The sequence below is a fragment of the Lissotriton helveticus genome, chromosome 11, assembly GCF_964261635.1.
Source record: "Lissotriton helveticus chromosome 11, aLisHel1.1, whole genome shotgun sequence".
Classification (NCBI taxonomy): domain Eukaryota; kingdom Metazoa; phylum Chordata; class Amphibia; order Caudata; family Salamandridae; genus Lissotriton; species Lissotriton helveticus.
Window position 1 is genome coordinate 682,848,025 of NC_136072.1, and position 72,089 is coordinate 682,920,113.

The window sequence follows — 72,089 nt, forward strand, 5'->3', positions numbered from 1 at the left end:
GGCCGTGAAAGGGACTCCCGGCGCCACCCATATTAGTGCACCTCTGGCAAACCCGGAGTAAGATGTGGCAAAAAACTGCCCCCGCCATCTACGCTGGACATACTTGAGACAGTCTCCCCAAAGGTGCGTCTCCTGCAACAACGCAATGCTTACCCCATAGCGCCGGAGGTAGGTTGCCACCCTAATTCACTTAATCATGTTATTGAGCCCCCGGACATTCCATGTTATCAATTTATACCTTTGTGTAGCACCTGTCATGAGTTAGCAGACTTTGAATTTTGTAGTTGTATAGATTTTATAGAGGGCATATAACCATGAGGCATCAAAGCGCTAAGGTCAGACACATCAGCACCTATGGAAAAGCCAGCTGGCCACTCACCCAGAAGAAAAAGTTCCTGCCCAGCTAAGAGAACATAAAGAGCCAAGTTTTAACCTTCCTACAAAACAGAAGATATGAATCAACCCTCCTAACCGGCTCAGGAAGGCTGTTCCACAGCCTTGCTGCCGCCACGAGAAGGCGCGTTCCCCCATCTAGTTTTTCCAAATTTGTGCATAACAACTTTTCTTTGGCCCATAGATCTTAATAGCCTGCTAGGGATATACCAGCTAAAAGCAGGCCTAGAACCAACCTAGTGGCGGCGTTTTGAATCATCTGCAATTGTTCAAAGAATATTGATTTGCATTCAAAGAAAGGGCATTGCAGTGGAACAGACGAGATATGATAAACTCTATGACCACTGTAGCCCTCTGCTCTTGGTGTGAGAAAAGAAGACTTTTCTTTAGGGTCTTGATAATCCAGAAGCATGTGCTTACCATTTTATTTACCTGAGTGTTAAAGGTCAATGCATTATCAAAGACCACCCTTAGATGTGTTGCTGTATTAACTGGCTCTGGGAGCATCCCACAGTTTTAAGGTCACCAAGAGTTTGGCCAGATGGAATTCTCTGCTCCCCCAAAAATTATTTCCATATTTTCTCCATTAAATTTCCAGACAGTTTGCCTTCATCCAACTGCTGACTGAGGTCATACACAAGCAACATTTCTTGGCCACATCATCAGGGATGGAAACAATGATTTGGGTGTTGCCTGCTGAAATGGGCGAGCCTTAAAATCACCACAGCTAACTGTAAGAGGTCTATCAGTCATGAAGGACTCTAAAAGTGTTAATGCAACCGTGCACACTCTTTTGCTTTTAATGAGGGGGTTCAAGCATCCGATTCCAGTTAATTAAGAAATGTGCTCTAGGACCTTTTTGGGGGGGGGGGTGGTGGTGGTGGTGGTGGTGGTGGTGGTGATGCACTAGTAGCCCTGCCAATGACTGCAAGATTGTATCCTAAAGTGCCCTACTTCACATCCTTTAGTAGGCAGAGATGATGACGGTACAAGGGAACACGCCAACCAGTCCCTATAAATAATCGCCAGACTCCATTTCCTCACACTAATAGCTTTTCCCGGTTTCTTTTGACTACATCTACATGTGTGAGTTTAGTCTTCACTTTTGGGTAATTTTATTACTTTTGGCTATTCACCAGTTTTGAGTGTAAAGTTACTCAAAAGTGTAGAGTTATTTGTCCCTACTCACTTAAATAGGAGTAATGACGAGTATGTGAAATACACGCAGTGATTTTACAATTGTATTAGACATTCCACACATTTGGTGAAGACCTCCGCTATCAGGGAGAAGGTCTCCATATGGTAAGGTATGGGGAAATGTTTAAAAGTGTACTCAAACTAAATAAAAAAATGGATACAATATTTGTAAGTTAAATATCAATGTTAATTAATGTTATATATTTATTTTAAATGTAGCATAACAAAATGACATTTTACAGAATTAATAACTTATTTTAAATTACAAATATTAATATGAATATACTACATCAAAAAAAGTTACTTTTCCAAATGTTATAAAACAAACACAGAAACTAAGAAGTCATTTTTTAGTATGCATTTACAATTATTAAAAGTTCAGTTATTGAATGAGTTACCAGCAATGCAATTATTTTTAATAAATATTAATGTTTCATATTTTTCTACAGGTTAATACAATATTTAAAAATAAATAAATAGCTGTTTTATTTTCAGACTTTTTTAAACAGCATGTAAATGTATTTATATTTTCGATAGTTGTATGCCCCTAACTCTATTGTTTGCTATGGAAGGATGTTGCAGTGCGTTGACCCTGTTTTGTGCTGGACTTGCTCCAGCTCTGAGATGGGCTATATTTATAGTTCTGCTTCCTTTTAAACTGTAGTCACTATAGATGTCCAGTTTGTGAATAACAATGAGCTTGCTCTTTTGTGGCAGGGTGCATGTCCCTCCCTAAACCACCCTCTCACCCTCATTAAACCTCTCCTTACTGCTCCTTTAACCTCTCCGAAATATTCCCCATTTTCCAGCCACTCCCCTCGGTCCCTCCACATTTAGAACTAAAACGTATACTTCTATGCGCAGGGATCTTTGCTGTCAAGACACCAGATACCCACACAGAGCAGAAATTACCAAGTTGATTGCCATATCATCATAAATTGATACTGGGTTCAATATTTAATGATCATTACTGTAATTGCACAATAATGATAGCAATATGCGTATGGATCTGTCCCATAGGACCCAATAGTATAGTTGATATGTGGCATTAAAAGCAGTCTTGCTTTCCCCCACCCGAGACACCTTAGAAAGCCAAGTCTCTAACCCATGACAAGGTCCAGTAATGGCGCTGTATTTTATACGTCACAAAAGTCTATATAGATAAGAAGCGCAGTGATGCATCATCCATAAAAAATATGAAAACAAAAGATTTTAAAATGAAACACATATACATTTTTGTACAAAATGTTAAAAAAAGACCTTGAATTGCAATTGAAATAAATAACAGGTTAAAATAGAAAGAGGCTTTAGAAAACAAGAACATCCTGAAATCGAGATTTCTTTCGGTTGCACCTGATCAGTGCGAAGCTGCTTAACATCCTTCGAAACTGATGATGAATGCAGTCTTTCCTATAGCAGGTAAAATGACAGGATAATAATTTTCCCTAAATTTATCTAATTTACACCAGCATGCGGTCGACTGGAAAAGGAACATTCACCAAGACAAGACAAGTGGCCAACAGGAAGAGTGGGATGGGAGCTGTCTTGTGAGATCAATATTTCTTTACGCCTCAGTGAAGCATGTAAATGGTCTACTTAAAAAATAAACACACCAGACGTAATGAGTGGATGACTAAAGCTGTTTTAAGCTGCACATGAAGTGACTAAGGAAAGATAATCGATTTCACAGACCGCCGGACAGGAATGCTTATTTTAAGAGGGCCTGGTCATTAATCTCTGTCTATAGTAGTGTTAAAAACCTTTGCATAAGTTGTGCTTTCAGCAAACATCTACATTCTAGATCGTTATATAACGACGATTTTGTAGTGGTGATCCTGGTCCAGACCTACTATACCTGTAAAATTCAAGTTAGCCTATTAGCAACCTGAACTTTGTAGTATGTTCAGTACTTCTCACAAACTAAAAAATGCTATCCACAAACCAATGTGCAGAGACCTCTGCCTCTCCTATTACTTCTATGTGGCGATCAACACACACTTAGTATACGATTGAGTAGTAAATGTGGGAGGAACTGGGGAGTAGCTGGAAAGTGGGGAATACGTACTACTAAATGGGAGAGGATAAGGGTGAGTCTTCACCAAAGGTAACTTATTGCTGATACTCTGGCTGGAGCCTCCTGGCTGGAGCCTCCTTTAACCCCTTGCACGCTGATGACGGAACCGCTCCGTCATCAGCTGCGGGTGCGCTGTGCTGATGACGGAGCAGTTCCGTCATGGCCCGCCCCGCTCGATAGAACGCTCATGTGTGGCGCGAATTCCGCGCCTGAGCTGAGGGTTCTATTGAGCGGGGCGGGCCATGACGGAACCGCTCCGTCACCAGCATAGCTCAACCGACGCTGGTGACGGAGCGGTTCCGTCATCAGCATGCAGCCGCCGCGCGGCCGCCCCGCCCCCTTAGCACTGCGGCGGAATAGCCGCCGCAGTGAAGGGGTTAAAGTACTGGACTACAGACTGAATCACGAGTAGTTTGTTATTGGTGCACTATTTATGGTGCCCAATAAATGGCGATACCATGGGAATTACTAGTTATCGGATGCAATAAATAACACCGATTATGAGTTTCCAAGTGACAATGGAGTATATGTCCTGATCTTGATTTGGCCTTTTTCATCCAGTAAGTTTTAGCAGGTTTGACCTGCTTACATTTATTTGGGGTAATATCTAACTTTTGTAATTGATCAACTTATATTTCTATCGACAATGCAAACCAGAGTTTGCACTTGTGTTGAAATTTAACGAGGCACTTGCAATCAAGAACAATTAATCTTGTCTGTGCATATTTTTTTATTTTGGTTAGTGTTTATGATCTATGATGTATTTATTCTGCATCCCAACCAAGAACGATTGACAGAAATAAAAATATTAGGCCTCATTACGATGGCGGGTATTGCAGAGGGAGTGGGACCGTTCAGCAAGTATTCGGTCAGAAATAACCCTTTTTTTTATTGCAGCTTGTGATGCAGCACAGAAAAGGGCTGCAGCACAAGCTGAAATAGAAAAAAATCATGTTTTTTAACATCCATGCACAGGGTGCCAGGCACCATATGGTGCCTGGCACACGGTTCGTTGATGTTTGGGGGAGCACCGCATGTGCCCCCAGGGCACATAGCGGTCACCGACGGGGGACCAGGCCTGCTAGGGGCCCACAAAGTTCCTTTCCGGCTGCCCGTTCATGGTGGTGGGACCGCTATGAACAGGCAGTCAGAAAGGGATATCCTAATCCCTACAGTGGTGACTGTGTAGTCACCACCTCATTGTAGGGATTAGGAATCCGACCGCCGTTCCAACAGGATCTTTGATCCTGTCTGTTAGAAACGGGGTAGCGTGGTGTGGAGCGGGTAGGCTAAACTCAGAGGCATTGTGTAAAGCATCTGCGCAGCACACTCACAGGCGACACACCAGGCGTACTACAAAAGAGGCTCCACACCAGGTTGCATGAAAACAGCATATGCATTATGCAGAACACTTTATAAGGCAATCACAGTTGTAAAAGCACTATGCCAACTGGCATCAGGAAGTCATTTACAGGGGGACTATTTACAGGGTGGGGCCAATCGGGCCGCTGCCAGAACCATCACAAGCACAATTAGGATAACGGTACGAGCATCAGTAAATGTGTAACAGCCAGTACTGACTGGTAGACCATGCACATAGTAACATTGCAATACGCATTAGGCGTGAACATAAAACATCATCATTAGCATAGGTCCTGGAAACCTAGTCAGGCAGGAACATAAAGCATTATAACTCTAGACTCAGGCATAAATCACCTTTGCAGTACGCCTGGAATGAAAACATCAGGTTAGGCATAGAAATGAAAAATGCATAATCATATAGCATGGGCATAGACTGCAACATTAGGCATACCATCACACTATGCATAAAAATAGGCCTAGGTCACATTGGGCATAATCACTAAATCAGCAGGGCAAAACTGGTGATGCCTAGAACCTCATAGCCTGACGTGAGGCATTCTCATGAGCGTAAATGCATTAGGCGTAATCATAGGGCATCCTCCTCCACATAAAAGCATGAGCATCTCCGTAGGCCTAACATTAGCATAAACAACACATTATGAATTCCCAGGAGGCCTAAAACACACTAGAATGTGGCACCTTGTCAGCATGAAACCATTAGACATCAATATATGTTATCCCACAATCCTGGAGCACAACTGACGTTTGGCAAGCACCAGCATGAATACCCTGGGCACACTGCTATTAGAATGGGGCATACATCACATTTACATCAGGCATATCCCTCATTATCAATGGGCATATAATGAAAACATCATGGCATACACATACGAGCATGAAGTGTAAGACCTACTGTGCATAACATCAGCCCTGATTGGCATCTACAACATTTGCCGGGCACCCCCTAGAACAAGGTCCTCATCACAGGACAGAGGCACAACCTGGCATTCAAAATACACAGGCCCACTGCTACAGGTTATTCCTTTGCGCCACGGCACCTGGGATGTCCCTACTCTGGGACTCTAACCACGGGATTGGTCTACGTTGCAACTGCACACCATCTAGGGGGGCAGTTGTGAAGAATAAAGTCAGCACTGGTCCCAGTAATGAGTCCAGGTGAGCCCCCCCTCCGGGGTTCTGAAGGGAAACTGCACATGTTGCAGCTGGCCGCGACTGCGGTACAGCTGTGAATGACCCCCAAGACGTGGCACGTGGGAGTCCCTCTTCTGGGACTCTGAAAGTGCAGGAATGCCCCCAAAGACGTGGCCGCTGGTCACTCTTGTGCAGCACAGCTGGGCAGAATAAACTAGTACCGGGCCCCACTCACCTGGATCCCGGTGGAGCTGCTCCGGTCTCTGCTCCGCTCCCCTTGCTGGTGGGAGGCGGGCTGCCGGAATGGATGTGTGTCGCTCTGGCTCCTCCGTGGCTGCGGACTCAGCGGCGTCTCCGGGGAGCAGCGCAGGGCTTCCGCTCTTTTCTGCGGCCACAGGAGCCCACAAGGCTCCTCTCCTGGCTTCACCCGGGCCCCCTCCTGGGACCCGGGACTTGAATGGGACGTTTACGAGGCTCTGAGCGATTCCCCAAGGCCCCGTCCACAACCTCCAGGCAAGGCTTCCGGGTCGCCGCGGGCAGCCAGGCGGCCCTCAGTGCTCTCCGGCGCCGGCCTCACGCTGGGGGGCACAAACCGTCGTGGTGGGCTCCCGCTCCGGTTTCTTCCGAAGTACACTTGCACGGGGTGGGCACCCGCTTTCTGTAAAATAAGCAGCTCTCTCTGGCCGCACAAGGGGTGGGCTCCCGCTTTAGTTTTTAAAGCAGAACCGCCTCCACATGAGGGGGGCACCCGCTTTAGTTTTTAAAGCAGAACCGCCTCCACACGTGGGGTGGGGACCCGCTTTAATTTTTAAAACAGAACCGCCTCCACATGCGGGGTGGGCACCCGCTTTAGTTTTTAAAGCAGAACTGCCTCCACACACAGGGTGGGCACCCGCTTTCACTGGCAGTATGTGGGATGAGCACGCACGAGGGCGGCAAAATGCCGAGTAGGCTCCCGCTATTTCAGAGGCAACGGGGGACTTGAAATACAGCGTTCCCCCTTTCTGGCACATTAAACGCAGTACTCATCAAGCACTAAAAAGCACAGCATTGCAGGCGTCAACCCCTCTTCTCTAGCGAGTTGAATATAGCGCTCACAAGGCGCTAGATAGCTGCCACAGATTTAGGGTTGCACACAAGGGATTGCGCCCACGCTCCTCACCTCCTTTTGGGCAGTATGGCAAACAGATAATAGCGCTCACGAGGCGCAAGGGCAGGAGAGCAGGCAGGCATTGCTGGGCAAGATCAGCAGTTAGGGGGCACTCATCAGTACAGGACAGCAGTTCCTAGAAATGGTCAACGCCCATAAAGTGGCTCTCCTCCTGACATAGCAGTCTTTACTCTAGGAAAGGGCTCTCACTGGCCTGGTGGACAGCAGAGGGGTACAGATTGGGTCAGGGGCCAGCACACAGGCCATTGCGGCTGTACCTCGTAGCAGAGCTCCCCTCTCAATCAAGTCAATGCCCAGTCTGAGCACATGGAGGCACAGCCCCCCTATATATACCCCCCTCAGAAAGGGCTAGAACCTTCTAGAAGGCTCCTTGCAGTTCCAGGCTCAACGGTCACTGTGGGGGAGGTGTAGGGCACCCTGTCATTTCGAACACTAGACCGCCAACCCACCGCAGGCAGGCGGCACAAAGCACACAGCAATGGCGTCCATTTTAAAAGTGACATTTCTTACAATGGTGAAAATGAACTCACACACACCATTGCACAGCTTTTATTATTTTTATTACACACCACACATGGCCTCTAAATTTTCTACTATGGGGAGTTTCCTAGTGTAAGCCTATGAAAGGCAGAAAGCACACACACTTTGCACTGCTAACCAGCGCCAACGTGTCCAACATCCTGTACCCACCAATTCCACCACAGCGAAAGGGCTAGGGGGAAGGCAAAAAGTTTCAGGATGACCCTGCAAGCAGGGCCAAGTCCAACACTGTCAGAGGTAGCCATCCTCCACCCCACCTCTGCGGTCCGATGGTCTGCATTGTAATGCAGTGGTCAGACTGATGCCCTAGATGGCGGGCGGACCACCACCAAATGCCTGTCAGTGGCAATCTGCCCGCCATTGTGCTGAGGGCATAGTGTCTATGGAAAAACTCACAGCATACAGCTATACTGACAGTGTGCAGCACAGAACTTCAATAATTAACACACCATTTTATTTATACATGGCACAGCTAACCAAAAGAAAAATCAATAGTTCCTCTATAAAGAGTGTAATGCATGTATATTGTCATAGTTAAATCTTTAGTTCGACAAGTTTCAACCTTAGGAAGAGGCTGACCAGCTTCTAAGACATGCAATGAATGAATGACAGAAATGAAATTAGGTTGACATACATGCTCCCACGGCATTTAATGTACATTTTGCTGTACCTTGTTAAATGCAGAGGATCCCGAATGGAGCACCAATAGCTCATATCAGAATATTAAACAATTTGCACATTAAAATATACTTATTTTGTACCGATTCTGACATCTGAGCCAACCACTGATCACAGCTGATGCCCACTGTTCTTATCACCATTCCTCCAAAGTAGGAGGCACTAAAACAACTCCATCCCTTCAGAGTCTTTTACCAAACTGCCTCGCCAGACTTCATTGCTACGACTCTCTTGTTCATGTGAAGGAGAGAGAGGAAATTCATTCTGAGGGGCACACTATTCAGTAACACAGATGGGGAGGTACTGTGGAGGTATCACTTCCTACCACAAGTGATCATTGACATTGTTAGGGGTTGAGAGTATGGGTTCACATCACTAAGTACTTGCTTACATGTCATCCCTACCCATATCAAAGTAATTACTGCACTAAACATTCTGGCAATGATTTCCTTACATAGGACCAGTGGCATCAGAGAAGGTGTCTCGCACACAATGCTGCATAAGGGATGGGTGTTCTCCACTTTATTTTTCTGGACAGTCAAATAAGTGAATGAAGCATAAAACCAAAGAAATAAGGGCCGATTCACAGAACTAATCTGAGGCAAAATCCTAAACGAACTACTTTTGGTATTCACAGAATGCACTTCCAACTCCTAATTTTTTGTCTGTACTCGGACCGGAATTTCCGCACTCTGCCCGGAATTTCCGTACAGAGAGCGGAAATCCCGCACGTGTGCCGGAATTTCCACTCCTGGGCTGGAATCTCCGCTTCCGGGCTGGAATACCCGCATTTGGGCCTGATGAATATTTCAAGTGCCTACCATCCCCCACCATGCTCCAGCTGAAGTCAATTGACACTAACTGCAAGACCAGCAGCACAAATCATATAAAATCAGCACACATTCAAGGACCAGGTTTGCCCACACAGTTCCTGTTTTTCATTTGCTGTTTATCGCTAGTGGAAAATGTACCAAATGAGGAGGAAGAAGAACTACTGAGGAGACCACCATGATTGTGGAGTTTCTTCTGAGGCACCACAAACACCTATATGGTCTCCCACCTGCCTGCATCAGTGGCACACAGAAGGCAGCTCTGTGGCAGCATTTAGCCACTGCTGTCACAGAATTGTGGGAGGATGTGCGCACGATCCGTGACATCAAGAGAAAAAGTGGCAGGACGAAAAGTCGAGGGTGAAGGAGAAGTACTCCGGAATCGAGTTGAACAAGATTCTCCCTACCCCACAATATGGAACAAACCTCTGTCTCACCCCACTTGAGGAGGATGTCCTCACTACAATCCAATGCCACATGCTCCATCGGCTGACTTTAAATGATGTCCACAACGTGGTACCAGGTAAATGGGATGACAAGAATAAGTATATAAAAAGATTGTCTGTGTTGCACTGCCATTGTGAGTAAGGAAGTCATCCAAAGTTTATATAAAAAATATAGTCAGTCAGAGGCTCATGTATTTCCCTCTGTATATTGCACCACAAGCCCCAGAATCCTTTGTATTAGAAATGGCATGTCCCTTTCCCACTATTCAAAACATGGGCTCAGTACTGCCGCATATATACCTAATACTGTTAAGTAGCAATTGACAAAGTGCCAGACGCGGCTGGCTCAGTCAAGAACGTAATGGGGTGGGGGTTGCATGCAGAGGAAAATCTACTGACAACGGAATAGAGAAAATAAATATAAATAAGGCAAAGAGTAACTCACCTTGTGCCTCCCAAAATCACAAAGCAGAAGTTGAGAGAATACTTATTTTAACCACCTCCGTGCTCCCGTCGGCTGTTGGCCGTCGAGAGCACTACCTGGCTGGTGCTGCGAATGTTCAATGGCCGACGCGGCCCGCCCACTCCTTAGAACGCCTGCACTGCGCCGAAATAACGGCTGCGGTAAACGGGTTAAAACATTTTATTCCCATATTCCTTTGTCTATTTACCACCGTGCCATCCCCAACATGCCACTTGTTCTACCTGCACCGGCCGTGGCAGTACTTCACAGTACTGTTAGCATGCAGAAGATATTAGGAAATGTCTGACAAGTTCCACATGTTCATTTTCCAGTTGTTTACTTTTCTCTCTTCTCACCTATTGACCTATTAACACATTCAGCCAGAGTACAGACAACCACAACAGCAGAGGTCCCTGCATCTTCTGGAAGGAAACAACATGATCCAGAGCAAGGCATACCACCCTCACTAACTGGTAAGTCAAACTGGTCAGGAGATGGTCAATATGCATACATTGTTAGCAGACAACAGAGGGACATGTAGGGCCCAAATCTCCAAAGTAACCGGAGAGGAAAAATTAGCTTTACAACTATTGGAATTCTGAAAGGGCATTTACCTTTAGCAAATTATATTTGTGAGTAGCGATAGACAAAATACAATATATCTAGGCTTATCACACCTTTGTGATTTGTGAACATTTCATGATTCTACCAACAGTTCCAGAACTGTGAAATCAATCCTGGAATTGAGTGCCACAACAAGTCAAAAACGAGTCCCCACTATATAATTGTTTTTGTAGTCTAAATCAAGAAATCCAATGTTAACAAATATGACAATGAAGAACAAGAAGTGAGATACAATTGTCAGGAGAAGTGTGAATGCACCCATTGTCCCACATAGAATGTTTTTTCTATACATGAAATTGTCCAGTCCACCCAGCTGGTTATATATGTTATCATCGGATGGCATGTTTTTTGGCCATTAACAAAACACAATAGTGGACCTTACTTCCGGATTTGTTGTTGTGTCAATTTGATAGACATTGCTTCTAGGCAATAGGGCCCATTATAAGTTGAATGTGGGATCACTCATGATATTTAGTGTTATACACTTCAGCAATGGTAGTGCCTGCAACTGCTTATGCTTATCCTTTGTGCCTGAAATTGAGTGCATCACATGTGGCAGCAGAAATGTAAAGTTGCAAACACACTTATTATTCTAGGTGCAATTATGTCGTCCCTGATTCCAAGACCCACATTGACTTCAGCTACAAGGTTGGCTGTGACATCTGGTCAGGGACCACACACTGGGCAGGTGCGGGGCCAATGGTAAGTACACCCAAGAATAATGTACCTGAATGCTCATGAAATGTGCCTTTAGTCTCCACTGTATATGATATGTGTTTTACATCACTGTTGTTCTGCATCACAACATGCCTACACATGGCATTTAACCACATACCAGATCACACCATGGTGTCCACTGAAAGGATGACACAAAATGCATGCCAAATGAGTGCAGAATGGACATAAAATAGTACATAGTGTCATACGAAGTGTCCTAGACACAACTGGATTGTTATTCAATTATATGAAAACTCTCTTGCAAAACATTATTGGTAAAATCATATTGAAATTGGTGTGGAAAAGGCTCGCACTGATGCCAGTTGGGTTGTTTTGAGATGGGTGTGTGGGCTGCTAAGGTGAATCTTCTGGAAGTGACATTTTCAAATCACTTGGCTGAAAAGCACAACGCAAATCCACTGTAGGTGGCAACCATCAAAGCTTCTCAACTTACCCTCAATGTGGGATCCTAGTCAAATGTTGCATTCTGCTTGCCTCCTCTTCTACTGTATTCACCTATATAAGTGAGTAATTGACATATGAAGTTAGGATGGCTGCTGTACAAGACATCATCTGTTGTCAGCTAAGTACTACTGTGATGTTGGAAATGGAGTATGGTAACAGAGGACACTCAAAGGATGTACATATTAAATGTCTGAGCTCTCATTCCAAAAAGAGCTTTGTGATTTCAAGGGTAGGGAAGCACAAATGACCCACAAAATGTACCTGACTATTGCACATCTCACACATGAACGCTGCAATGCAATGTTTGAACTGATGTGCAAATGTGAAATTGGTCAGCCTGGTAATGTACACTCCTTTCGACTCGTCAAACAGACATTATACTCATGAAACATGTTAGTCTTAATGGTGAAGAAGAGCCAGACCTCTGACCTCCTGGTGAGGGACCTACTCTCACCCCGCAGCTCTGCTGTTAAGTGCCACCGCTCCGGGCACTGTGAGCTGCTTGCTCAGGTAGGTGTTTGAGGCCCTCCTCCACCCGAAGACTCCTGCCTGTGCCTCATACCTGGGGGTCCAGTGGGAGAGCATTTCTCTTCTGCTGGCCGCTGTTGTCTGTGTCTGTCTTTGTGCCATTTTTCTCTTTTTCTGTCTCTGTGCCCGTGTCTGTCTTTGTGCCATTTTCTGTTTTTCTGTCTCTGTGCCCGTGTCTGTCTTTGTGCCATTTTCTCTTTTTCTGTCTCTGTGCCCACGGCTGTCTTTGTGCCATTTTCTGTCTTTCTATCTCTGTGCCTGTGTCTGTCTTTGTGCCATTTTTCTGTCTTTCTGTGCCCGTTTTCTGTCTTCTTTCTGCCATTTATTGTGCCAGTAATTGTACCTATGTCCTCTCTGTTACTTAGCCATTTTCTTTCTCTGCCCTCTTCTCGCCGCTGCTGCCCCCGTGGATCCACCCCACCGCCAACTGGGCTTCTCTCCCCCTCCTCTACTTAATGGCAGCTGCTGCGCTTGCTGAAGGTGCACCAAAGGCAAGCCCGTCTGCGCCCTTCCGCAACCTGACAGCAGCCAGTGCCAGGAACCCTGGATCTATAAAATCCCACCGCTACAGCTCCGCTGATCTCCTCACACTCAACCCAGGATGGAACAACAGCTGCCAGCAAGCAACGCCAAACACCACCCACAGCCAATTAACCTGCCGACACTGCCAACAATCCTTCACCATCGACAGCCCCCCACCGCCGCCGCACAAACACCGGATGCCCTTACCTCCTTAACCCTGAGGTGCATCCTCCTCAATGTGTGCTCCTGGCACAGCCACGCCATAGAGATCTGGGACATGCTCGACACCCTCTCACCAGATGTCGCCTTCTTCACGGAAATATGGACCAACGCCACCTCCGCCCCAACATTGCCACCTCCATCCCAGACGAATACAAGATTCAGAAAAAGGACGGACCAGGAGGAAGTCTCAACATCGCACACAAGAGCTCTCTCCGACTCTCTACCTCAAGCACGAGTGACCCCCTCTCCAAAACAGAGTACCTCCACTTCCAGATCCAGACCAGCCCCAGAACCATGCTGTGTGGGACCCTCACCTACAGACCCACTGGGCCTCATGCCTCTTCCGCCTCCACCATTGCTGACCTCATTGCTCCCATGCCTTCACCTCCATGAACTACATTCTCATCGGAGACCTGAACTTCCACCTCAACAACTGCAGCGACCCGACTCCACCATTCTGCACAACCTCGCCAACCTCAGGCTAAAGCAGATCGTCACCACCCCACCCACAGAGCCGGACACATCCTCGACCCCATCTTCGCAGGAGTGACAAACATCCATTTCAGCCACACCACGCAGACCCCCTGGACAGATCACCACTGTGTACACTTCACCTTCAACACGACCACCGCACCCAAGCCTGCCCCGTGCATGCCTTGAAGGAACTGGAGCAAGGTCACAGAGAAACACCTCAACACCACCCTCTTCCACGACCTCCCTCCGCCACGACCGACGCCAATTCTTCAGCCAAAGAACTCCACTGCTTGATCACCACCTAGGCAGAAAAGCTCGGGCAGACAAGCTCGCAGCCCTCCACCACCCAGTCAGACAATGCCCCCTGAAGGCCGCCTGGTTCACCACCGACCTCCAAGAAGCCAGGCACTCCTGCAGATGTTTCGAGAAACTCTGGAAGGACAGAAACACCACCGAATACCAGAACACCTACATGAACTCCTTGACTGAATTCCACCAGTGCATAAGAGATGCCAAAAGGACCTTTATCAAGAACAACATCCACACCAACGCCAGTAACGCAAAAGAACTCTTTAATGTCATACAGCTGTTCACCAAACCACCCAGCGAAGCCACGGACGTCACACCATCCCAGGACCTCTGCAACAAGCTTAGCGCCTGCTTCCTCCTGAAAATCAAGGCCCTCTATGACAACTTTAGCGAAAAGACTCCGTACACCACCCTCCTCTCCACCACCGACAACCAGCCCACCATCACCACCTGGAAACTGGCTACCACCAAAGACACCACCATGACTATGATGAACACGCACTCATGAGCCCCCACGGACCCCTGCCCACCGCCCATCTACCACAGAGCTACCGCCATAGCACCCAAACTATGACGGACCATTAACACCTCCTTTGAATATTACTGGAAGCGGGCAGAGGTCAAGACCCTGCTCAAAAAACCATCGGCTGACCAGACAAACCTGAAAACTACCGGCCCATCTCTCTCCTTCTTATCGCAGCCAAAGACACCAAGAGATTCGTCAACACCCAGCTGACCACCTTTATCGAAGATAACGCCATCCTCGACTCCTCCCAGTCCAGATTGTGCAGCACCCACAGTACCGAGACAGCCCTCCTTGCCACCACCGATGACATCCGCATGCTACTCGACCAGGTCCACACTGCAGCCCTCATCCAACTAGACCTCTCTGTAGCCTTCAACACCGTCTCCCACAGCACTCTCACTGCCAGACTCCATGACGCCGGCATACAGGGAACCGACCTTGACTGGATCCGCTCCTTCGTCATTGGCAGAACCCAAAGGATCAGACTTCCACCATTCCTTTCCGATCCTGCAGAGATCGACTGCAGGGAACACCAAGGATCCTCGCACAGCACTACACTCTTCAACATTTACATGGCCCCCCTTGCCACCATCCTTAAACAGCATGGGCTCAGCATAGTATCCTACACTGACGACACCCAATTCATCCTCTTCCTCATGAAGAACCCCGAAGACACCAGACTCAGCTTCCAGGAAAGAATGAAAGATGTTGTAGCCTGGATGAACAACAGCTGCCTTAAATTCAACTCAGAGAAAGCAGAGGTCATCATCCTTGGACTCCCCCTCCCCCGCCTGGGACAACACCTGGTGGCATGCCGCCCTCCGAAACCGACCAAGTCCCTCAGACCACGTCCGAAATCTCGGCATCATTCTAGACTCCTCTGTAATGAATTCCAAGCAGGTTCCGCAGGAGCGTCAGGAATCCGAAGAATATTCCACAGCCTTCCCCTACGGCCTTCCGACTCTATCAAACACTAGAGTATCGAAAGGCTCGCCAGGGGAAAACAGGGAGACAAAACAAGGAAAGGTTGGGGGAGAAATAAAGAGCTTGAAGGTGATCTTCGGAGTGGATGCGTTGCAACTCAGAATGGACTCTTGGCAACAGGTGGCCTGTAAAGAAATATACGATCTATCTAGGTTAAATACAATACACATATAAACCCTGCCTATATTATGTATATGACCACTACATACCACATTTGTTTTGTCTATGTCGCAGAACTGATATGTGGGATAATTGTAGGAGTTCGTCTTGAGCTGTTACAAAGATGACAGAAAAATAATAGTAAAGACTTTCTTCTGACCCTGTACACATAAGTGTCAAGAATCTAACGTATAAAACTCTCACTCTGTATAATGTAGGAGACTTCTGGAAAACATCCACTATTCTGATGGATATGACAATGAACTGATGCCAACACCACTGAACTTTGCATGGAAATCTATGAAACAAGACATACATTCAGGTTTCTATTAGAGTCATAACATTAGCCAACATATGTATGCAGCGCATAGCGCTGTTACCGTGATTCTAAGTCGTGAAGGTTGAATTCTGCACCCCACTCAGGTCCACGCAAGAATCCCAGAACACATGTGAGGCTGGCCAAGGAATGGGTAGAAACGATGATGTGGCCAATAGGGATACAGCATAGAGTGAAGAAAAAATTATGAAGGGAAATAAGTGCCCAGCCGGATGGCGGAGAACAAGCCCGGCCGCCGGGCGGAGCACCAGAGTGTAAGAAAATAAACGGAGCAGGAAAGGAACCTAACTAGCTAAGGGGCCAAAGTGCTGCCCAGCCGGACGGCGGAGAACAAGCCCGGCCGCCGGGCGAAGCGACTCAGGTAAGGGGGGAGGACTGAAGAGGCGCCCAGCCGCCGGGCGGAGCAACAAGGGTGACCAAGGACTGAGGCTGAGCCCAGCCAGATGGCGGGGAAGAACCCGGCCGCCGGGCGGGAGTCCAGGAAAAGGGTAGCGTCCACGTTACAGAGCAAACTGTAACGAAACGAAAGCGGACATCAGGAATAGAGACGCCCGCTAAACTCAAGAACACTGTGGGGAGAAGGAAAGCCGGGGCCCGCACACGAGCGCGAGGGCCGGAAACACTCCCACAACGTGATCGGAGCCGGAATCACAAAACAGGAAGTCAGGCAAACAGGGACAGGACGGAACACCAAAACAACGGAGCTAGACGCAAGAACGTAAAGCGTCGCTCCGAGAGTCTTGGTGACTTAAATAGCGGTAAATTTAAAGGTGCAGTGTTGTAGGGAATTCGGAGCATGACAGCACACTCCCCCCACAACGTCCCCCTCCAGGTTTGGGTTTGTCAGGATATTTCTGATGATAGACACGTCACAGTCGAGGTGCATGAATGTTTGAAGCAGGCTCCCATGTACGCTCTTCTACTCCATATCCCTTCCAATGGATCAAGTACTGAAGGTTCTTCCCCACTCTACGGGAATCTAGTATGGCCTCAACCTCATACTCTTCCGAATCTTGGAGAGTTAAAGGAGCAGGTTTCTTAGGCAATCTAGTTCCCGGTTCAACCGGTTTTAACAGCGAAACATGGAACACCGGGTGAATCTTAAATGAAGGGGGAAGTTCCAGTTTCATGGCCACAGGATTGATCATTTTTACCACCTTATAGGGGCTAATGTATTTGGGGTTGAACTTGCGTGGACACCCCAGAGCTATATATTTCGTGGAGAGCCAAACCTCATCTCCTGGTGTGTAAATAGGTTCTAACCTCCTGTGTAAATTCGCCCCTTCTGTGTATCTCACTTTTGCCATCTCGAGACTGTCTAATGCATTCTTATGTACTTGTTGTAGTCTCTCTACTCTGTCAGTAGCGGCAGGAGTTGGACAATCAGTAGAGTTTCCTGAAGGCAACAACTTAGGGTGATAACCATGAGAACAGAAAAATTGGGTAGTATTGATAGATGAGTGTGGACTGTTATTGTATGAGATCTCAGCTAACCATACAAGCTCATCCCAGTCCATTAGGGATTGCAAAACTTGATTTCTTATGTATTGTTCAAAACACTAGTTAACCCTCTACGTCTGTCCATCTGTCTGCGGGTGGTGGCTAGAGGACAATCGGACCTCTATCTGGAGCAAAGAACATAAACACTTCCAGAATCGTGACACAAATTGGGCACCTCTATCAGAAACCAGGACGGAAGGTGTGAGAAGTTGGCCTGATGTGCAGTGCTCACTATTCTAGTGATCACTATATATCAGTCCAAACAACCCTTATTGATGATTGGTTGTAAGTCAACCTTATAGACCAGCTATCCTAGTAGCATGGATACGAGCAGTCTAAGGCTAAGACTCTAGAGGGCGTGTTAAGCCAGCTGTTTTACCATCACATTACCCCTTGAACACCCAGTGAAAGGACACCACACAAGTTGTTATGAAAATAAACAGTGTATTTATTTATAACAAGACTACCCTGGCTCTTTATGAGACAGGGAGCTAAGCACACAACAAAACTCTTACGAAAATACTTAAGTTAGCACGTTATACACAAATGCCCGAGGGGCACGAAAAACCATGTACTTAAAAAGTGGAATGCGAATTACTAGCAGGTAAGTAACAGTTCTAATAGGCTTTGGAATCGCTAGGACTGGACTAGGGAATCGTTAGATTACTACTAGGAGGCCCAGGGGACTCAGGTGCAGAGTGTGCACTCTCACGCGGGATGCGGGACAAAGTCTATGGAAGCTAGTAAAGGAAAAGTTAGTGTTCACGGGCGAACCCGACCTGGTAGGGAGAAAACGACAGTGGATCCTGACCCTTGGATAGTGAGGCTATGCTGGGACACCGGAGTGCCGAAGTTACCTAGCCCAGGGGCTGCAGCTGCATAGGTCTGAAAAGACGTCGGGGATCTCGTTGCCGGACCAGGAGCCTGGAAGGAAGAAGTTGCTGGCAGGCGACCAGTGAAGAAAAGTTCGATGGATCCAAGCCTGGATCAAGGAAGAAGGAAACCTGAAAGCAGAGGGGACCAAGTTCTTGAATCACTAGCCAGTGATTAAGTGGGCACCAGGATGGCACCGGGTGAAGTCACCGCAGTCAGGTGAGTGGGCACTGCTGGGCTCTGCAGTCTCTCGGACCAGGAGGCGTTGTCGGCGACCAGGATGGAGGTGCGAGCTGTCCCACGAAGGATGAAGTCGTTGGCGTCGAAGTTACCCAGGATTGGGCAACAAGCCTTGGCTAATTCAAGCCCACGCGGTGGACTCAAAATGGCGTCTTGAGTGGACCAGGAGGGTCCAAGGTGCTCCTCTTCTGGAAGGGAGCAAGGGCCAGTCTGGAGCAACCAGACCAGCAGCAGAAATGTCGTCGGGCGTCGTCAGGAAGGCCACAAGCCAACGGGCTAGTAGCCAAACAACGCGGTGAGCAGCGGAAAGCAGAAGGGCCCCACGCAGATCGTGGAGATGCTGGGGGGCTGCACTTCGGAGCTGGAGCTGCTCAGAGTCGGGGCTTCTCGGACCCCAAAGCACTCACCAGTAGATTACTCGGCGGGCTTGCTGGAAAGAAGTCGTGCAGTCTTGCAGATGGCCGGTCCCTTGAGGTCTCGTCGCACCCACGGTTCTCAGCTGGGCTGTAGAGGTGGGTAGAGGTCAGAGGTGCCAGGGAAGCCGGTTCTCGTCGAGCTGGGCAGTCGGATTCCGGAGGAAGGACTTACAGCAGACCGCAGTGTTCTTGGATGGTGCCTGCGGATGCAGGGTGACTACTCCTTAGTCACAAGGGAGAAATCTTAGGAAGAAGTCTTGAGTTCCTTTCGCAGAAAGTAGTTTCAGGATTCAAAGATGATCTGATTTGGAAGGGGGCCAGTCTCTACCTTTATCCTGTAAAAAGGGGCTGGCACGCGACTAAGTCCTGCCCTATGGGTGGGACCAGGAGGGGGGTGGTTACACCCACTTCCTTGGCGGGCTTTTCCCCAGCACAGGGTCTGGAGTGACCCTGGAACTGGTTCCAGCCAGCCTATGCACAGTGAGCACCGGGGTGCCACGTGCAGTCACCTTCCTCTAAAGCCCTGCCTACCTACAATACACAAAACCCTGTCTGGGACGGTGCTGGCACCGCCCCTGGCAGGAAACCCTTTGTCCTTATCTCCTGCTCTGGGAGGACTCCCAGCAGCAGGAGGGCAGACTTGTGTCTCGGTGGCAGCATCCATTTTGTGGATGCTAAGGCTCTGTCTGACTTTTACCGGGGTTAGGGGTTACATACATGTCGTGTCCCTCTAGAAGGGTGGAATGCTAACCCCGTCGCCAGAATTGGCGAGGGGTTAGTATTCCAATTCGTATGACACCTTACTCGACATGTTTTGATAAAGCGATACCAGAGTTGGCATATAACCGCGAGGATTATAATGCACTTAAGAGTATATGGTATGCGATATCATGGAAACGGCTAAGGGATGGATCCCGAAAGCCGCAGACAGGCTCAGCTCATGCCAGAGCACCATCTCACACGATTCCAAGCACTCTGCCTTCAGGATTGTTAAGGCCTGCCATAGGAGTGACTGATAGGAGATCTGTGTGTCCATTTTAGGGTTAGATATAGGTATACTATATCTAAAGCAAAGGGTGATTACACCACCTTGCCCCAGCTGTCAAGCAGCCAGTTGTGTCAGATTTGGATGGCCAGCCAGGGGTGGCATAATACATGCTGCAGCCCCTGGTAGGCCCTGGGTACACCTATGCCCTGGGTACCTAAGGTACACTGTACAGGGACTGATAAGGTGACTCAGTATCCAATTTAGATATGTACCTAAGGTACATGGAATCCATTTTACAGAGAGAGCAGTAGGCCTGGGGTCCTGAATAGCAGGGCCCCAGGTCAACTAAGTCAGAAAACCAGCAAAACACCAGGCAAAAAGTTGGGGGCAACCATAGTCAGGGATTTACCTTCCTACATAACCCCCCCCCAAACGAAAGGAGATAAGGCTATCCTTGCCAGGTAAGCCTATATTGCCTGAGTGGCCATATAAGGAAGTACCAGCACTGGCATGGTTACCCCCTATCTCATGGTCCACTAAGCAATCCCTCACCCTAAGGGTGTCTGAGGGTCTCCACCATAGGGAATCTCTACCTGTGGTGTGTTTTGGCAAAGTAAAAGGCTGGTGCTGAAATGGAGTACTGAAGTGAGGCTCCACTAATTTCGGGCTCAGCTTCCTCCAATCATTTTCCACCATATAGGCCTTTCTTTCCAAGACTGAGTTGTTTTGGGCTCTCAGGGTCAACCTCTGGCTACCTACAGCTGGAGGTTGGGTCCCTCTGTTTGGCTTACTGGAGGGACAGGTCAGGTCTGGGGCCCTCAGGTCCCAAGTTTGGCTGTGCCCAACAGTGTCCATCTGTGGGAGGTCCCTAACTAAATTTAAGGGGGATCCCTCAGGAGTCTGTTTTATTTTCACTTGGCTAGGATTACTAGCTTCAGTGCCCTTAATCTGTGAATTGGGAAGTTCTTTTGGACAGGGGGCCCTTTGGGGTCCAACACTGGCCTCCCTGACCTCTACAGCCCTGGGCTGACTGAGGCAGGGTAGAGAGGGGCAGGTTACCTGCTCCAGACTGGGTCCCACCTTGGAAGGGTCCACTGACATCAGGGGTTCTGCCAGGCTAGGCCTGACTACCTCTGTGGCAGTTTCTTCACAAGGGGTCAGATCAGTTCCCTGAGGAGGCTGATCCTTGCCTAAAGTCTGGTGGGAGGGAGATTTCTCTTCCTCCTCAATACTCTCTGTCTGAGTGGAGTGATCCATAGTTTCAGGCTTCACAACACTATCATCTGTCTGAGTTTGAGCTGTGGCCATCACAACTCTCCCAACCTTTTCAGGAGGGGGCTCAGTTTGGGTGTGGGCTGTTACCATGACAGCCTTGACAACCTGTTCTGGGAAGGAAGTTGTCTGAGATTGGGTTGTGACTGACACAACCCTCCTGACCTGTTCAGGGGGGATATCTTGGACTGGGGCTGTGGCTACCACTGCCCTACTAACCTTACCATGGATGTTTACCATTCTAGAATGGGTTTCTTGCTCTACTTCAGCCCAGGCTGAGAGCTCTAAATCATTCCCCAGTAGGCAATCTACAGGCAAGTTTGGTGACACTGCCACTCTCTTGTGGCCAGTGACACCTCCCCAGCTGAGATTGACCACTGCCATGGGATGATCTCTCTGTACTCCATCAATATTGGTCACCTGGTATGTGGCACCAGGTAAAAGTTGCCTTGAGGGGACTAGACTCTCAGTCACCATAGTGATGCTAGCCCCTGTGTCTCTATAGGCCTCAACTTTTATACCATTGATGAGGGGCTCCTGTCTGTACTTGCCCAAAGTGTTGGGACAAGTTGTGAAGTTGGCAAACCCCATGCCAGTCTCACAGACAAGAGTATCTAAGTTTGGGGACCTGGTTAGGCCAGAGTCCCCAGGAACTCCCAACGTAAATGCACCCAAATTCTTGGGGGCACTCCCACCACCTGGGGGATTACTGCTAGTAGTAACAGGAGGTTTGGGAATGTTACTTGGGGGTATGTTTTCCTTATTATTATTCTTTGGGCAACTGCTGTCAGTTTTTAAATGACCCACCTGTTTACAGGGATAACAATAAGGTTTCTTCTGGTTGTTGGAAGGATTCTGGGACCCACCCCCCTCAGAGGATTTTTGGGGCCCTGATGTGGTTTGATCTGTAGATTTATTCCCACCCTTCTCTTGAGGCTTGGCTGATTCCTTTTTCTGGTCACCACCTTGGTTCTTGGGCCTAATCCTGGTTCTGACCCACTTGTCTGCCCTCTTACCCAATTCTTGTGGAGAGGTCAGATCAGAGTCTACCAGGTGCTGGTGTAATAACTGGTTCTGACAATTATTTAAGACTTGCTCTCTCATAATAAGATTATACAATCCTGTGAAGTCAGTAACCTTGCTACCCAGTAGCCAGCCTTCCAAAGCCTTAGTGGCACAATCAACAAAGTCTGACCAGTCCTGAGACTGAGTTTTCTGGGTGTCTCTGAACAGCAACCTGTACTGCTCAGTGGTTAAACCAAACCCATCAACCAGTGCATTTTTCAGGACCTGGTAATTGTTAGCATCCTCAACTCTAGTAGTGAGGAGCTTATCTCTACCTTTACCATCAAAGGAGAGCCACAGTATAGCTGCCCACTGACTCTGGGGAATGCCCTGCACAGTGCAGGCCCTCTCCAGAGCAGCCATCCATTTCTGGATGTCATCCCCTTGCTTAAAGGGGGGCACTATTTTAGTCAGGTGTTTAGTATCTAAACCCTTCTCTCTATCTCTTGGGAGATTGCTGCCACCAGTGGGAGCTAACCCACACATCTGCTGCTCTCTAGCAAAGGCAAGCTTCTCTTTGGCCAGGGCAAGTTCTTCCCTTTCAATCCTCAGTTTAGCTTGTCTCATCCTTGCTTCATGCTCTCTTCTCTGAGGGGAAGTCAATCTCCTCTGGGGAGAGTTCCTTCTCCCCTGAGAAGAGGCATTAGAGTGCAGAGATCTAATGGAGTCCCTAGAAGGAGATCTATCTCTCCTAACTCCAAGGTTAGGCCTCATTAGGGTCAGTACTGGGGGTCCCCCAGATCCTTCCCCAAGTAGGTCTAAGTTGGCCCTAGTTAGCCTTCTGACTACCTCAAGACCTTTGTCTACCTCATCCCCAGAGAGTACCTCTTGATCCTCCTCCTCAACTGCTGAATCAGTGTTGGGGAGGTCTGGATCCCCAGAGGTTCCCTCTAAGGCTGGCATGTTCTCATGTAACTGAGAAAGCTTTCTGGCATCATATGTCTCTAAGAGGCCTATCAGAAAGGGAATGGTGGGGTTAGACCCCTGCTTCAGTTTTCTGGAGACACAGATCTGTCTCATCTCCTGGAAACTGAGAGCTGCATATCTTGAAGTGACCTGTGGAGGGTCAACACTGACCAGGGGAGTCTCAGTAGAATCTCCCTGGGTAGACATGCTTTTCTAGTGAGGTGTAAGTGGTGCACTTACCTACACTATATGTTTGCCTACTGATCCCTTGCTAGAGTTGTAGTTTAGGGTGTGCTAGGCCCTAGGAGCTACAACAGCTGGTTCAGTAGAACTCAGAGTATTCTAAGCTAAGTTATATGTACCTTTAGTACTTATGTGATCTTTCACAAGATATTCTTAGGATATGTGTGGTAAAACAACAGCAAGCTCAAATCCCAACCGCTGCTCACCAATGTGAGAAGTTGGCCTGATGTGCAGTGCTCACTATTCTAGTGATCACTATATATCAGTCCAAACAACCCTTATTGATGATTGGTTGTAAGTCAACCTTATAGACCAGCTATCCTAGTAGCATGGATACGAGCAGTCTAAGGCTAAGACTCTAGAGGGCGTGTTAAGCCAGCTGTTTTACCATCACATTACCCCTTGAACACCCAGTGAAAGGACACCACACAAGTTGTTATGAAAATAAACAGTGTATTTATTTATAACAAGACTACCCTGGCTCTTTATGAGACAGGGAGCTAAGCACACAACAAAACTCTTACGAAAATACTTAAGTTAGCACGTTATACACAAATGCCCGAGGGGCACGAAAAACCATGTACTTAAAAAGTGGAATGCGAATTACTAGCAGGTAAGTAACAGTTCTAATAGGCTTTGGAATCGCTAGGACTGGACTAGGGAATCGTTAGATTACTACTAGGAGGCCCAGGGGACTCGGGTGCAGAGTGTGCACTCTCACGCGGGATGCGGGACAAAGTCTATGGAAGCTAGTAAAGGAAAAGTTAGTGTTCACGGGCGAACCCGACCTGGTAGGGAGAAAACGACAGTGGATCCTGACCCTTGGATAGTGAGGCTATGCTGGGACACCGGAGTGCCGAAGTTACCTAGCCCAGGGGCTGCAGCTGCATAGGTCTGAAAAGACGTCGGGGATCTCGTTGCCGGACCAGGAGCCTGGAAGGAAGAAGTTGCTGGCAGGCGACCAGTGAAGAAAAGTTCGATGGATCCAAGCCTGGATCAAGGAAGAAGGAAACCTGAAAGCAGAGGGGACCAAGTTCTTGAATCACTAGCCAGTGATTAAGTGGGCACCAGGATGGCACCGGGTGAAGTCACCGCAGTCAGGTGAGTGGGCACTGCTGGGCTCTGCAGTCTCTCGGACCAGGAGGCGTTGTCGGCGACCAGGATGGAGGTGCGAGCTGTCCCACGAAGGATGAAGTCGTTGGCGTCGAAGTTACCCAGGATTGGGCAACAAGCCTTGGCTAATTCAAGCCCACGCGGTGGACTCAAAATGGCGTCTTGAGTGGACCAGGAGGGTCCAAGGTGCTCCTCTTCTGGAAGGGAGCAAGGGCCAGTCTGGAGCAACCAGACCAGCAGCAGAAATGTCGTCGGGCGTCGTCAGGAAGGCCACAAGCCAACGGGCTAGTAGCCAAACAACGCGGTGAGCAGCGGAAAGCAGAAGGGCCCCACGCAGATCGTGGAGATGCTGGGGGGCTGCACTTCGGAGCTGGAGCTGCTCAGAGTCGGGGCTTCTCGGACCCCAAAGCACTCACCAGTAGATTACTCGGCGGGCTTGCTGGAAAGAAGTCGTGCAGTCTTGCAGATGGCCGGTCCCTTGAGGTCTCGTCGCACCCACGGTTCTCAGCTGGGCTGTAGAGGTGGGTAGAGGTCAGAGGTGCCAGGGAAGCCGGTTCTCGTCGAGCTGGGCAGTCGGATTCCGGAGGAAGGACTTACAGCAGACCGCAGTGTTCTTGGATGGTGCCTGCGGATGCAGGGTGACTACTCCTTAGTCACAAGGGAGAAATCTTAGGAAGAAGTCTTGAGTTCCTTTCGCAGAAAGTAGTTTCAGGATTCAAAGATGATCTGATTTGGAAGGGGGCCAGTCTCTACCTTTATCCTGTAAAAAGGGGCTGGCACGCGACTAAGTCCTGCCCTATGGGTGGGACCAGGAGGGGGGTGGTTACACCCACTTCCTTGGCGGGCTTTTCCCCAGCACAGGGTCTGGAGTGACCCTGGAACTGGTTCCAGCCAGCCTATGCACAGTGAGCACCGGGGTGCCACGTGCAGTCACCTTCCTCTAAAGCCCTGCCTACCTACAATACACAAAACCCTGTCTGGGACGGTGCTGGCACCGCCCCTGGCAGGAAACCCTTTGTCCTTATCTCCTGCTCTGGGAGGACTCCCAGCAGCAGGAGGGCAGACTTGTGTCTCGGTGGCAGCATCCATTTTGTGGATGCTAAGGCTCTGTCTGACTTTTACCGGGGTTAGGGGTTACATACATGTCGTGTCCCTCTAGAAGGGTGGAATGCTAACCCCGTCGCCAGAATTGGCGAGGGGTTAGTATTCCAATTCGTATGACACCTTACTCGACATGTTTTGATAAAGCGATACCAGAGTTGGCATATAACCGCGAGGATTATAATGCACTTAAGAGTATATGGTATGCGATATCATGGAAACGGCTAAGGGATGGATCCCGAAAGCCGCAGACAGGCTCAGCTCATGCCAGAGCACCATCTCACACGATTCCAAGCACTCTGCCTTCAGGATTGTTAAGGCCTGCCATAGGAGTGACTGATAGGAGATCTGTGTGTCCATTTTAGGGTTAGATATAGGTATACTATATCTAAAGCAAAGGGTGATTACACCACCTTGCCCCAGCTGTCAAGCAGCCAGTTGTGTCAGATTTGGATGGCCAGCCAGGGGTGGCATAATACATGCTGCAGCCCCTGGTAGGCCCTGGGTACACCTATGCCCTGGGTACCTAAGGTACACTGTACAGGGACTGATAAGGTGACTCAGTATCCAATTTAGATATGTACCTAAGGTACATGGAATCCATTTTACAGAGAGAGCAGTAGGCCTGGGGTCCTGAATAGCAGGGCCCCAGGTCAACTAAGTCAGAAAACCAGCAAAACACCAGGCAAAAAGTTGGGGGCAACCATAGTCAGGGATTTACCTTCCTACAGAAGGGAAACCATGGAGTCGGACTATCTGTTGCATGAATACAGAAGCCAATTCAACTGCTGTGGGCAACCCTCTCAAAGGCACGAAATGGGCCATCTTCGTGAATAAATCTACCACCACTAACAAAGTATTGTTCTTCATCTTAGTGAGTGGTAACTACACTATAAAATCAAGAGATACAGTATGCCAAGGGCCAGGAGGGGAAGCCAACGGCATGAGTAAGCCCACTGGATTGAGGTGTGATACCTTGGTTTGAGCACATACATTACATGTCTTAACAAAGGATTCTATGTCTTTAAGCATATTAGGCCACCAAAAACGGTCTCTCACTGCTTTAGTAGTTTTCTTGATACCTGGATGGCCTGCTACAGGATGAGAATGGTACCATCTCATAACCTGTTCCTGTAACTCTCTAGAGGGTAACACCACTCCCCCCTGCACACAAACCAATCCTTCCCTTGTGGAGATCTCATGTGAACCCACTAGAGTCGTCATGTCCACCGAGGCCTGACTACTCTTAACCTGTGCCAGGAAATCTTCCTCAGTCAGTATACCTCCTATGATATTTGCTCTGGGAATGATAAAGGTCTGTTCTACTACATCTGTAGGGGATTCAAACCCCAATCGTGATAGGGCATCTGCCTTGCCATTTCTTCTCCCTGGTCTATATTGGACGGTAAAGTCGTACTCACTAAAGAATTGGGACCAACGCAATTGCCCCATGGAAAGCGCCTTGGCTGACTTGATATATTGCAGGTTACGGTGATCTGTATACACTACCGCAGGATATCTGGCACCCAGTAGGTACTGCCTCCACTCTTCAAACGCCTTTTTAATGGCTAGAAGTTCCTTATCTTCCACTGCGTAGTTATATTCAGCAGGGGTGAACTTATGTGAGTAATAGGCTACTGGATGACACTCGCCTGACACCGAATCCGCTTGAGACAGAACCCCTCCCACTGCCACTTGGGAAGCGTCTACCTCCACCACAAAGGGCAGGGCTGGATCCGGATGACGCAAGACAGGTGTGCTTGTAAAGGCCTCCTTAAGTAGCCGAAAAGAACTAATAGGCCTCAGGAGACCATAAAAAACGGACTCCTTTCTTCAACAAAGCCGTGATGGGCGACACAAGGGCTGAAAAGTTCAGAATGAACCGCCTGTAGAAATTAGCCAGACCCAGAAAACTTTGAATTTCTTTTACAGTACGAGGAGCCGGCCATGCCAGAACAGCTTCCACCTTGGTGGAATCCATGCGGAGGCCCCAAGGAGACACAACGTACCCCAAAAAGGGGACTTCCTGTGTGTGGAAGGTGCACTTTTCTAACTTGCAATACAAGCTATTCTCCAGTAAACATTCTAACACGTTGCTACATGCTGTACATGTTCCATCATAGAAGGGGAAAATATCAGAAGGTCATCTATATATGCAATTACATGTATGTCCAGCATGTCTTTTAACACTTCATTTATGAAAAATTGAAATGCCGAAGGGGCATTACAGAGCCCAAAGGGCATCACAAGGTACTCAAAAAGACCAAATTTGGTGCAGAAGGCGGTCTTCCATTCGTCCCCCTCCTTGACCCTCACAAGATGATATGCACCACGCAAGTCCAACTTGGTAAAGAAAGGAGAGAGGCGATCAGAGGCAGAGGATAACGGTTCTTTATTGTAACATCATTTAGCTTCCTGTAGTCGATACAACACCGAAGACCCCCTTCCCTCTTCGGAATAAAAAAAAGAGATGATGAAGCAGGGGAACGGGAAGGTCTGATGAAGCCCTTCTCAAGCATGGTGTCTAAATATTCTCGTAAATACACATTCTCTTTTTCTGTGAGTGCATATACTCTGCTGCATGGAATCCTTGCCCCTATCTCGAGATCAATACGACAGTCATAGACCCTATGTGGAGGGAGGATCTCGGCTTCCTTCGCATTAAAGACTGACTGAAGATCACGATAACAAGATGGCAATTCAGAGTTGATCTCACTGCTTGTAATACTAATGGGTACCTCGTCAGTAGCTGCCCCTACTACTTGCGAACATGTAACAGAGGGAAAAGTTACCTTAGAGGTTTCCCAGTTTATATCAGGGTTTTGAGATCTCAACCAAGGAATACCCAGGAGCACTGGGAATTGTGGAGAACAAATTAGATCAAACATTATGTCTTCGTGATGATCGGGTTCTATTGTCATGTATAATGATGTAGTACGATGTGTTACAGGACCAGAGATAAGGGAGCTGCCATCTATAGTGGTGACATTACTGGCTATCTCTTTTTTAGTGCAGGGTATCATATTTTCCTTTGCCCACTCCACATCCATATAGTTCCCTGATGCCCCGGAATCTATCATTACTAACACATGTAATCCATTAACTCCCTGAGTCAGATATGCCGACACATAAAGATGATTTGTGGGGGTGGTGGTATAATCAGAGGAAGAGACTGTAAGGCCAGACCTACCTGGGATCCTTGTCTCACAGGATCCCAGGCTTCCTAGTTTCCCGAATACTTTGATTGTGTAGGTTTAACAGGGCAATCTTTCAGAAAGTGACCTGCCTTGCCACAATACAAACAAAGTCTAAGTGTTCTTCTTCTCTGTCTTTCTTCTGGCGTCAGGGGTCCTCTTACTATGCCTATCTGTATGGGCTCACTATCGTCACTGGTCTTCTCTATGGTACTCTTCTTCTCTCTAATAGGAACATATCTTGTTTCGTGCTTTCCTCTCTCTTTCTTTCTTTCTTGGATTCGGTGATCGATTTTCACTACCAAGTCAATGAGATCTGTACAGGATGTCGGTAGATCTACTATCTGTGAGAGAGCATCTTTTAAATCATCTCTTAAGCCCCTGTAAAACATGGTGCTGCGTTTCTCTTCAGGCCAGTTGGATTCTACTACCAGCCTGCGAAACAAAGTAATATAGGCAACAAGATCTTGATTACCCTGTTTAAGACTCAATAATTCAGTATCAGAAGAATGGGTATACACATGTCTGTCAAATAGTTTACGAAACTCCCTCTTGAATGCGGTGTAACTATGTAAGAGTGGGTCGTCTCGGTCGACTAAAGGTATGGCCCAATCTGCAGCAGCACCACTGAGATATGATATTACAAAGGCTACCTTTGCCTGATCAGAGGGAAAACAATTAGCCTTACAGGAAAAATGCAATTGGCATTGACTGAGGAAGGCGGCGCATCGCGCCGCGTCCCCTGCATACCTTCAGGGGGTGCTAGAGGTATGGAAGGAGGTGTAGTGACCTGTACAACCGAAGTGCCTCCCCCCGTAGCCCCTGCCGTTTGTTGTCTTTGCAAAGTGTCTACCCTAGAAATCAATGCCTGGGTTTCAACCTGCAAATTCCCTAACATGCTTGCTACATCCGATAGGGAAACAGCTTCAAGATCCATGACGCTCGGGCAGAACACACCACGTGGGCTTTACGTTCTGTAATGAATTCCAAGCAGGTTCCGCAGGAGCGTCAGGAATCCGAAGAATATTCCACAGCCTTCCCCTACGGCCTTCCGACTCTATCAAACACTAGAGTATCGAAAGGCTCGCTAGGGGAAAACAGGGAGACAAAACAAGGAAAGGTTGGGGGAGAAATAAAGAGCTTGACGGTGGTCTTCGGAGTGGATGCGTGGCAACTCAGAATGGACTCTTGGCAACAGGTGGGCTGTAAAGAAATATACGATCTAACTAGGTTAAATACAATACACATATAAACCCTGTCTATATTATGTATATGACCACTACATACCACATTTGTTTTGTCTATGTCGCAGAACTGATATGTGGGATAATTGTAGGAGTTAGTCTTGAGCTGTTACAATGATGACAGAAAAATAATAGTAAAGACTTTCTTCTGACCCTGTACACATAAGTGTAAGAATCTAACGTATAAAACTCTCACTCTGTATAATGTAGGAGACTTCTGGAAAACATCCACTATTCTGATGGATATGACAATGAACTGATGCCAACACCACTGATGTTTGAATGGAAATCTATGAAACAAGACATACATTCAGGTTTCTATTAGAGTCATAGCATTAGCCAACATATGTATGCAGCGCATAGCACTGTTACCGTGATTCTAAGTCGTGAAGGTTGAATTCTGCACCCCACTCAGGTCCACGCAAGAATCCCAGAACACATGTGAGGCTGGCCAAGGAATGGGTAGAAACGATGATGTGGCCAATAGGGATACAGCATAGAGTGAAGAAAAAATTATGAAGGGAAATAAGTGCCCATCCGTATGGCGGAGAACAAGCCCGGCCGCCGGGCGGAGCACCAGAGTGTAAGAAAATAAACGGAGCAGGAAAGGAACCTAACTAGCTAAGGGGCCAAAGTGCTGCCCAGCCGGACGGTGGAGAACAAGCCCGGCCGCCGGGTGAAGCGACTCAGGTAAGGGGGGAAGACTGAAGAGGCGCCCAGCCGGACGGCGGAGACCAAGCCCGGCCGCCGGGCGGAGCAACAAGGATGACCAAGGACTGAGGCTGAGCCCAGCCGGATGGAGGGGAAGAACCCGGCCGCCGGGCGAGACTCCAGGAAAAGGGTAGAGTCCACGTTACAGAGCAAACTGTAATGAAACGAAAGCGGACGTCAGGAAAAGAGACGCCCGCTAAACTCAAGAACACTGTGGGGAGAAGGAAAGCCGGGGCCCGCACACGAGCGCGACGTGATCGGAGCCGGAATCACAAAACAGGAAGTCAGGCAAACAGGGACAGGACGGAACACCAAAACAACGGAGCTAGACGCAAGAACGTAAAGCGTCGCTCCGAGAGTCTTGGTGACTTAAATAGCGGTAAATTTAAAGGTGCAGTGTTGTAGGGAATTCAGGGCATGACCTCCTCTTTCACCATGACCCGCCAGATCAACGCCGTTGCCTCCAACTGCTTCAAGTCCCTCCACATCCTCCGCAAGACCTTCAAGTGGATCCCCCCGAAAGTAGAAAGACCATCACCCACACACTCATAACCAGCAGACTGGACTACGGTAACGCCCTCTATGCCGGAATCAACAAAACTGTATTACACAAGCACCAAACCATCCAGAACACCGCAGCCAGACTCGTCCTCAGAACCCCACAACACGAGCACATGACCCAGCACCTACGAGACCTCCACTGGCTCCCCATCGAGATGAGAGTAACCTTCAAGCTACTCACCCACGCCTACAAATCCCACCACAATATCCAACACAAATACCTCAATGAAAGAGTCTCCTTCCACGTACCCGAAAGGAACCTCTGCTCTGCCGACCTCACCTTGGCAGAAACCCTGCGCATCTTCAGAACCAGAGCAGGCAGAAGAATCTTCTCCATCGTCGCAGCAAAGACCTGGAAAGAGCTCCCAGTCGACATCAGACGCTCCACCACTCTGCACACCTTCAGGAAGAGCCTCAAGATCTGGCTCTTTGACTGATCCAGAGCTGCACCCCCCACCCCAGCATCTTGAGACCCTCACGAGTGCGTAGCACGCTTTCTAAACCCCTGCTTGAATGATTGAAGGTGCGAAGGAATCCTGATTATTTATCCCTTTCCTTAAAATATCAGTAACCTTCTCATACAGGTTTGTCTGTTGATGTGTCTTCTCATTGATGTCAGTACATACATACCATTTCATTTCCATAAGTGTCACATGTGCCTGTTCGTAAATTATTCAAGGAAATCATTGAGTATGTTGTCACTTCCCTCTCCAGCTGCTGGATTAGGGACCACTTCATCAACTACACCTATGAAGAGCCAGGTTCAGAAGTTGACATCAGGTACTGCGCAAGAGGAGGAGGAGGAAGTACCTAAGGAGACTGAAGGATTGGAAGATGATGGTGACTATGTGTTCTTCCTCTCCGTGGATGACGGTTCTGATGACATGGGCAGAAATTTCCCAACATTGCCCAAAACTTGCTAGGCCTCACACCCTCTGCCCAGCAAAGTGCCACAGCCACCTCCAAAATGAAAGATTGCCTGTCCCCAGCATAAAGCTAACGAGCCACAGATCACACATACTCCAACACAGACATCACTCCCTCACAGCCCTCACATCCAGGACAGATGTGGTGGTTCCCTTGCACACTCCTCCTTATTCAGTGTATCCCAGACATTCTCTCCACCACCTGGGGGAAGTACCAACCCTGTTGTGGTGTAGGTATCCCCTGGCCCCCTTCTCCTACCTGCCACCCTCCCCCGCTGTTGGACCTGCCGGTCTCATCCATGGCCGACCCCTGCAGAGAGGGCCTGCACCTGGCCATGGTGGCTAGTGGGAGCAGGACTTCTTCCAACAGCACGCAGATGTGAGGCAACACATTTGTGCCATAGGGGCTACCGTCAGACATGTCTGAAGCCCTGCAGGACATGCATCAAATCCCGCAGGTGGTGGACAGACTTACCCATGTTTTGGATAGGATGGATAGATCTTGGCAAGACATGTCCAAGGATATCAGAGACATAATATCCACCCTAAGGGAAGAGAGTTTAAGACACCAAACCTTTGCTTTGAAAATGATGGAGGGCAAGATTAAAGTGATCTAAAGTCTCCCTTCCTGGTCAGTGCAGAGAGGGGAGCCATCACATCTGCCTGCAGCACATCATACCCACACACCTGTACCACAAACTGCACAGGACCACAGAAAGGGTAAACACCCACAACCGCGCCCTTAACAGGTACTCCTATCACCTGCATAATCACCACCACCCCCTTAACAGGCACTCCCACCACCTGCACAACAATCACCCCCTGAACAGGCACTCTCACCACCTGCACAACCATTACCACCCCCTGAACAGGCACCCCCACCACATGCACAACCATCCCTATCCATGCACAAACACCAACAGTACATACACCATCTGCCCCAGCACATGAACTTCACCCTGAACAGGCATGTGCACAAGACCCACCTGCACATAGGCGACAACACAGACATGATCCCTCACAGCAATTCTCACCTCCGAAATTGCGAAGTCGCAAGCACGATCCCCATTGATAACATCCCAATTTTTTTTTGACCACTGTGAATATGTGTAAATAAAAAGTAATTTTCTTCACAAGTCAAGCCTCTGTTGCGTATCATGTACTGATAGGCACATGTATACCAACTGTGGTGGCCTAGAGATGTGAGGATGTATGCTTGTGTGTGACACATCTACAAGTGTAACCACATCATTGCAACAACTACATGTCCATATTTTGTACAACAAACATTAAAGAGAAGCAGATGCACACCATGTTCGTCGAATTTTCTCCTTGCTTGTCAGTTAATTCCTGTTTGCGTGCAGACTGGAGCTGCGCCAAGCCTCGGGGCACGTGTAAACATTTCAACAAATATGGCAGCACAACTGTACTGCCAATCCAATGGCACAGCTTGAAAAAGATGCTTCAAAACATATTTTTTGCGTTCCAAACATTTTATTTATTCAAAATTCATCAATCTTTTTACGAACTTGTTTATCACTTTGTTTTTTACTTTGCTATTCACAACAAGGCTGTTCAGAAACCCAATTTTTTCAAATGGAGCAGTTGTGCTCATCCAAGCCTCTTACTGCCCCACGTGGGCAACGCAATTCACAAGACAGTTCAAGATGTAACAAATCCCAATGCATTTCGGGCCCATTTGTTTAGCCCTTCGTCAGGGGAAACTGTTAAAGATGAAATTAAACCACCATTAGTCTTCTATTACCGAGCACTTCACTATTGTGTCAAACATGCATGCTAAAATAACCCCACTCTGCGCAAACAAATGATAATGTTAAGATAGAATAAACAAACACCGTTATCTAAATGCATTCAGTGCGCTACCCCCTTGTCAAGTATTTTACAGCACGCAGTAACCTCCCCCACTCCAATCCACGAACGTATGCCTGCCATTTAAACTGCGTTGCCGCATAAATCGTCAACCACCCAAAGTTACCATGTGAACTGGATCCCTTGTGCCTGTATTTTACCCCTCTGTAAACAAAATTCATTTTGCCCGAATGTCACCCATTAATAATGCTTTTCAGTGTCCCCCCATCCCGCTTTCCATACCTGCTCATGTTCCATTTAACTTCCCAACCGCTTTAACCTCTCCTTTCCTCGTGGTAACTGCTAACATCACTTACTCCTCCCAAAAAGCAACAATTTAAACTTTCCCTCTAGCGTGTTTCCTCCAATCACCAGAACGCGTGCAGTTACAACTACTTTCCCTTTAAAGCTACGTCACTTATTGCAACCAAATAACAAGCATTTACAATGCAATGGTTTCGCCTTTGGCACAGAATAACGGGACATTTAAAGAAGTACCGCTATTTTTAATTTGCTTTTTTGCTTTCTAATGAAGTCCCACTAGTTTACTCTTCCCCTCGCCTGGCAACAAGTCCTGCACAAACACACCCAGCAGTGACCGGCACTCCGTTGTGCCCTCCCACCACCACCTTGCAGGCGCACTATTGCGGGCTGAGGTGTGGGTGTCAGAGGGGATCCTTCCTCGGCCCTGGCTGCCGGGAAGTCCGAGGCCTGTCCCGGTTCAGCTCAGAGCCCCCTGACCGCTGCACCCCAGAGACGCTGCCCACCCCAGCAGCCCGTGCCATGCTGCACCCCACTTCTGCTTACCTCTCCAGACCTGAACGAGGCAGACGAGAGCCAGGAGCAAGGGCGCGGACGAGGCCATGGTGACCCGGGATGGAAGGGAGGCGGCTCCCGGCCAGAGGTCTCCTCGGAGGGAGCCGGAGGCACAGGGTTCAGGGTGACACTTAGGGGCAAGCTGAGGAATGGCGACAGTGCACTGGGTGACCACTGGGAGGGAGGGGCCGTGGAGAGAGAGCGGGGCGTGGTTGAGGAGGGGAGAGCCTCCACGGAGGGGAGGAGGGGCCCCTGCCCGTCAGCAGCTGGATGAAAGGAGACAGAAGGGAAGGAGGCTGCGAAAGACGGAGGAAAGTGAGCTGATGAGAAGTCAGCAGCAGCGGGTGGAGGGACGGATGGGGAGCGGGAGGGAGCCAGCTTGGAGCCTGTGCACAACCTCTGTGGAGGGAGGGGGGGTGCTATGAGGTGAGGCACAACAAAGAGATGAGTGGCTCCAGACGAGCCGCTTTGAAACGGAAACCTGCCACCTCACGGCGCCCCTCGGGTCACTGACGTTCCCGCTGCAGAAATATATACGTCCCTTTTTGCACTTTTTTGTATTCTATGTCTTAGTTCTGCTGAAAGCGTGCACATCGCAGGGGCTTTGTTACCGGCGGGTTCACGTTGTTTATCTAACACGTGCACTATGGTAGGCGCTATTTTAAAGGCAAAGCTCGAGTCTACCGTCTTTAGACAGCTGCTGCCCTGCAGACACAGGGAGGGGCCGTCGCATGCACAGCGACAAAGGAATTGCTACAGCGGCGGGGAAGATGCCTCCTCTGTAGACGGCGGAGGGAAACTTGCTGTGTCAGGTGTGATTAGTATACCCCTGCACCCCCACCCCTCGAGTGCTGAGATATGGTGTGCCCAAATGGTGCATGCCTGGTGGGCAGCGGCAGGTTCCTGTCCAGACGCCGCCTGGTGCACTGCTGCAGACTGCCTCACGCAGGGACACACCCTCCCATCCTCAAGGAAACGGGAGATCTGCCTTCAGTACGGCGAGATGATCTGTCGTCCTTTATCTGGAGGCGACGATAGCATCCAGTTTCGAGCACCAGTAGCCTCGAGACATGTTATGTGTGTTTTAGTTTTTGAGCATTGCTTCCACCAGTGTGACACATTATTTAGCAACAATAATACATCAGGTCCCGGGCCGGCAGCCAATCACAGCGCGGCCCGGGAATGACGTCACGGGGGTGTCCTGGGCCGGCAGCCAATCGCAGCGCGGCCCGGGACAAAGGGGCGGGGCTTAAAAAAAGCCCGAGAAACGCCCCCGAATCGCGTTTTCCCCGAGAAAGCGCGATTGACAGCCTCTGTCTCCCAATGGCTAGCCTCCATTTATGGAGCTAGCCAATGAGAGGCAGAGGCGGGTCATCGATCGATATAGAACTCAAGAGGTTTTGCTAGCGCATGCGTACTTCGTACGCATTGCCGAGGCAAAACCTAAAAACTCTGTCTGACTCGGACATAACCCCCCTGTGTAACAAAACCCATAACCACTACAAACCCAAACCAATTACCTCAACAACTACAAATCCCACAGTCCCTTGCAACCTCACACCCACTTATGTGTATAATATTGACCAATGTCCTGTATCACAACAGCTCTGTGAATACAATCACGTTGTCATCGTTTTTGGTGTTGTATAATAAACCTTCAATTTTGTCAGAACATAAATGCATTGTGAATAAAAACAAAAATGTAATTCACAAATATGCGTGAAGAGTATACATTTGACTCCAGAGTCTTTAAAGTAAGCCCAAAAAGACACACCTCCGATGGTTTTGTGGTGAATTGCAGCAGTCTTGTTGATGAGAATGTTGTGTATATTGATCTGACAATCATCCAAATTAATCCTTTGGTACTGGGTGCAAAACTGCTGGCGTGAGGCAACATTGGTACATCAAACATTAAAGAGAACCAGATGCACACCATGTTCGTCGAATTTTCTCCTTGCTTGTCAGTTAATTCCTGTTTGCGAGCAGACTGGAGCTGCGCCAAGCCTCGGGGCACGTGTAAACATTTCAACAAATATGGCAGCACAACTGTACTGCCAATCCAATCGCACAAGACAGTTCAAGATGTAACAAATCCCAATGCATTTCGGGCCCATTTGTTTGCGCAGAGTGGGGTTATTTTAGCATGCATGTTTGACAAAATAGTGAAGTGCTCGGTAATAGAAGACTAATGGTGGTTTAATTTCATCTTTAACAGTTTCCCCTGACATAGGGCTAAACAAATGGGCCCGAAATGCATTGGGATTTGTTACATCTTGAACTGTCTTGTGAATTGCGTTGCCCACGTGGGGCAGTAAGAAGCTTGGATGAGCAGAACTGATCCATTTGAAAAAATTGGGTTTCTGAACAGCCTTGTTGTGAATAGCAAAGTAAAAAACAAAGTGATAAACAAGTTCGTAAAAAGATTGATGAATTTTGAATAAATAAGATGTTTGGAACGCAAAAAATATGTTTTGAAGCATCTTTTTCATATTTTGTACAAGACATTCACAATGAAGCTAAACAAAATGGAGAAAGTATGAATCAAAAATATATTTTATATAAATAAAAGTGCGGGATTTGAAAAACAACAACAGTCTGTTTGGACGGGAGAAAGGAAAACAAATTATGTCCTTACTGCAGAAGGAGAAGGGAACTTGGATTGGGGTGGAGCAACATAAATATAACACTTCAGGGAGCGTCAGGGGAACCAGTCTATTTACACAGGGAAAAGTAAATAATTGTCCACAACGAAAATTATGTCCAATAGGTCAAGTGTCCTTCTGGTCATCCTCTAGTACCACAATGTCCAGATCCTCTGAGTCCGATGCAGGCTCCTGGCTGGCTGGTGCAGGGACAGGCACCACAAGGGGTTGAGACAAATGAGGAGTATGGGGAAAAACAGTGAGGTGCAACAGACAGGGGGAGACATTGAAGGTGGTGTGGGAAGGAGTTTGGGATACAAAAGACGACATGGCTGCAGTCAGGGAATTGACACTGGCAATGAGGGTGGCCTGAGCTCGGCGATTTCCTCTGGCATCATATGCATCTCTAGACACATTTGCAGCATGATGTGAGAGAACATGTCTGGCTGACCCTCACATGCCCACATCACGTCCTCTAGTATAGCAACAGAAGGGATAACACAGGGAGGGGTTTGGGTTGAAAATGAGGGGTGTGGTACTTCAGATTTGGAGCCTATGTTGGTGTCGACCTGGCAGCTACAATGAGGGGGACAGGTTGCAGGGGATGCAGATGAAGGCCCGATGGAATGGGGGCCTCTAGAGAAAGGGAGGTAGTGATGGCAGGCCCAGGTTGGGTAGTGGCCTGCCCCGGGGACACCTCTCTAAAACTAACTGGTGAATGGTCTGGGGAGACTAGCTCTCTACCACCCTGGCCAGAGGTGTCCAGTTCTTTCCCCCTTACTTCAATGTCCACAGCCTTTACCCGGTCCTTAGCACAAGAGTTGTCTTAGTGGTCAGTCCAGGTGGGCGCAATCCCCCTGACTCCTGATGTTGAGGGTCCCGCCTCATCCTCGTCCTCCTCACTTGTTGAAATACCAAAGATGTTCTGCACTCAATCCTGTCCTGCTGTTTTTCCATTTGGCCAGCTGGGCCCATTGAAATATTAGACAAATCATTATGTAGTGGTTGTACACGTCAGGACAAGACACATACCTAGATGAGCCAAGGTCAGACTTTGTTCTCCTCTGATCACATTATACAGTTGTCAGTGTTTATGAGCTTAAATTACATGCATGTTCAATGTTATCTCCTGATTTGAATCTGACATGGACATCTCACAAGATTATTGGTGGCTTACACATCTGTACTGGTCAACCCTCAACTTTGGCATTCTTGTGATCTGTGTGTCCTGTCACTGCTACATGGGCAGGTTCCAAACCCAGTCTACAAAAGGAGATCAGAGAGAGTCCAGATGGTATTAAAAAGAGCCTGTGATATGGAGTCTCAGCACTTTTGCGTCTGGGCAAATGTTTTCTGCTGTGTAGCATTGTATGAGACAAGACAAATGCCGATTGGTGGTCACACATCCATATAAGGTCTGAGCTATTCAGTTTGCTATCTTGTGAGTCAAACCTTTTGATATCCCCTCACAAAAGCTGACAATTCAGTGCCACATATTGTCTTCAGACACTGGACAAGTAGTGCTGTGCACTGGTAAACAGTAATGGCTCATTGTTACAGCTACCTGTCCGTGAAAAATGACATACAAGCCACTGAGGGTAAGACATGTGTCTGTGGACACACTTGGCACAATTGGAAACACTTAAGAGTAAGGCAAGGATCACAAAGTCTCTCTTGACTCCATGGCACGTGATGATCTGTCTCAATCAGAACCAAAACTCACCAAATGCAATGCAAGTCAGAGCATCCAATAGCCATTGGCGTCTCATACACACACTTGGACAGTGTCTGTACCATTCCTCATCCAATGCACACATCAGTTTTGATTCCCTTGGTTCACTGTTACTGGTGCTGGAAGTGCAAATTTCTGTACAAATGCACATGTGTGGCTCAATTCCCCAGTTGTCATGAAGAAACTACAACTGCCAGAATGCACTCTGCCCTGTACAGTCAATGTGCTACAGTGAGCCTTTTGCTTCATGATGACTGCTGCATAGATACCGAATAGGGGAATGGAGGCATGGGACACACAATGGTACAGCTCTGTCTTTACTCACATCCTACTTCCAGACACATATTGCATATAATGCACTTACTAGGTCTCCGCTGCTCATGCTCGCCCAGCTGAGCATGGATAGTTGGCCAAGCTGCACGCAGGACCCTCCTGTTCAGTGGCGAGAGGGGGGATGATGCACATGGTGCTGGGAAGACTGGCCCACTAGCTACTCGGCCTTGTGGCGGGCCCAGCGTTTTAGGTCCTCCCGGCGCATGCGGCATGCCCTCGCCTTCCTGGTGTAAACACCCACTGTACTGCAGCGCTCACCAATGTCAGCCCTTAGTCTGACCCGTGCTGCATTACACATATCCCTCATTTTTAGTGCTTTGTACTTACCCAGTAGCCACAGGTTGCCAAATTCTCCTGCAGCCATCCGCCAGGCAAGAGGTGACATGCGTAATACAAACCTGGGTAAACAACCTTTACAATGCAACTTTTACCACGCAGTGCCTTTACAACGCAACTTTTACAACGCAAACCATTACAACGCATTGCGCTGGGGGCGCTCTAGGATAGGGAATAGGTTCAATGTACTATCCAACACCTTCCCTACTATCCACGGGGACTGGAGTTGGAATAGTAAATTAAACAATTCACTATCCAGCGCCTAAAAGCACTATGCGTTGTAATGGTATGCGTTGTAAAAGCATGCGATGTAAAAGCATGCGTTGTAATGTCATACATCCCAAACCTGTGTAAGGTACTGCCTAGAAACACTGCATGCACATCAATGAATCCCACTGGCATCACAGACAACCTTCACATTGATGGAATGCCATCTGTGTCTGTTGCAGAAGATGTGTGCAATGCGACGGGGTGGCTGAAGTGCCACATGGGTACAATCAATGACACCCAGCACACGTGGGAAGCGAGCAATGCGAAAGAAATCTCTAGCTGTCCTTTGTCTCATGGCCAGTGTATGGGGCATGCGTATGTGGTGGTGGGCTCTTGCAGTGATGCAACTCAGTACCTGATGCAAGCACTGCGACTGGCTTGTCTGAGATGTGCCCGCAGGGTCACTGGAGACCCTTTGAAATGACCCCGTCACAAAGAATTGGAGCTCAGAAAGGATCTTGAGATAGGCTGGAATGGCATGGGAGCTGCAGGTCACAGAATCAAGTTCCTGCTCTCACTCACATACCATCTCCAAGATGACTTCTGGAGGGAAACGGTATGTGGCCCTGACAACTTGGCTGGACTTGCAAATAGGTTAATCCTTTGTCTGAAGCTCCTCTCTACTCTCCTCCCCCTCCTCCTCTTCCTCCTCTAGTTTTCTTTCTTGCTCTGCAAGGGGCAGAGCAAGAAACACATTCAGCGACATGCTGAAAGAGTTAATATGTGTCCGCTCTGCCTTCATACATGCTGCAGGGTTGGGATTGACTGTTGGGATGCAGTGTGTCAGCTGATGCATGGTGGGGGATGGTAGGTACTTGGACAGGTGTTTAGCCTTGAGGAAAATGATCAGCGGCTGGAGTGCGAGTATTCCGGAGTGGCGATTCCGGCCTGGGAGCGGAAATTCCGGCACAAGGGTGGGATTTCCGCTCAAGGTAAGGAAATTCCGGCACAAATGTGGAAATTCCGCCCCGAGTGTGGACGTAAAGTTAGGATTTGCAAGTGCATTCTGTGAATACCAAAAATAGTAAGTGCCTTATGTGAATACCAAAAGTAATAGGTTTAGGATTTTGTCTCAGTTTAGTTCTGTGAATCGGCCCTAAATCTGCCTGAAATTTCAATCATGTGACCTAATTTGCATGAATCATGTCAATCACATGATTTCAAGCATTTTGTATAAGTGTTTTTTATGGTACATTATGCTGTTATGCTACATTGGGTATTTGCCGGTGGCTTCGGTAAAAATCCTATGTGAGAGTCCTGGAACAACGTGAATGGACAGAATGTGAACAGATCTTGCGGAAATGCTGCTTTTTGCCCTTTTGTTTATTGTTAAGTGTTGCCTTGCTTTTAAAATTGATGCAAGGATTCATTTCACACTAACATGTACATCAAAATGCCACATTTGCATTTCACATAATTTTGCGTATTGTGCCTGAAATTTTAGATAATTACACTAAAGGAAACTATGTGAATTATCCACACTCTCAGAGGTGACAGTTATTGTGAACCAGAATACCAATTAGTACATTTAATTGTGCCTCTTGATTTGGAGTTACGTTTTACTTGACAACACTTTAGGAAATGCAATCATTAATGTTGCAATTGAATGGAGCCAAATTGCACTAATATAAGTAATCCATAAGCAATTTCTGTTTGTAAATTGACGTGTATTTATCTATTCCTTCTTAAGGCTACTTGACTTTGGTGCTTGGTAAAGGAACAGTTCGTAGGAGCAGCCAACAAGTGTTTTCCCTGGGTCAGTAACATCTCACTCCCCAGACAGCCGATTAAACCACATATTTCCTGAACCTCAGGTTGCCATGAATAAACTGTGGCATTAATCCCTTATTAGTGAGTTGTTCTCCACTTTTATGACAAAGAAGTAACTACTCTTAAGGAAATCTATAGCATATGTTCAAAGTTTTGAAGCTGTTCCAAGTCTCTCTTATCAAGAGCTAGTAAACATTGTCAAGGCCCGGAAGGAAGAGTTCGGCAAACTTAAAAATTAGTTCCAAACCTTGGCTAATACTGCTAAAACCCTCCAATTGACTCCACCCAAACAGCATGTATGTCACAAAAGCACATAATTCTCCCCTTCTGCTTCCAAATGATGGTCAAATTAAGTGCTTTACCATCAAAAATGCACTGCAAAAAACAGAAAGGTTGATAATGATACTCCTGAGGGGATATCAAAAACATCTACTTCCACCAAGCAGCAGAAGGCCTGGCAAAACGAATCCATAACTGAAATGCATTGGCAACTTTGTTAAAGACTTGTACATTCTGTACCAATAGGACATTATTGCCAACTGTTTTGCCAAAAGGTAGTTAGACTAACCCTATCTGGGATCAGGACCCACTCTGGGCGGTTTAAGGTGCTTATTTAGGGAGATTCATTCATGCAATCACATTCAATTCAATTTTTTTGTAAGTTGCCAAATTCTGAATATATGTATGCCATGTTCTGGACCTTTTGGTTTGGCAGATTGGATATATGAATTTGTTTAATATTGCTTCTTTCAAATACAAATTGTGTGTAAATGTACTTATAGATGCTTTGTTGTATTTAATTGTTCTGTGATATTATGAGTCTTCTTATGTAGGAGTTCCCCTTCATTTGAAATCGATTATCCATACTACTAGTGAGCTGTCCCTTTTTGCAGGTTTCTTCAATATTGTTAATTACATATATTGTTGACATATGAAATACTAACTTTAATACTCTGTCTCCCCTGTGTACACTAAGGTTCATTACTGATTTAGTGGTACTATCTTGTGGGATGTCCACATAGGGAATTTGTTCTTTACCAGATAATAAATGCATTGATATGTGGGCCAAATATTGAGTGCAGATTTTTCTAACATGTACAGATAAGTAAGCTAGACAATTAACTAATAGCACAACTCCTCTAGGGACCACAGATCTCATGCCTGTTTTGGTTTCTGTTTAGTGAGATAAATTAATTTGCTTTAAGAAGAAATTGAACTAAGCTCTGTTCAAAATATATGGTTGAATATTAGTAAGGTTGAAATGATAGAAGTGGGATTACAGGTAAAAAAACAGCCATAGGTTCTTTATCGAGATTGCTCAATTTAAAGAATGTTAGATACACATTTCAAATAAGTACTACAAAGATTGCATGGTAAATATAATTGTAACAACTCAAAATGTGATTATGATGTTAGCAAAACAGAGTGAAGAGCTAGAACAACAGATACGAGCCAGCATGATACTATCAAATTCCTCAAAAGATGCTAGAGTAAATTGAGGCACAGGTAGCTGAATTTAACAAATGTACAACTAACCACAATTTGGAGCAGGGGTCTCCAACCTTTTCTGTAATAAGAGCTACTTATGATCACATCACACCACATTACGTTAGTAAGTAACCTATGTAAAATTACCAGCAGTAATTACCTCAGTGCATCAGGCAAGATTCCTAGCAGCAATACAAGAAAGGCTATGCTATTTTTGAATGCCTTTCCATGGGTAATACATAAAATCCATAGTTAAATGCACCTGGCACTAACGCAATCATATTAGCAATAAACCCCACCAACGCCACATAAGTTATCATTCAAATATCATCTTTAAAATATATTTTGGAAGTTCAGATATCAGTTTATCAGTCAGTCAGTCAAATCAATTTATTAGATCCTTGTTCATAAGGATCATAAAAGTTCAAATATACAAACAGGAAACATTTATCATTATAAAAAAATACTATTAAGATATCCTATTAAAAAACATTCACTAAAAACAGATAAAACTTGTAATTCATTCCAGGTTATTATGTAATCTCCTAATCTTTAAAAAAAACCATAAATAAGACACAACACAATAGCAAATAACGTTTGTAAAAAGTACATCCCTAAGCGACATTGCCTAAAATTGCATTTGCGCATAATTGGCAGTATGATGCACCGAATAAAACTGACAGAAAAAGAAAATATGCAGGTTAGATTACATAGACACACCATCACCTGGACAAGGCGGGAGCTCTTGTAGAGAAAAAATTCCAGCTGGATAGGCAACATACAAGGGATAAGGTTTAAATGAAACCAAAGGAATATAAATCTATAGCATTGTTGCATGCTTCATGAGTATTTTATGCAACCAGCAGGTCGTCAATATACTGGACTAGGACAGAATTAAAAGACATAACATGGGTCTCCCAATTCTTCCTAAGGATCTGATTGAAAATGGAGGGACTCTCCGTATATCCTTGTGGAACTCAGCACCATGCCAAAGCACGGTTCCCGAGCCAAAATGCAAAGAGGAACTGACTGTCCTTATGCAAAGGTATGGAGAAGAACACCTGGCACAAATTAATGACAATAAACCACTCAACCTCACGTGGAATTTGAAACAAAATGACAGCAGGATTCAATACCACGGGGTAACAAGGAACCACAATATGATTTATCTTGTGGCGGTCCTGCACTATGAGGTACTTATTGCTAGGCTTCTGAAAGGCCCATAATGGATGAGTTACAAGGACTTCCCATAATTACTTTCAGTAGTCCTTGTTGAATAATTGTCTTAATCATTGAAGTTTTCCCCACAAATGTTTCAGGAATCAATTATACTGCGGTGTCCTGGAATATTCTACATTTGACTTTATCTGGATACCGACAGGTTCAACTCCTTTAATGAGTCAATGTCCTTTTGTGAGAAATCCCAAACTTCTGGTCTTACTGAATCTCTGAGTTCTAAAGGCATGTCTTATGTCTTCAGCATCAGATACATTCTGTTTACCACATTCTGATTAGACAATTTAAAAGCAATATCCTCATCATGAGTTTGTTGCTCTCTTCCTTTCAGGGCACAATATATGGTGCAATTTAGTTTGTACAACAAATGGCGTCCTAACAACCTCACAGGGCTTCAATCACAAACCACAAATTGATGAGTATCCTCAAAACTCCCTATCTTCACAGGGACATCCTCAGTAATAGGATTCTTTATTTGTTGATTAGTAACTCAAACAACTTTGATAGTTCTTCCCAAGTGGGGCAGGTTTGCAACTTCCAATGATCTCACAGTAGAACGGTTAGCAGCGGTACCAACCAAAAATGATACATCGTAGCCATTTACCTCAAACAGACCACAGGGGCCTACCTCCAATAATACGCAAAAAATGCAATATTCATTCCCCTCCAGGCCCCGCCAGGAGGACTGATCGATGCCAAGATTTTAGTTTGCCTCAAACATAGGATATTGTTTGTATTCTGGAAAGCATTCTGATTCAAATTCAGGGTCTCAATTGAAGAAAATCTAGGTACATTTGCAACTTGCTGTTGCATCAAAGGTTGTGAAACCTGCATCACTGGGGCTATTAAGATTAGTATGTTAAGATTCTTAGATCTAGGTCTAGGTATATTCTGTTGCTGCATGGAATTACTATTCTGCGGTGGTAAAAACCCTGGATTCTTACCCTGATTTACGGGATTGAAACAACATTCTTGCTTCCAATGCCCCAACCTTTAGCAGTAGTGGCATGTATTAGACATCTAAAAAGTTGCTACATCAATTCCAGTACTCGGATCAATAGGAACACCCTAACCTCTACCTTGGGACTGAAATCCACCTCCACCAAGCGCCTGGATACTCTATCGGGTGATAAGCCCTGCTTTATAAACCTTGATTGATTGATTAACTCTGCATCACCATAGCTTTCTGTTGATACACTCCCTGCATTGGATTGGCATTCCCTACAAATGGTGGATTTTGATTTCCTCTCTGAGTAGCCTTTATTTGTACCACCATCAACTTCTCCTTTCTCTTTTTCTGTCTCAACTCAATCCCATCATCCCAGTTTTAGCATACCGCAAAATCTCATTAACCGACTTATTCTGCCAACAAATCAAATGCTGTTGAATCATCAAACTAATCTCAGGCCACAAAATGTCCGATATGTTTAGGTTCCAATATTTCCATCAACTGTACTGCTGGAATTCCAGTAACAATCTCTCCTAGTAGGTATGAATGATCTCCTTCGGTTCTTGGGTCATTTAATCAATCTTAACTCAGTCAATAGCTTACTGTGGCACCTTAGACTTCAACCACATCATCTCCTGATCATACTTCCTCATCGCTATAGTTGAAGGACCATTAGTCGCAGGGTCCTTTGTTGATTCTCTCTCGGTCCACTCTATGGCTATTTTGCATGCCGTCCACAAATTACTTGGGACCACAATATCAAACAAGGTATTCAGATCAGTCAACAAAACCATCAACATTTTCACAAACCTCTCAACCTGTTTGTACCACTCCAGAGGCTTTTCTCTTAATTTAGTGATACACAAACAAATGATGGACGTAATGCTGAAAAAATCATACATTCTCCCCCAGTCAAAAGATCTGGGTTAAATCCATAGTTTTTCTGCTCACTACGCCACCCCAGTTTGGACACAGCTATAAGCAAATCAGTCTTGACCCTGTGCCTCATGGAACAGTTCAGCCCGAACTGCCAACCCAGGTCCTCAAGCTATCCTGGCTGAAGAGGGGTGAAACCCCGAAACCGGTACTAGGATGCTTGTTTCCGGTCCAGGGAGGAGCTGGCTTGGCAGTTTGGGCTGGACTGTTCCCATGAGGTACAGGATCAAGACTGATTTGCACATGGCCAGGTCTAAACTGGGGTGGCATGGTGAGCAAAATAATGATAGATTTAACCCAGATCTCTTGACTCGGATGATTGTTTTGATTTGTTCTGCATTCCGTCCATCAATTGTGTGTCTTTTGCTTTCTCGCCCTAAGAGCACCAGGTATGCCCAGACGTGGGTCCTGGGCGCACTGTGCCACTGGAATCAAGCTATCCTGGCTGAAGAGGGGTTAAACCACAAAACCGGCCCTAGGATGCTTGTTTCCGGTCCAGGGAGGACCTGGCTTGACAGTTCGGGCTGGACTGTTCCCTTGAGGCACAGGGTCAAGACTGATTTGCATATGGCCAGGTCTAAACTGGGGTGGCATGGTTAGCAAAAGAATGATGGATTTAACCTAGATCTTCTGACTGGGGGTGAATGTTTTGATTTGTTTTGCATTCCGTTCATCCATTGTGTGTCTTTTGCTTTCTCGCCCTAAGTGCGCTAGGTATGCCTAGACGTGGGTCCTGGGCTCACTGTGCCACTGGGATCAAGCAATCCTGGCTGAAGAGGGGTGAAACCCTGAAACCAGTCCTAGGATGCTTGGTTCCGGTACAGGGAGGACCTGGCTTGGCAGTTCGTGCTGGATTGTTACCATCCCTACAGTGAGCATATCACTAAGTATATGAGATACATAGATGATATTTTCATAATTTGGTCAGGTACAAAAGAACAGCTAGTGGATTTCATGACCTGGATCAACCAGAGGACGGAGGACATTAAATTTAGCTTTGACTCCTCAAATTTAAATATCACTTTTCTGGATGTCAAAGTATATGCATCAGATGGCACATTGGGCACCACACTGTTCCGTAAATCAACAGACCGGAATAAGGCATTACATTATATGAGTCATCATCCGAGAAGCCTTAAACAAAACTTGCCCTTCGGCCAATTTCTTCGAATTAGAAGAAATTGTTGCAATAAAGAGGAATATCTTTTTCATGCAAATGAACTGGTCCAACGCCTAAAAACCCGCGGATATCCCAAAAAACTACTAAAAACACAATGAAACGGGTTTGCTGGATCCCACGTGAATCTCTACTTCAAAAGAAAATTCGACCAGAACAAAAGAGGATTGTGTGTGTAACAACGTTTGGCCCGAATGCTAATGAAATACGGAAGTTGGTGACACAAAATTGGCACCTGGTAAAGGACTTACACAGTGAACTAAAGGAACCACCAATGTTCGCCTTTAAAAAAGAGAAAAGTGCGGCGCAACATATAATAAGGGCAGCGTTACCTCCTGCCCCAAAAACAACATTGAGAGGCATGTTGGGACTAAGTCCAATAATAGGCCACCATAGATGTGGAAATTGCTCATGCTGTGCGCGGACAGATGAAGGATCGTTTTTTTCTTTTAATGGTATCCATTGGAAGCATGAGATATTTACAAACTGCCTGACCAAAAATGTAGTATATGGGATTACATGCCCTTGTCCTAAACTCTATATAGGAAGGACCACTCAGGAGGCACGACAACGGATTATTCAACATAAATCCAGAATAAGGAAAGAGACTCCAAATGCCCCGTTGGTTCACCATTGGGTGCTCAATAAACACAGAGAAGAAGACCTACGCTGGACCGTGATCTCTAAGATTGAGATGGAACCCAGGGGCGGAGATACTGAAAATAGACTCAATCAGCGCAAAGCGCTACTGATAATGAAATATAATACAGCCACCACAGGGCTGAATGAAATCTCAGAGATCTATAAAGGAAGCATATAAGGAGCCATGTGCTTAGATGTCCCCATTATGATTTATAAACCTGTAGCCGCTATATAAGCATTATATATAGTCTGAATAGGAAGGACAATTATTCACCATTCTCATCAACTGCCATAACGAGTGTTTATACACGTTACACATAAGTACTAAACAAACTTCATGAACGTAATGGCACATTTTCTTAAACTGTGTGATTTTTTGCGTATTCATATTGCACAAAACGCTGTGTAACTTTTCAATTGCTTCACCACGCAATAAAGTATTATTTCCTTCCTTGCCGAAAAAACACTTAGCCACAGGCGATTGGCTCATGTGACCGCAACATCACCCAATGAATAAGGAGCAATAACGAACACGGAAGTACACTCTTCCGTGACTGTGCAAAGCGCGACTGGATACTAACGAAGGTAACATGACCGGCCCCTTGTGGTACGCTTCAATCTCTTGTTGCATTTCTCCACCCGCTTAGCTCCTTACTGTTGGAATAACAGTTTGACCCAATTTCGTTACAGGGCGAAACGGAGCTTTTTCACTTGGCAAATCTTTTTGAGCAACAAATCCGTGACTGTCTAAAGTACTTCATCGGTAAGACCCTGCGTTTTTCCAAATGCTTTTAGATGCAGTAGTTCCAATCCGAAAGCCGTGTAACTTTTCAATTGCTTCACCACGCAATAAAGTATTATTTCCTTCCTTGCCGAAAAAACACTTAGCCACAGGCGATTGGCTCATGTGACCGCAACATCACCCAATGAATAAGGAGCACTAACGAACACGGAAGTACACTCTTCCGTGACTGTGCAAAGCGCGACTGGATACTAACGAAGGTAACATGACCGGCCCCTTGTGGTACGCTTCAATCTCTTGTTGCATTTCTCCACCCGCTTAGCTCCTTACTGTTGGAATAACAGTTTGACCCAATTTCGTTACAGGGCGAAACAGAGCTTTTTCACTTGGCAAATCTTTTTGAGCAACAAATCCGTGACTGTCTAAAGTACTTTATCGGTAAGACCCTGCGTTTTTCCAAATGCTTTTAGATGCAGTAGTTCCAATCCGAAAGCCGCGCCCCTAGACTTACAAATGTTTCAATTTCCTTTCCTTTTGCAGAGTCATTTTGACCGAAGTAAATAGGTAAGCGCTGACAATTGTACAGCATTGAAAGGACCATAGTCATGACCAGTCATAAATATTGAGTAAGTTTGTCATCTTGTTTTGTCTAGAGTGCAACTTCACACATCCCTTGGGAATTGAAAAACACATTGAGAAGGTAGGGAGTTGAGACACCGACAGGTGGTGCTACTAGTATTAATTTCTTGTGTCATGTTGGACTGAATATTAAAACTAGCGTTTGTTTGTTGTTTTCTAGAGACTCTTTGGTCCTGAGGAGAACCCCGCAATTCGGGGGTTCGAAACGCGTCGACCTGGTTTTTGGTCCTCTTGTCACCTACATTATAGCAAAATTTATTTCAGCAGGGCTCTGCTTTTATAATTTATTGTTGACCCAAAGAAATCATATGTAAATATCCATTTATCTGTATGTACAATTCAAAACTGACATCAGGTCCAAAATTTATGATTGAATGAATGAATGTTGAATCTATTGGCCAGTGTGAGAGTTGGATGTGTGTTGAAATTGTAAATTGTGTTGTATATAGTTGCTTTTTATGTAATGTTTTTCATGTGTACATGCAAAAATTTATGTTTTGCTTAACAGAATAAATACTGTTCAACTGAAGATTCAAATTAATATAATAAACTAGTGACGTAAGGGAAAAACGGACCGGTATGTTTTATTCATAAAGGTCATTATCAGTTGTAAAAAGTGGTCTCCAGTACTGGCAGTTGTGTTGTTGATTTTGGATTGTTACCATGAGGCACAGGGTCAAGACTGATTTGCATATAGCCAGGTGTAAACTGGGATGGCTTGGTGAGCAAAAGAATGATGGATTTAATCCAGATCTCTTGACTAGGGGTGAATGTTTTGATTTGTTCTGCATTCTGTCCATCAACTGTGTGTCTTTTGCTTTCTCGCCCTGAGTGCACCAGGTATGCCCAGACGTGGGTCCTGGGCTCACTGTGCCACTGGAATCAAGCTATCCAGGATGAAGAGGGGTGAAACCCCGAAACCGGTTCTCAGATGCTTGTTTCCGGTCCTGGGAAGACTGGCTTGGCAGTTCGGGCTGGACTGTTCCCATGAGGCACAGGGTCAAGACTGATTTGCATATGGCCAGGTCTAAACTGGGATGGCATGGGTAGCAAAAGAATAATGGATTTAACCCAGATATTTTGACTGCGAGTGAATGTTTTGATTTGGTCTGCATTACGTCAATCAATTGTGTGTCTTTTGCTTTCTCTTAATTTAGGGCATTCGTTTGGAAATTATGCTAAGCCACTCCTACTCCAAGGTACATATATGTAACCTCCACTAGGTACCTCCTGTAAATGGAAACTTGTAACTCCCCTCACCCCCAAGGAGGAGGCGGCTCTCCTGTCATCTTCTTGTGAGTCATTCGTTTTGACCATGTATTTCCCACTTCTCTAATTCCGTTCAAATTCTGATGCTATGAATTAATTCCCGAATTTGCATATTTATTCCAGGTTTTCTCATATGTTCTATGTCCTGATAACTAAAATCGAGCTGATGCCTCTTCTGTAAAGCCTTTGTTCGCTTCAGATCTATCTCATGTTTCTAGGTAATTCAGATATTTTGTCATATGCTCGTCTCACTCACAGGAGCGGCCTGTGCAGGTAGGAGCGGTGAGGCAGGGTGAAAGGGGACTCGAAAGACGACGACGAGGGAAAATGTATTATTTATTTAATTTTCCCTTGTCATCATCTGTCGAGTACCCGTCCCACCTCGCCCTACCATTCTTACCTGCACAGGCAACTCCTGCTCACTCTGCAAGCAACATCTTTACTCATGAAGAAAAGTCCACTATGTTGACATGTCTCTATTCAATCCAATGCATGACAACCACTTATCATTTCGTCCAATTCCAACTTGAATTTTCCCACATCCACCAAATTCTCTTTCAAATTGAACTGAAGAGTTCCCTGACTCACTTCTGAACTGCCATTAGACGTAGCATTAAGAGCTTTCAAAAATTCTTCCAATTCCTGGTCATTAAAACCAGGGTGTACCCTAGATTGTAGATACTGTTCATACTTCAGGGACACTACTGTGCATATTTAAAGGTGGTTACCAAATAAGTGAACCTAAATCTGGTAACCCCTGGACAACATTAAAGGTCCAAATCCAGTTTTGTGCACAGATGGGTCTGCACTTGCATCACAAGTAGAACTTGCATTGACTGAAGTTAAAAGAAAAAATTCCCTTCTCTCTGCCCTATAGGTGTAATTTCTGCTGCCTGTTAAACGGAAACAGCAACATTTTTATTCCCATTTCCCTTGGAACCAGGTTTATATATAGAAACCACTGTTCCAATTGTAATGGGGACTGTAAGTGCTTCTGGAATCCTACAACCAGTGGAGGGCCCAGGAACGCAAGTCCCTGATTTTCCTCCCATCATTCTTTCAATCACTGTGATAGTTCCCATCACTCTCTGCTCCTTCAGGGAAGAGGTGTGGCGCCGCGGCCAGGGCGACTGACGCTGGAATCTGGGGACCACGGTTCGATCCCCGCCTCCGGCGGCAGGTCAGCCCAGCACCATGTGACTCTGGGCAATAGCTCGCTTAATCTTCCCGACGGCCCCCGAGCGCCTAGAGACCCTTACGGGTGATTGTGCGCTTTACAAATGTGGACTTTACTTTACTTCTGCACAGGAGAAATATCTAACATACCAGGACTCATACCTACTGGTGCAGTAGGCAGTCCAGTATTCGTACTTGCAGTCTCGCTCCCACCTCCCTCCGAATCTCATTATACGTTAGTGGTCACTCAGACATTCATACATCTAAAAGACTATAACTAGTATCACTTTCACTGTTTTCATCTTTCTCTCCAGATTCTCTTGGATTATCCTTCTTTCTCTTTTGGGACCCTTTTTCCACTACTCCGTTTTGCAGTAATGGGTATAATGTCCCTCCCTCTATCATGACAGTACTCCACCTTGTCTGCTCTGCATCCCACCACACATCTGCATGAGTGCGCACTGCCTATTTTCATTCCTCCCTAAAATCTCTCTTTTCTCTTGCATGAGCTCACACTCCCAGGTGTTAAGCACTTCAAATTGTGTTAGTCTAGGTTATGGTTTCATCTCAAATAAAATTCTCCAGAAATGTTCAATTATTTTCAAATTAAATATACCATAACGTGGAAAGGCCAGTGAACCTTCTTTCTCAGTGACCTTGAGCCATTGTTCATGCCAAATGCATGTATGTAACCCTCCATTTATCACCATATAATGATCTGCAGTATCTTCAGGTGGGGATTATCCCCCCCCAAGAAGTAAATGAACATCTCCTCTAAACAATTCACACACAACTTTAAAACACTTCATTTTAAATCAAAATGTGCTAATTTCTTTACCAAAAATTCATATTTTGCTTACAACCACGTTCCAAATCCTCAGCCAATAACAGCGTGGCACCTTGTGACATAGACAGACAATAACAGTACAGCTTCACACCAATCAACCTATCTCAGTGTGCCATGCTGTGATGAAAATCTCACTCTTTGCAACTGCTCACCCTCCTTTAAAATTTCACACTTGCAATGAAACACAATTCAATAGCAACACGTACCAATTGTCTGCTTTCGTAAAGAATTGACAGAAATCAATTATACAAGGTACCATAAACACACATTCAAATGAAACCTCATTCTGTGGGAAATCACTCCGATCAGTGCAGCTTTTCTCTGTGTAAAAGGTCTGCCACACTAATCATACCTCACTTTCACACAAAATAAATGACCCTATCTAAATTGGGCTGTTGACAATGCCTCACCCCAAACCCCACAAAACCTCAGCAGACAATTACAATTAAGGGCTTGATTATGATGTTGGTCAGAAAGCAAAGTCCGACCACTGTATTATGATGGCAGAGGTCAGAGTTTAAACCAGCCGGGGAATTTGATGCAGTTCTGATGGGCTCAAGGAGCCTGTCGGCCAGTTGGAAAGCCCTCATAATCCCTTAAGGAAGGCATTTCCGACGTCAGGATTATGATGTTGGTTTCTGACAGCCAATCCATGCAGGCCTTTCTGACATGGATTGGCTGTCAGAAACTGACTTTGGGGGCCCTTAGCAGGGCTCCCTTCCCCCTGGCCCTCTGCATTTGGCCCTGGGGGCACCAGATCCCTGCATACGGTGCAGGGATGTTTAAAAACATCAATTTTTCAATGGGAGCTTGAGCTATGGTTGGGCAGTTCCTTCCACGAAACGGTGTCAGTCGGAGGCAACTCCGACCAACATCATAATGAGGGCCACAGTGTCTTGTACACTTTTTTATATCATCCTGAGACCTTAGGCCATGTCCGATCGATAACACCTTTTCCACAATAAGCGCTAAATTCAAACAATCATCCAAAACATTACCACATCGTATCATACATTCTCGCGAGACATCACACAATTGCCACAAAGACAGCAAGCTAAGCAAAAGTCATCTAAACACAACCCTATTAATACTCACTCCTCCGCTGTCACAATTTGCTCCTGAATCACTGGAACATCACCAGCACCTATTCTCACAGTTGAAACATGGACATTAGGGACTTAAATTAGGTCTAAACTAATCTAAAATGATAGTTTTCCAACCTCTCTACTTCAGGTACTAACCATCCTCGCTATGCTACCATCTGAGTATTCTCTGGGCCGCATCTTCCAATTTAGCTCTGGTCACTAGACGGTTGTAGCATGAGAGGAAGATAGGTTAATGACAATCCAAATATTAAGTACAGCTTGATCATTAAGACAACAAAAACAAAAATCTGAATCAATAACTTGAAGTTAAGGGATTTATTATAAACTCAAAGCCAAATTTATATACATCAATCTCAAGAGCATTCTGTAAAAGTAGAGAATTATCAAAGGTAGGCCAAACCGTCTAACAGTATTGGTCCTTAATAGCAAAGAATATATTAAAATCTTGGTTTCTGCAATACAAAATAAGAGGAAGAGTACTTTATGACTGGACTAATAATTCCGATCCTTCTCTAAATACATGGAAAAGATTTGCCGCACTTAACAACCGTACACTACTGAATAGGGAAAACCCTAATAAGTCAAGCAAGCGAGAAAGGCATCAGCGTTAGATCCTAGAAGTTCTATAGATAAAGAATCATGTATAGCATGAAGCCACATAATCAGAGAGTCTGGAGAGGTCTGTAACTCTTCAAGTCTAAGGAGAATCTGACTGAACCCAGGGTGGGTTCACTAATCAAAATGCAAAAAGAACATTCAAGAAAAACATGATCTCATCGATCTCATTATACGTTTCCCCGTTCTCAGAAAGAACATGGCGTGTTTAACATTACTCCCATCTTCCAGTCTCAACTTCCAAATTGTATCTTCGAGCTCCTCATTTCTTCTGATAGTAACAACTGGTATCATTCCCTTTGTTCTTTGAATTAAAATCATTCGATCTCACCAACTGCTCCAACGCTATCATGTTGCCCAAAATATTTACAGTGTGTAATTTATGGGCTCCATTAGGTTTGTGTTAGCACCCAGTACCCTCTTCTACTAAGTCCAACACACACATTCATGTCTAAACACACACAGACACACTCACACTGACATTCATGACTCTCCTTTAATGCTACCTTCACTCTCCTATCTTACCAGTCCGGGCAGCAGGCTTGATGCCTGCTCGGCAACTTGTGGGTCCATAGTGTTCCTTCCTGACAACATTTGCTTTATTCTCCCAGTCTGCACTGCTAGTGGGGAGGGGAAATTAAAAGCACCCACTTTCACATTGTTAATCAGTGTCAGTACACAGCTATGATGCGCTTCTAGTGAAACACTTGAAATTCAGCAGACCAAGAAATCAAATTCCTCCTTTCTCCATAACTGGTTGGACACCACTTCAAATGCCTTCATGGAGGAGCCCTCTGGATTTTGGAGTGAGTAATCATCAACCCCTCATTCATGGGGGTGACTCAAAGACTTGATCCATATCTTCATATGTTCACAGCTTCTGTTGCATGCATTGGGATGACTTTCTCCTTCACCCGCTTTTTCTCATCTATTCATTTCTTCCCTTCTCCTATCCTACACTGCTTCACCACTATCACATTTACCATATTATTTTGTTGCTGCTACATGGCCGGATTCTCTGCAGCATATCAAATGTGGAAAGACAGACTAAAGCTCACTCTCATGAGCCGTAAAATTGAATGTCTACCTCCTCTTTGGTATCTTGGCTCAGAGGTGGCACACTGCATCAAAAAACAAACAGGGCCCATGGCTTCACCAAACTGGCTACTTATGTGTTTGGGTGATTTATTGCAAGGTATGGACGACTGTGCCTAGGTATATAAAAACAAATTCAAAGTCAACTTTGATTTCCTCGTGCAGAATTTTCTGGAATAGGACATGTACTGACTTTACAGAAACAAATATTTCACGGATTTTCATATTTCATTGGTGCAAATGTGTGACTGCAAATGTGCAACCTTTCTCCTATATTTTCACCACAACAATGATTTACAAATAGATATTGTCATAGGAAATCTCTTTTCACAAATTTCTTGAACCAAGGGAAGTGGTGGGGCATTCCTCGTTTTCGGCATGGATTCATTTTGTAATCCTGTGCAGTCAGAACTTTACATATATAGACATAGGGCTACATCATATTAAGTGAGCACTTGGAAGCCACTGTGCAACAGTTTTAGGCTGACTGGTGTCTTAAGTAGTTGACTGCGGAAAGAGTGCTAATTTATCACCTTATACAGTGGTAAATGGCTATGTGTTTCAAGGCATGGGCTGAACATAACGGAATAACATACATACAGCAACATAAAAATATTAAAACACAACAGCATATCACAAAACAGCCAAAACAGAATGCAACACAAATACCACAGTAAAGCAAAACAGAATCACATGCAAAACAGAGCACAAAGCCACAGCTGCACAAAAAAGCAACAGAATTCAACCCCATCACAACAAATATGCTCACACGTTTTGTCATCCATTACCACCTTCAGATCATGTTTCATGAGACTGTGGCAAAAAAGGTATGTGGAGCAAGCACTGCCTTAACATACCACCAAAGACGTGAAATAGTGCCTGAAAAGTCCTCTGCATGGTTATATATGTGAATCCCTGGCCTGAGTGGCCAACAGTGCTGTTGTCTTGATCCAATGCTGATTTTAGGTAATAGGCAAACACCGATCATACATATGCACCGTGACATTGGCCTGCCTCATGGATTGCAGTCTTGTTGGACCGAAAGGTGACGCCCCACAGCTCAGCCTCATAGTGGTGGAAAGCTACTGCCTTCACCGAGAGTTATGCAGCACAAGAGTGGTGGTGGCAGAATACAGTGTAGTGATCAGTAGTAGTGAACAAGACCTGTTTACTCTATGTCACTGGAGTGAGGCCTACTGGCTCACTCCCCTTTTAAAAGTTCTGCTACTGTGTGTTTATCTCACCTTTGACCTACATCAGATAGATGTGGAGTGCTGTGTAGCTCAGGAGTAGTGATTCTGCGCTGGATATATGTGTGCCTGGGAAGGTCACAGTACAGGGGCATAGGCAGAGCAGTACTCTCTAGTACATGTGGGATTAGGGCATGTGCTGAGTGTATATATGCCTGTGAGGAATACATATATGAAATATGTAGTGCCATGCTAGGTGCACATGTGCTTGCATGAAGGCTGAAGTTTAGTGCAGTGCACACATGATGAGCATGTTGGCAATGTGTGTGTTTGTAACTAGCACACCTTGTTTAGTATAGATACGCTTCATTGTATGTGTATTTAATGCATGTGTATATGTAAGGCTACAATTCATGGAAGTAACAGTGCTGGACAGTAAGTGTGCTGTGAATGTACACCGAGTAAAATTGCCTGCAATAGTACATTCCATGTAGGACCCTGGGTTCCATTTTGGGAAACTGAGGCCTACCTAGTGGAGACATGAGAAGGAGAGGAATCCCACCATACAGATTGGTGCATTGCTGCATTCCTGTGAGTGGGGGTGACACACAATGGAAGAGAAAAAGGAAGAGACTCCCTTTACACTTCAAAAGACTGCTCTTTGATACAGTTATAGACCACAAGGATTCAGCTTGGACACGTCTCAGGAAATGAGTTGGAGCTGGGAACTGAATCATAAAGAGTAAGGCTGGGGACCTGGGATTAACATTTTGATGCACATATCTCTGTGGCTGACAGCCAAATATGAACTCTGGTCACTCTCATGAATTGTGTTGTGGGACAATCAGCTTCAGAGTCTTGCTTGCTGTGACAGACTGTCTTTCATGAGGAAAGAAGAAAAAGTGACATGTCGCTTCAGAAGAAGGAACCCCACTTCAAAGACTCAGACTCTAAATGACATTTTGGTGTCTAGAAGTGGACTATAAGAAGGGAAGGTTGAGGCTACAAATGTTGTCATCTGCCAAGCAGTTACACGGGCTGTGTGAGGAGGGAAAGCTGTTCATGATTTCTGTCTATGACCAGGACTGGGGGCCTAGCCCTGCTAGTCTCCCTGCTGGGTAAGGTGACATCACCCAGCAAAAAGAAGAATACTTGTCCAGGAGCCTGGAGCACCAGTGCGTGCCTGCTTGCCAAGACCAGTGTGCCATGTGAGGAAGAGGGGAGCATAGGAGGGAGCATGGTCCAGTGGGGAGCTCTACCATGAGGACTCCTTGTGTAAGGTGTGAGCATTTGGCTGGTCACTGATCGGGCTGTAGCTTGTGTACGGGATTGTTTTCGGTGACCCCTATATAGCAGAAGAGGGCTGCAGTAGGCCGAGCCAAGTATTGAGCGCTGTTTGAAGGGCACCAAGCCCACATAGCCTTGTTGTGGTGAACACATATGCCAGAAGAAGCCACTGCTGAAGTAAATGTGTGACCAGAATGCCGGGACTTGTAAACACCTTAGCGGTGACCCCTTATGCTGGAGGGGCCACTGTGGTGTGGGCGATTGCATCATATTAGACTACATTGCATCAGGAGGTACCATGGCAACCCTGTGTAACAGGAGGGGCTGCCAGGACAAAATCACCAGAGTTTGGTCTGTCGCTCAAGACTAGAGTGAGGCTGCGATAAGCGGGTCTTACCACACTGTCAGTTCTGCCCTGACTGACTTTTCAGTACCAGGAGGACACCGTGCCCTTGCTGGACTCCAGGCAGCAGATGAAGGACTGAATTCCCCTCACTGGGGAGAAATTAATTCCCCAGTGAGGGGAATTCCCACATCTTCACGAGCTGATCCGATCGCTGGGGAGAACCGTCTGCACCCCTCCTGAGAGTGAGCATGCACCTGCCAGATGCTGCCATTGTGCCACGAGTAGCCTGACTTTTCTGAGCAAGATCTGAACTTATGAGTGCTCACATCCAGGACACCCTCTGTAACGCTGAATGTTTCTGTGCTACAGGAATGGGTAAGGCGTGAACTAGGCTTGTGGGGCCCGGGGGATTCGCTGTTGAAGGTAGTGTGGCACCAAAGACACTTTTGACAAATAACTAGGTAGTCAAAGGGAAACTCTTGATTACGGCCTACTGGTATGCATTCCCTGGATGGAGCCACCAGTGAATGGGGACTAACCCCCAAAACAGTACAAGGTAGAGGGAGGGAAAGGGATTTGCCTGACAACTACTAAAACCCCGACCTCAAGGGGAATGTGTTATTGCATTTGAATATTGTTATTCCTTTGATTGTGTGAGTTAGAAATAAAATGTTTATTTTTATTTTAAAAGTCAGAATTGGACTGGACATGGGTTTATTGTTCAGACTGTATGCACTTTGAGATATAAGTTTTGTTCACTTACCTGCATCTACTCCTCCCACTCGAGAGAGTCTTTGACTGCTGCTCCACACCTACCACTGAGAGTCAAGTTGAAAAAGTTTTTTTTACCAAGTTGTTCAGAATCCATTGTAGGTCGGGCCCTGGGGCATCAGGACTAAAAGCAGTGGTGGCTGACATCTACCGGTTGGCAGGCAAGCAATCGCAAATTAAATAATAAAAATTAAACACTTACCTGCGATGCACAAGAGCTCTTCCTTCCTCTTCTTTATTCCTCTGCAGCCCGGCCACCAGGAAATTCCCTTGACCAATCCTGGTGCTTCTCTCCAACTCATGAGAGCAGCAACCTGGGGGGGCGTGGCTTAGCAAGCCACAATGGCGGCTGTGTTTTGCTGAGGCTCCGCGATCGTGCTAGCATCCTGCCCAGTTCCAGTGATCGCCGGGAGCCTCAACTTCCAGTTTCGGCACCCGGGGTGCCCCGACTCCCAGCGGCACCCCCAGGCACGGTGTGGATCGCGCTGCCGGGCGGACTCCCCAGCGACACCTCCTCGCCGGAGACGCGCGCCGAGCTCCAAAATGGCGGTCGCGGCTCCGATTCACTGATACCTGCGCCACTGTGCGCCTGAGACACCCGATCGGTGGCCCTGGGCCGTGCGGCCGGCCGGCTGCAACGGAGATCCGGGCCATGGGGCGTGACTGGCCCCGTGGGGTGAAGCCGCGACCAAGCTCCCTGCCGAAGCCGCACGTTCGGGCGCAAGATGGCGACCGCAGCTCTGGGGCTCCACAACACCAGCGCCCTGTCCCAGACGGGAGTCTGACCCGATCCCTGCATCAGCCCCGCCTGCCATCGCGGACTGACTGAGCCTGTGATCGCGCCTGCCCCGCGGCGCCTGACCCTCCTGGCGACTGCGGCTCTCCTGGACGGTGAGTGCCTGGCCCCCCTCCCTGGGGATCCCAGCTCCAGTGCCCGGTGCCCTCCCGGGTTCTCCGGGACTCATCGGAGGACACCCACCTCTCAGTCCCTCCGGGCGGACGGTCCGATAAATTCCTGGGCCCGTGGGCGGCTCTCCGGGTCGTGGTGCCTGACCCCAACATGGCGCCTGCGAGGACCCAAGTACCGGGCACGATGCATGCTGCTACACCCCCACTCTGAGAGCTGCGGCGCCCCCAGATCAGCGGCAGCCGCCCGTCACACGGAGGACGACCCTCCACCACCCCGGACCTCTGGGGCCTTGCCACGTGACCCCTTGCCCCGGCCACAGGTGCATGGACTGCTTTAGGTGCCGGTCGGAGGGACGAGGACCTACCGCCCCCACACAGCATCATCGGGGGCGACGAGGGACCCCCACTTCTGGAGAGACTTGACGAAAGGGTACGCCCTCCAGACCATAGGTGCCCGCGACTGCGCACTTAACCCCTTACCACCCCACTGGAGCCACCAACGGCTGCGGACCGCCGGCCCACTCCGGATCAGGAGCCCCCCCGGTCTCAACTCCCCCGAGATCCTGACCTGCCGGGTGGACGGAGCAACCTGGCCATGTCTAGGCACCAGTTGTTTTCACTGTCGGCACCCTTCTGCTACTCGGCGCACCGCTGGGACGAGATCACTGAACGGGCGAGCCCCCTCACCGCCCCTGCACCACCGAAGGCCACGTACCAACCCCCACCGGGTTGTTGTCTACCCCAGCGAACTGGTGTTCGGTGGCCCGCAGTCCCCTAACTACACAGCGACACAAGACCCTTCCCATCGGCCCCATGGGGAAACCGAGAGGCCAGCAGGTGACCGCCGTCCCTGAAATGGCCCCTGAAAACATGCCGCAAACGCGGGCCTGGACACAAGTCAACACCCCACACACTGACCCCACTTTGTTGGCGAAACTGGACCAGGTGCTGGCAGCTATTGAACTGTCCCGACTCTCGATGGAGGAACGGTTGGGTGTCCTGACGACAGACATCAGCCTGATTCGCGATGACCATCGTAAACAGGCGGACAGGGTGAAGGAGGGGGAGCAGATTGTGGCCGCGCTGCAGCCCAAGGTGAAAACTCAGGGGGCGGACATGCAGGAGGTCCTACACCGCTTGGCGGCCCTCGAGGAACGTACGGTTGATTTGGAGGGACGCTCGAGGCGATGCAACATCCGCGTCCTGGGTCTGCCGGAAGGAATTGAGAACTCAGACCCCCTGACCAACATGGAATCATGGACCAGTTCCTTCACCCCGAGTCGGAGCGCTCGGCATTCTTCTCTATTGAAAAAACCCACAGGGTCCCCGCCCGGAAACCTAAGCCAGGTCTCCCTCCATGTCACATGCTGGCCAAGTTCCTACACTTCCGAGACCGCGATGCAGTGCTTCGAGCGGCCCGGGCGACGGGTCCCCTGCAGGTGGAGGACCAACAGGTCATGGTGTTCCCAGACTATGCCAGAGAAGTCCAACAGCAGAGGTCCACCTTTCTGGATGTTAAAAGACGCCTCAGCGCGAACGATATCCAATACTCCTTACTGTTCCCGGCTCGTCTCAAGGTGCTACACAAAGGAAAGGCCATATTCTTCACCACTGCGGATGAGGCACAGGACTGGGCTGAGTTCCACTGTCCGCTGATCCCCAAAGCCAGGCCCCAACGGGACCATGCCAGCACTTCGCGTCGATCCAGGAGACGGGGCACGAAACGTACTCAGACAGGCTCATCCAAAAGCCAAGCTTTCTCTCCCTCGGGCTCACCCGACCTCATGCAAATCATGCGAGAGAGACGCGAAGCTTTGAAGGCGGTGACCGAACTACACCTCTCTCCCCTTGCACCGGACCTAGAACGCCAACCGCATCTGTTCACCCCTGAGAAGGACCGAGACAGCGATGGAACAATGTCGGGTTTGGCCCAATCTCTTCCCCTCTCATTGTCGCACACACGGTGGACGCTACCCTGGCTGGACAACCCGGCACCTCTTCCTGATGGGCGAACTGACTATTGCTGTATCCTCTTTTCTTGGTCACTCTATGTGCTGTTTGTGAGCTAATGCTGCATAACTAATTAACTGTGTGCGCTCGCGCGCGATAGGCACATCTCTTACAAAAGCCCGATCCGCGCACAAGCCCAGCGGTAACACATGCTGCCACCCCCGCAGAATTCTGTTATATTTCTCCCCTAGTGGGACATTAGTTTGGATATGCCACCCCCAGTGATGTATCCCCTGTATTGGGACTGTTTCCCACACTTAGTTCTACCTGTTTTTACTCCCGACAGTTCCCTCCCCATACCTACGGAAGCATGGTGCTCAGGAGCAAATGCGAGACACACGACCTCACTGTCCTCGGGGACTGCAAGGGGACCCTGACCGCAAGCACGATCCCTTAGTAATGACAGCTCCACGTTCGGACGTTAATGTCCTCACACTGAATGTACGGGGCCTTCACACACCCAGTAAACGCTACTCCGTCTACGCCTACATAAAGCGCATGACAGCTAGTATTGCTCTTTTACAAGAGACACATATTAATGCTACTGAATTGGGCCGGTTACAGGCCAAATGGCGGGGGACCTTCTGTGCCACGACATACTCAGCATTTGCGCGCGCGCCTTAATATGGGTTAGGCCGGGAACCCCCTTCCGAACACTCAGACGGGTGGTGGACAAGGAAGGCAGGTATGCACTACTAGAAGGACTCTTAGACGGACATGGGATCCTCCTGGGTAGCATTTACGCCCCTAATACTGAGCAGGATAAATTTTGGGATCACCTTACGGGAGTATCGGCCCAGTTCACCACAGTCCCGTGGATCTTAGGGGGTGACTACAACTGCACGTTGGACCCTACTTTGGACCGATCACACGACCCCCTGCGCGTTCCCCAGTCCCCCGGCAAGCGGAGCTATTCAGAGCATGGACCATGCACTGGGCGCTTACTGACGCTTGGCGACACCTATATCCTCATGCCCGCATCTACTCATTCCACTTGATACCCCACAACCTCCGGGTCCGCCTGGACAGATTCTTATGCTCTGCATCGATCCTCCCTAGACTAATCTCTTCGGACTACCTGGGTCGGATCATCTCGGACCATGACGCCCACGTATTGCGCCTGACCTGGCGCCCCCCGCACCCGCCCGTCCCCCTTGGCGACTTCCTAAAGACTGTTTGACAGACCAGGTGTTCAGGGACTCACACATAAACAGCATACAAGACTACTTTTCACACAATGCGAACACGGCATCATCGGCACTGGTGGAGTGGGATGCGTTTAAGGTGGTGGCACGGGGGGAATGCATCAAACAGATCGCAGGGGTTCGCCGCACATTGGAGCAGACACTCTTAACCACGGAACAGCGTCTAGCTGCACTCACTAAACAAACCAATGACTCGGAAGAACACGCCGCGCTCACCGCCGAGGCGCAGTCCACATATCAGGCGGCCTGTGCTGATCTTAGAAAATATATTTTAGGGCCTATGCCGCCAGGGTCCATAAAGACAGGGACAAAACGGGAGCACTGCTGGCCTGGATGGTGAGGCAAGACACCGAGATCAAACCGATCACGGACATCATCAACCTAGAGGGTGTGTTAGTGCGATCTCAAGCTGAGATCCTCCTAGCGTTCCAACGCTATTACGCTCAGGTTTACGGGGCCCCACCGCGGTTCTCTCCGTCGTTCGTGGACCACTTCCTCGATCCACTGTCATTGCCCACGATATCGGATGTTGACAAACGTACGCTCGACGCTAAAATAGCACCCTCAGATATCACCCAAGCATTGCGTGCCATGTCTCGTAATAAAGCCCCGCGTCTAGACGGTTTCCCACTAGAATACTACTTGACGTTTTCCCCCCTGGTGGTCCCTCGCCTGGCTCAGGTATTTGCGACGGCCCTTGAGCTAGGAGTATTACCCTGTTCGTTACGGGAATCAGTGATCGTTACCTTCCCCAAACCACACAGAGACCCACACCACATGGGTTCGTATCGCCCCATCACGCTCCTATCGGCGGACTGTAAGGTCCTCGGGAAGATACTGGCTGACAGGTACGCCCAGGTCATATGCCCGCTGATGCACCCTGACCAATGCGGCTTCGTTCCGGGGAGAAGCACCTCACAAAACATCCGCCGGGTCTTCGATGTCCAGGACCAGGTACGGGACAGATTCCCTCGTGCCGCCTGCCTCATCTTAGATCTGGAAAAGGCGTTCGACACCCTCACCTGGCCGTACCTTTTCTCGGTCCTACGCCGTCTCAACGTTGGCCCGATACTCACAGCATACACACGCCTTCTCTACACCGATCTGACGACACGTGTCAAGATTGGGAAACACATTTCGCCTGCATTTGAGGTCCGGCGAGGCACCAGACAAGGGTGCCCCCTGCCACCTCTTCTTTTCGCCCTAGCCGTCGAACCACTGGCGATCAGACTGCATCAGGAGGGAATACACTGGGGCATCCCGCTTGCGGACGTCACGCACTGCGTCTCTATGTACGCAGATGACCTCCTCATCTATGTCCGGGACATCGAACTTGACCTTACCCCCATAGGGGTGACGCTCACTGAGTTCGCAGATGCCTCGGGACTCCGAGTGAACTGGGACAAATCCACGATCTACCCCTTTCACCCGGAATTGCCACCCCGTGACGTCAAGCTGGGGACACATAGACTCTCATGGTCTGCGGAGGCCCCCCGATACCTTGGTGTCCGTCTGTATCACTCTCCAACTGACATCTTCGACGGTAATCACCGTAGAGCGCTAGCTGGCCTTCGCCCGACTGTTGCCTTCTGGGCCAAGCTCCCGCTAGCCCCGATAGGGCGGATAGCCCTGGCTAAAATGGTAATGCTCCCCCGGCTCCTCTATCATTTTGTCAACCTACCAGTGGTGCCACCTAGATCCTTCTTCCGAGACCTCAACTCCCTCCTGTGCACCCTTATATGGGGCTCGGGACAACATAGAGTGGCCCTGAAAACCCTCCAACTCCCCACAACACAGGGCGGGCTCGGGGCTCCCTCCTTTGAGTCCTATTTCCTGGCGGCGCAGCTCCAATGGCTGTCGTATTGGACGGCGGACCGACATACCCGGGAGGCTTACACCCCGACCGGCAGAGTCACGACCCCGGAACTTATCCGCCTGCTCCTCCCGGGCATCAAACCACGACGTACATACCCCCTACAAGTCGCGATAGCGCGTCAATGCATTATGTGGATCCACCGATGTCCCCCGGGAGGACCCCGTACTCCCCGTTACTACCGCTGGTTGGCTGCCCCAGACGGGAATCCTATTTCTCGGCTCCTATGCTCGGCGAAAGGACGCACTGCGACATCACGGACATGGTGTCGTAAATTGGCAGCAAATGAATTAGCATTTAGCTCAGCTACACGAACTTTCACCGTTAACTTGACCAAACGTGCGGGGGCCATTTTATATTCTGTTGGCTTCCATTTTGTATGAACATGCGGCCTCGTGGTCAGCATGCCCTTTTGTCCTTCCTCTGTACCCATGACCATTTGCTCTGCCCGGCAACAGGCTATTTTTAGTACTGGTCAAGCTCACGCATGCGTATTCGAGCATTCGAGTTAATGAGTGGTCACCTCTCAGGAATGTTCTCTACAACTGACCAGTGGTACTAAACTCCTCCCACATGTTGGCTGTGTTCCAAAAATGCCCTTATATGTACCTAAACTGTGAAAAGAGTATACCGCCTACCTTTTTGTTACTGTTAAACTTGTATAAAAGAGGTCGCACACCGATGTTCGGTGTGATACTTCTTGCATTGCCGAAGGGTGCTGTAGGAATGTACCACCACCCCATGGGGTCTTAATACTCTTGTCTTTTGCATTTTCCAGTTTCCGTGCCAACTTCTATTCTATGGTGTTCGTGAGTTTTTGCAGAGTATGTAGACCTGACGAAAACCAGATACCACAATTGGCGACCACGAAGGGACTCATCGACGACTCGGATGCCCGAAGGAGAGGTCGTGACGAAGGCTTGGAAACTCATCATGGACGCGTACGCTGCCACTGAGTGACCCGAGTCTTGGCATCCACTGTGTTTTTCCTTCCCTTCTGACCTGACCTTCCAGGTGGCGCCGGTCCTCGACTGAGATCCTGATCGGTTGGGTTGTCGTGCAGTGCCCATTTGGCTGATTCGATTAAGGACCTTGGCAATTGGAACCTGGACGTTTGAAAAATATTTGGTAAGCTTGTGATTGGTAAGGTAGTCTACTGACACTTACTGTGGCTTTTTGAATTTATTTGAGTTAGCTAACGTTTGGACCTATGATTTGAGTTATATGTGGAGTGCACCTCACATAGACAGGCATGTAGAGATATTTCTCTGACTTTGTATTTGTTTAAACGGCACATCGTGTGTAAAACACATTTAAGTGCCATTTTATGTAATTTCGCGTTTTCGTGATATTTTGACATGCCTGTTTTCAGCACACTTCGAGGAATGTGCTGTTTTGGAAATGGTACCAATTATCGATTAAATTAATCTCAGCCGGCTCCCCCAGAGGGGACACCTAATCGTGAAATGTACATAAAATTTGGCATTCCTCCCATTATGTATAGTACATTATGGCATAAATATACAAAAACTGATCGTGAATTGCAATGGCCTCTACATGGGTCGTTTGATCTGCGAAAGGTTCAATATGTGGAGCAGTGTTTGTTTCAGCGCAGGTCTAGACAGGATATGTTTGATTGTGTGTGTATGTGGGAGAAAGCGGTGCGTGAACGAATGAAGCGTGAACAAGCCTTGGCGGACAAGGAGCAGCGAAAGGCTGCTCGTGATAAAGCTTTACAGTTACAGGAAAAAGAATTGCAGGAACAGAAAGAAAGGGAGATTCGGGAACGTAATTTGCAAGTTAATGGTCAGTTTCCTGTTCGACGTCCTCTTTATCCTGTCCTTCTAATGAGTCAGATGATTTTTCATTATTAGATCGTTGCCCGCCTCCGTATGTTCCGCCTACGGCCCGGATGAGGACACGGGCGAGGATGATCAGGGACATCAGCGTATCAGGTTAACTGCTGATCGAGCTACGGACTTGCGCGCGTTGGCTCGTAAACTTAATAAAAATTCTATAACTGTTTCAGAGGTTAATGGTCTTATGAGTGTGTGGTCTGAAAGGGAACAATTGTATTTTTTAGATCATTTTGCAGATGAAGTTGTTAAACGCTTTAGACGACATTCACCTGAGTTGGAACCTAAAGTTATATCAGTTGGCCGTAAGAATTTTCGTAAAGGTCTTTTTGTTTTTGCAGATGCGGATGAGTTTTTCGGGCATTTGGTTCAGCTACGGGATGAGGCGACACGACTACGAGCGGAGAAAAAGGCATCGGATTCGTCTACGTTTGGATCAACGGAAGTATCCAACGAGTGCCCTATCTTTGAGACAGATAAGAGTGCTGCAGTTAATGTCATGCCTATGCGAGAAGCTGCGCCTTTGTATGTCCCTCCTAAAGGGCAAGGCACGGATGATGATAAAAGGTCTAAAGATGCGAAGGGTTATTTTGTGTATAATTGGGTTTATACGCCATGGAATAGAACGGATGTTATGGCGCTTAAGAATGCTTTACCTGACCCCGTAAAAATCCAGCAGCTTTTTATGAAGGCGTGGAAGGTGCTATTTCTTCGTGTGTCATGACGTTAGTCGATATTGATCTTTTCTTTGGGTTGATATTGCCTCCTGATATGTGGAGGGCGAATCGTAAGTTTGATGATCTTGCGATTTTAGGTGCAGATTGGAAGGAATTAGTCCGAGCTGATTTAGATAGAGAACCTGCATGTAAGCCATGTCAATTGATTTTAGATCTCCCGACGGCTATTTTGAATAAATTGAAAACGCTAGTTCCTCCTAAGAAAATTGATTGGACGATGCTGGCTTCTTGTAAACAGAAGCCGGATGAATCGGTCTCTGACTTCTTTTCACGTTTCGAGGAAGCATTTCATGATTACAGTGGGCAATCATTAACAGAAGATACGGGCAAGCATTTGTTCGTTGATAAGTACGTGGCTAATCTCCTACCGGAGATTGCAAAATGTTTAAAAACTAGTGAAAGTTCATGGACCACGGCAACCCCTGCTTCTTTATTAACTATGGCTCAGTATTATGAACAACAGGAATTTGAGGCTAAAGAAAGTAGTGATAAGAAAGCGAAGGATTTGAAGACGAAGGTGATGTTGGCTCAGGTTTATGCGACACAGTCGAGAGGGAACGATAGGGGTAGACGAGGATCGTATGGTACGTCTTCCACCCGTTCTGACATTTCTGAGGATCAGTGTGCATACTGCAAACAGTTTGGACAGTGGGCTTCAGATTGTCCGGTGCTTCGAGAACAGCGTAATCAGTGTGGTCGAGGAAGTGGAAGGTCACAGAATAGTTACTCAGGACCGAGAGGTGGAGCGAATGATCATGGTAGGTTTGAAGCGAGGGGTCGTGGTCAGGCTGATTATAATACTTTTGATCGACGGAATCAATATCAGATAGCTGAAGGAGAGTTTATTGAGTCTCAGGATAATAATTATGCATAGGATTGCGTAGACTGGGGTGTGGAATCGGTTGGGGTACCAGTCGATCAAAGGGGTCCATATATATCAGCACATGTTTTGGGTTCTACTGATCAGTCTCTGGTCGATACAGGAGCTACTCGTAGCGCTCTGTCCAAACACTTGGTTCCAAGGGCTCCCCTGTCTGGCCAAACAATTACTTCCATAGGGTTCGATGGAACACCTTCTCTTAGCCCATTGTCTCGACCCCTCATCTTTCATATCGACAAATTCACTGCCCCATGCCCGTTTTTGTTATCACCGAACACACCAGATAATATTGTGGGACTTGACATGTTAAAACATTTTCGAGCAACTATACGCTGTGCCCCTGAAGGGGTGCGAGTTATTTTGAATGAGAACTACCCAGAGGTTGAGAGAACATGCCTCCTGAAGGAGGCCGATGCATTAGCTTCCCTTCCAAGCACTTTATGGGCCATTTCCGATACTGATGTGGGTCAAATGATTATTCCTCCTGTACGAATTACTGTGAAGGAGGGAGTGTCTTTGCCCCATGTACCCCAATACAAGATCTCCAGAGAAGGCGAAATAGCTCTGACACACATTGTGAACGACCTGATAATGGTAGGGGTGGTGGAGGAAGTTCCCTATAATGTTTGTAACAGCCCGATTCTTCCGATCCTAAAGAAAGATACAGATACTAAGATCTATCGTTTCATTATTGATTTGAGAGAAATTAATAAGATAGTTGTACCACAGTATCCGGTTGTGTCTGATATTACCACCTTACTCACTTTGATTCCACCCACAGCTACTACCTTCACGGTAATCGACTTGAAAAACGCTTTCTTCTCGATTCCCATTCATCCTGACAGTCGCTATTTGTTCGGCTTCACATTAAATAACAAATCATATAGATTTTGTCGAGTTCCCCAAGGTTACACAGAAAGCCCTAGCATTTATAGTCAGGCTTTAAAAAGGCAGCTTGATTCTTTTGACTTACAGTCTGGGGTGGCTCTTATTCAATATGTTGACGATATTTTGCTTGCAGCGGATACGCAGGAACAATGTGAGGAGAGTACTCTCTCCCTACTTTCCTTTCTTGCTAAAAATAATCACAAGGTCTCACGGAAGAAGTTGCAATATTGTAGACCAAAGGTGACCTACCTCGGTTATCTTTTGTCTAAGGAGGGGCGTGCATTAACATCAGACCGAATTCAAGCAATTTTAGATACACCAGTCCCTTGCACTCAGAAAGATGTTCGTGCCTTCATTGGTTTGACGTCCTTTTGTAGGCAATGGATATTAGGATTTTCGCACATTGTAAAACCCTTGTTAGCGTTATTGTCCAAAACTGCACCAATTCCACTTGAATGGACAGATGAATGTCAGAATGCTTTTGAACAATTGAGACAAGCTCTTTGTTCTGCACCAGTGTTAGGTACACCAGATTATACAAAGATTTTTACATTATATGTACATGAGCAGGATGGGTGCGCATTGTCAGTCCTAGTGCAGTCACACGGAGATAAACAGAGACCTTGCGCATACTTTTCAGCAGTACTCGATCCTGTGGCTCGAGGATTGCCTGGATGTTTTCGAGCAGTTACAGCAACAGCTGTGGCCATACGACAGAGTGAGGGAATAGTTTTGTCACACAAATTGGTGGTGTTAGTTCCCCATGCGGTAGATGCTTTATTGAACCAAACGAAAACACAACATCTAACTAGTGCTCTTTTAACAGGATACGAGCTAACACTGTTGGCGCCACACATTACATTGAAGAGGTGCGCCACTTTGAACACTGCTACTTTATTGCCATATCCTGTTGCTGAGACTCAGAAGGAAGAACATCATGATTGTGTTTTTCTGACTGAAGAACAAACAAAGGGTCGTATCGATTTACAGGATACGCCACTTCTAGATGTAGATGGGGAACTGTGGGTTGATGGATCGTGTTTAAAGCTGCCAGATGGTACGACTTCCGCAGCCTTCGCGATCACGACACTTAAGACAGTGGTAGAAACAGCACGAATACCGCAAAAGTCGGCCCAAGCAGCTGAATTGATAGCCTTAACGAAAGCATGTGAGTTAAGTGCTGGTTTATGTGTGAATATCTACACTGATAGCCGTTACGCTTTTGGAGTAGTGCACGATTTTGGCCTACTCTGGAAGGAACGAGGGTTCCTAACCTCACATGGAGTGCACATCATGCATGGAGAATTAGTACGTGATCTCCTGAATGCACTATTATGTCCAAAGAAAGTAGCGATATTCAAATGTAGTGCACATAAGAAGGTGACAGACAAGATAGGACAAGGAAACGCTTTTACAGATCGCATAGCAAGAGAGACTGCCATGTTACAAAATGTCTCTCCCATGTATGTGGTGAAATCACAGGCTGAGCGATGGCATGATGCTAGAGAGGAAGTATTAGATATCCAAAAATCAGCATCTGAAGCAGAACTTGCAGCCTGGGCAACAGAGGGAGTGTTGGATGATGAGGGTTGTTGGCGTAGCAAAGACATGGAGAGATGGAAATTGCCTGCCGCTTACTTGCAAGCAATGGTTCAAATGACACATGGGCTGGCACATGTTGGAGCTCTTGCAATTACTAAATTGCTTACACGAGTTTGGGAGCATCCTGAGATTGCCAGCACAGCCAAGAGAGTAGTGCAGACCTGTCTGATATGCTTACAATTCAATCCTGCCAAAGGGACTTATACTCCTAGAGGAGGGTTCGTTCCACCTACTGCACCATTCGAAGTACTGCAAATGGATTACATCCAGCTTGAGCGCTGTAATAATCTCAAATATGTTCTAGTGGTGGTGTGTGCTTTCAGT